The sequence below is a fragment of the Camellia sinensis genome, chromosome 6 (genome assembly GCF_055761805.1).
Source record: "Camellia sinensis isolate YWXY chromosome 6, ASM5576180v1, whole genome shotgun sequence".
Lineage (NCBI taxonomy): Eukaryota > Viridiplantae > Streptophyta > Magnoliopsida > Ericales > Theaceae > Camellia > Camellia sinensis.
Genome location: NC_138966.1, coordinates 90,482,559 through 90,554,647, shown reverse-complemented (window position 1 = coordinate 90,554,647; position 72,089 = coordinate 90,482,559). Strand labels below are relative to the sequence as shown.

At 34.4% G+C, this 72,089-nt stretch overlaps 2 protein-coding genes across 2 annotated transcripts; one reads left to right on the top strand and one right to left on the bottom strand.

The window, feature by feature from the left end:
* The first annotated feature begins 23,605 nt into the window (after positions 1 to 23,605).
* On the top strand, positions 23,606 to 24,151 carry LOC145793410 (uncharacterized). The gene has a single exon (XM_082876233.1). It carries the CDS (start codon positions 23,606 to 23,608, stop codon positions 24,149 to 24,151), a length of 546 nt encoding a protein of 181 aa, XP_082732359.1.
* A 6,831-nt stretch (positions 24,152 to 30,982) lies between these two features.
* Positions 30,983 to 42,343, bottom strand: LOC114274269 (universal stress protein PHOS34-like). The gene is made up of 5 exons (XM_082876232.1): positions 42,241 to 42,343; positions 40,594 to 40,764; positions 40,295 to 40,404; positions 33,222 to 33,343; positions 30,983 to 31,043 (listed from the first exon to the last, which is right to left on the bottom strand). Exons 1-5 carry the CDS (start codon positions 42,341 to 42,343, stop codon positions 30,983 to 30,985), a joined length of 567 nt encoding a protein of 188 aa, XP_082732358.1.
* Between the last annotated feature and the right edge of the window lie 29,746 nt (positions 42,344 to 72,089).

Sequence of the window (72,089 nt, the reverse complement as noted above, 5' to 3'; positions counted from 1 at the left end):
ATAGAATTGGAGCTCGACCTAGCAGAAAAAAGAAGAGAAAGAGCACTGGTTCACATTGCCTCATACCAGCAGGAGTTATCTAGAAAATATAACAAGACAGTACATCCAAGGCAATTCAAGATTAGAGATTGGGTGCTGCGCAAAGTAATGGGAAACACCCTGATACCCGGAGATGGCAAGTTAGGGCCCAATTGGGAAGGACCTTACAAAGTGGTTGGATTAGCAGGAAAAGGGGCATACCACTTGGAAGATGAAGATAGTAAGGCCATTCCCAGACCGTGGAACACTGCCAATCTCAAACTATTTTATTTTTAGCTTTTCTTTAAACGTGCTTGTAGTTTTTCTTTTTTCAATAAAACAGACTGTTTCTTTTTCAGCATAAATTTTTTTTTTCTGTAAAAATAGTTTTAGTGTACTAGGGGCAATGAAATCAAAGTTGGCCGGAATAACCAACTTTGAGCTCTCTTCAGCTAGGATTAGGATCTGGGCTGAAGAGGTTGGCTGGAAAAACCAACACTTCTCCTAAGCCAAGATAAGGATCGAGGCTGTAGGACGTTTGGCAGGAATAACCAAACATTTCGCTCTAAGTTGGCAGGAATAACCAGCTTTGAGCTCTCTTTAGCTAGGATTAGGATCTGGGCTGAAGAGGTTGGCTGGAAAAACCAACACTTCTCCTAAGCCAAGATAAGGATTGAGGCTGCAGGATGTTTGGCAGGAATAACCAAACATTTCGCTCTAGGTTGGCAGGAATAACCAGCTTTGAGCTCTCTTCAGCTAGGATTAGGATATGGGCTAAAGAGATTGGCTGGAAAAATCAACACTTCTCTTAAGCCAAGATAAGGATCGAGGCTGCAGGACGTTTGGCAGGAATAACCAAACATTTCGCTCTAGGTTGGCAGGAATAACCAACTTTGAGCTCTCTTTAGCTAAGATTCGGATCTGGGCTGAAGAAGTTGGCTGGAAAAACCAACACTCAGTACTCTTCAGCCGAGATAAGGATCCAGGTTGAAGAGTGGTTGGCTGGAAAAGACAACACTTAGTACTCTTTAACCGAGATAAGGATCCAGGCTGAAGAGTGGTTGGCTGGAATAAAACTTTTTGTAATCTTTAGTCGAGGTAAAAACCTAGGCTGAAGAGGTTGGCAGGTATGACCAGGTAGATTTCAAGGTTAAGACCGAGATAGGTATCTCAGCCGGAAAATGTTATACTACATTCAAATTACAATTGGAAAGTAAATGCAAGCATGACAGTTAACCAAACTAACAGTTGAAACGAAAGAAGCTTTCATTCAAAGTCCAAATCAAAGGCACAAAAGGTGGGCCTCAGCCCAGTTACAGTTTCTTTCTAAAAGCAAAAAGAAGAAAATACACGATCAAGCAAAGAGGTCGTCAAGATCCACATCCAGATTAACTCGGAGCCCGGTTTCAGCAGATAGCTCAGTCACATTATCAACCAAGTCTTCCACCGGTGGCTCCACCCGAGCTGACTGAATAGCGGGATCATTGACGATCGGGGCATTGTTGGGCTCAGATTCTTCTTCATCATTCTCATCTTGAAAAAATTTTTGTTGAATGGCGTGGGCGTACTCCGCCATATAGCTCGGTATGAAGTACGAAGGAGGGTTCAGGAAAATCTCGGTCTCTGGACCGTGACCGAGCTGTGCCACGGCCGCTTTCCACCCACACTTGAAAAATATATCCTTAGCAGCTTCGCACTGCAGGATGTAGGTTGCTTCACCCTCTTTATAAACGCGGTCTTTCGCGTCCTCCATTCTCTTCTCGAGCGTGGTTATCTTGGCGTTTTTCTTCTGCTCAACTTTGGCAAGCTCACACAGATAACGATCTTTCAGCTCGGTCAAGGCCTTTTGTTTGTCGGCCTCCGCCAAATCCACTAGCCCGGTGAGACGGGCGACTTCCGATTGTAGCTCGGCCATTTTTTGCTTAGCTTCCTTTAGTTCAGCCGTCTTGCTGTTGGCCTCAGCCATGGCCTGCCTTGCGGTTTTGCGTAGTTCCAACACTCGCTTATGCGCAATGTGGTTTTTCTGCATGGCTTGCGAAAGGAGGGGTAGCAGATATGAGTCAAAACCGGGCAAACAGATGGTATAAAATAAAAAATGATCAGGAGTACTTACCAGCACCATTGACTTCGTTGCCGGCCGGATCACCTTTAGCTTGGTCAAATAGTCATGATGTTCCATATCAGGGGCCAGGCACACGCTCTTAGCTAGATTGAAGGCGAGCATGTGGTCTTTGTTTGCCACCACTGAATCAGTGTCTCGGATGGTGCGGTTCTGGAATGTCAGTTTTAGGGCCCATCCAGAAGGGCTAGCTTGGTCAAAACCCGCGGCCTCTAGGCTCAGTTGTGTGGTTTGGGGGAGAATGGTGTCTTCTTCATTGACGAGGCGCGACTCGGTTGTGGAAGTCCGGGCGCGCTTGCTTGGCCAAGATGAAGAGGGTTGAGCGGTTGGAAAGGCTATCACGGCCGGCTGTGTTTGACCAGCTTATGGTATCTCGGGTTGGTTTGTCTCGGTGATGAGGGCCCTTATCGCTCTCTTCTTTTCCATTTCTTGTTCAACAGTTAGTGGGATCAGGTTGATTTCAGGCAAGGTTGGATCAGGTTCAGGAGATGTCTCCAAGAGGAAGTCTGTCACCCTGGTCTTCCTCCTGCTGTTGTATCTGTAGGTCGGCTTGAAGTTGAGTAGCTCGGCCCAGCTACGATTGGGATATCGTAGTGCGGCGCGAAGTGTGTCTAGATTGGGGTAGCTGTACTGGGACTTGAGATGTTTCAAATCTGCATAAAGGAAAAAGACAACGGTTAGGCTGGTTGAAAATGAAATCAACGATAAAGAAAGCACAAAACTAAGCCGAGGTAATTATACCGGTGACTCCTTTGTTCCAGTTAATTCGATCACCTGGGAGCTGGGCCTCATGGTCTTCAAAATTCCCAGAAACCCAGAAAAAATCGTCGTCATTAATGTCCTTATCTGGGCTGTTCTTTATTATCTTTTCACGACGGCGCCTTATTCTTAAATAATAAACCCAACCATCTTCGTTTTGGCCTAGAGAGTATTGGTGAAATATCTCGGCTAAATCGAGATTGAGGCCAAGTCGGCGGTTTAGCTCGGCAATGCCATTTATTATTCGGTATGAGTTTGTGGAAAGTTGGGTAGGGCAGAGATTTGTTTGTCTAAGGAATTCACAAAGAAGAGGCTGTACAGGGAACCGGAGTCCGGTTTCTACAATAGAAAGAAGGGTGAAGGAAACGAAGCCCGGTTTTCCCCAGGGTATGGTGTCTAGCTCGGCTAAACTAAGATGGACGTCATCAGGGATATGGTAGTCCCATCGAAACTCGGCCATAGCCCCTGGTGAGTTTACTAGAAACCTATATTTACCTATGTGGTCTTAAATTATGTATAATTAGCTGAAGTACTGGCTCGGTGGTGGGATGACTCTGAGTAGCTCGGTTGAGCGTTTAAGGGAGTGCCTGGCCAACCTAAGTCTGCAAAGTGAAAAAGAAAGGTGTTAAGCATAGACCGTTGGACCGTGCTACAAGAAACAAAGGCAGAATAAATGGAGTCCTAGCTTGGCTACGTGGGGTATATCATTTTTAGCTCGGCTTGAGCGAGGGACTTTAGCTCGGTTAAGTAAATGAGAAGTTCGAAGCCCAGTTGTGGCTTATGGTGCAACATTCTTAGTTCGATTTTTGACTAAGTAAGGGAGCTGGTTTGGCCCCAAGTTTTAGCCCGGTCGGTGGTTGAAGCTTTCTAGCGTGGTATTGCGCAAACCTAATACAGCTCGCTAGCTTGGCTAAGTGAAACAAAAGGTACTTGGTCCTATTGGAACTTAATCTTGTACGGTTGGGTGTATACCTTAAGTACAAACAGGTTCCTAGCTCGGTTAGGAATTCTATTTTGGATCAAACGCATAGTTTTTCAGATTATTCATAGATACAGTGGTTATATTACATGGCCTTTTCCCCGAAAAATGGAAGCAAAAATGGTATATATATTTCGAAAAGCATACAAGTATTATGCTACATGCTTCAGAAACTATATAAACAAAGAGGAAATAGATTTGAGTTACATACCAGTTCAAGATGAAGGAACTGAAGATGGAAACAATATCAACAAGAACAAGAGCTTTGCAAATGCAGTACTGAGGAGAAATGGAGATTCAGAGGGAAAGAGAGAGAGAAGATGAACAGAGATATTGTGATTTGAAAAAAATAAGGTTTTTGTATAAAACCTTGGTTTGGATGGGACTGTTCAAAATTCGCGAGGTACAAGGGTGGCTATGGCAGCTGTAATTAACCAATAAGGGCCTGCCACGTGTCCATGGAATAGAAAGCGATTCAGTCAGAGCGACTGAAGAGACGTTTTGACCGAATAGATTGGTAGCCCGGCGTGAGTTTAGCTCGGTTAAAAGGCTAAAGTTTTTAGCTCAGCTGGTAACGGGTAATTCTAATCATGCTGCGCAGATGGAATTAAGGGGCAATTGTAAGGGTAATTTATAAGTAAATTGGGCCAACCTGGGTAATGGGCCATCCTGTGGCCACAATAAGAAGGGCTGAGTAAAAGGGCCTTGTAGTTGGCTCGGTTCAAAAGAGCCTTGTAGTTAGCTCAGTCACCACGGTCAGAGAGGCAACAATTAGTCGGTCATACCATTCTGAGCCGAGGTATTTTGAGCCTTCCTCAGGATCTTGCTCTTGATTAGCTCGGTCCATGCTTGCTATGGTTAGTGCGGTCCCAACAGGCGAAACTGAGGTACAAGTAATGAAGGAAAGAACCGAGCTAGTTAGAGTTCGGTCATTTCTGCCGCTTTAGCATAGCTATGTTAGCTCGGTCGTTTTGTCATACTACCGAGGTAAAACCATCTCATTTGGTTTAAGCAGTGAGGGGGGTGTTGAAGGATAAACATTATCTTTCAGGAGTGTAATTCCTAGGAGGACTCTACATAGAGGAATAAGAGTCCTACTAGGATTGTGTCATGCGGAACCTATAAAAGCTCACAACATCACATGTGGAGAGGTAACACAACTTTGTTTCTCGAAAGCATAGAGCTTTTGTCTATTTGTCTATTTTACTGACTTAGGCATCGGAGAGGTATCCGACACACACCTGCCGGCTAGCTCACGTTTGTATTTTTAGAGAGTAAAGCGACGACATTTGGAGGAGCGCAAACTTGATCAACAGGATTATACGAGAACATTATTTCGTACTCGTACAGTTGAAATGTTAATATAATTTATAAAACATGATTTGCATAAAATAATTCATAAAATAATAAAACAATTTATGATTACTTAAGGTATAATATAATTCAGCTTAAAGTTGATTCCTACTATTTATTTTCTATTTCCTCCGATTCTCCGAGCCCCACTCCTTGCTTCTACTTTCTTTTCTTCACTGTTTTGTGTTGCCTTCGTTTATTACCTCACCCCTTTATATACTTGGCCAAAGTGCTGATGCCTCAAAGCCTAATTTTCACTTTCTCATTGCCTTCACAGGTGGCATATTTTGGATGCCTCCAGCAATGTCCTCTTAAAGCATTTATCCAACTGGTTACTAGACTTATCCAACAGGTTATACTTATCTTATTAGTGCCACCTGTCAATTTCTTGTTAAGTAATTATACTTGGGCCCAAATAATGTAATAATTATATTATCATCTTTTGAGAACATACAATGATCCCTAATTTTAAATTAAATTGCATTTTATCACATATAACAATAAATTTAAATATTCTTTTCCAAGTGTCAATTTAACTATTTTTTTTTATAATGTAACTAATTTGACTTAAGGTATTCAAAAATAGATTATCGTATAATTTTCGTAAAAAGGTATTATTTGGGGTGTTACAGTTTTTCACGTAGCTTCTTCAACACAATGCCAAAAGACTTTTACAAGAGGTATAATCGTATTTCGGAAATCTGATCACGACAGTCAAGGATCTGTACCTGTTGCTTTTCATAAGAGAGATGTCTTTGAATTTCCAGGTTTTCATAATCAATAACATGTTTTGAATCTCGAAGGTATCGTCGAAGCATTGAAACATGAAACACATTGTAAACATTGGACAATTCTGGTGGAAATGCGAGACGATACGTTATAAGGCCAATCCTTTCTAGTATCTCAAATGGTCCGACGTAATGTGGTTTCAATTTTTCTCGTTTCCCAAATTAAATAACTCCTCTTGTTGGTGAGACCTTTAAGAAAATATGATCTCCTACTTGAAATTCCAAATCTCGTCGCCATGTAACTGCATAGCTTTTTTGGTGACTCTGGGCAATGCAAATTTGCTGTTGGATAAGTTGGATCTTGTCACTTGTCATTTACATAATTTCGAGACCCAATAACTTTCTGTCTCCAATCTCCGTCCAACATGTAGGTGATCGACATTTCTTCTCATATAGTGCTTCATACAGTGCCTTCCCAATGCTCGCTTAGTAATTGTTATTATAAGCAAATTCTACTAAAGGCTGATACTTATCCCAGTTACCGTTAAGGTCTAGTACGCACACTTGCAACATGTCTTCTAAAGTCTGAATTGTTCTTTTAGATCGTCCATCAGTTTGTGGATGATAAGCGGTGCTAAACTTCGGTGTTGTTCCTAAAGCTGCTTGTAACTTGTTCCAGAATTGAGCTACAAAGCGAGGGTCTCGATCAGATATAATTGATGCTAGGGTGCCATGCAATCAAATGATTTCCTTCATGTATAAAGTGACAAATTTGTTAAGAGAGTACGTGACTCTGACAGGTAGAAAATGAGTTAACTCCATTAATCGATTTACTATAACCTATACTGCATTGTTCTTTGAGGCTAATCGTGGTGATCCTATAATGAAATCCATGGTAATGTGCTCCCATTTCTATTACAGAATAGGAAGTGATTGTAGTAACCATGCAGATCTCTGATGTTATGCTTTAACTCGATGGCACTGCAAGCATTTCGATACATAGCTTGCTATGTCTTTTTTCATACCCATCCACCAGTAATACTTATTCAGATTGTGATACATTTTCGTACTTTCAGGCGAACTACGAATCTCAAGTTATGGGCTCCCATTAATATCTTATTTTGATCTCCAGAATATCAGGTATGCAAATTCGATTTTGAAACTTCAGTATCCCATTGCATATAGCAAAATCAAAATCGAGCGTACTTCGTTGTTCATCGTATCTTTTCCTCAAGAGTTTGTCCTCACATTGACGTACCTTAATTTCATCGCCTAAAGTGGGTTCTACAACTATATTGGCGAGAAATCCATCAATCTTGTATGAAATCATCTCTAAATCTAGCTTTTCCAGCTCCCGAATAAGTGATTTTTTGTTAGTGAGGATATAAGCCAAACTTCTAGTAGCCTTCTGACTCAACACGTCTGCTACCACATTAGCCTTGCCTAGATAGTGTTGAATCTTCGCATCGTAATCTTTCATAAATTCTAACTACTGTCGTTGCCTCATATTCAGTTCCTTTTGTGTGAACAGATAGTAAAAATTCTTGTGGTTGGTGTAAATTTCGCATGTTACACCATAGAGATAATGACGTAGGATTTTGACGGTGAAAAACCACCGCAGCTAACTCCAAATCATGAGTTTAATAGTTGTTTTTGTGAGTCTTCAGTTGACATGAGGTGTATGCAATAACCTTCCCATCTTACATAAGAACGCAACATAATCCATTATATGAGGCATTGCTATAAATTACAAACCCATTCGTTCCAATAAGGAGTGTTAATATAGGAGCTATCACAATTCTACTTTTTAACTTCTGTAAACAACGCTCTCATTTGTCGGTCCATTCGAATGGGGTTTTTTTCTAAGTTAACTGAGTCAATAGTGATGCAATCTTTGAGAAATCCTGAATGAAACATCGGTAATATCTTGCTAATGCCAAAAAACTTCAAACTTTAGATACATTAGTAGGCGCGGCCAATCCACGATTACTACAATCTTTTGTGGGTCGACAGAGATGCCATCCTTGTCAATGACATGGCCGAGAAAGTGTACACTAGTGATCCATAATTTGCATTTCTTCAACTTAGCATAAAGTTTACGATCAAGTAGTGTCTGCAGAACTTATCGTAAGTGTTGTTCATGGTCTCTTTGTGTTTTAGAGTATATAAAAATGTCATCGATGAAAACAATGACGAATTACTGATATAGGGTTTGAACACTCAATTCATAAGGTCCATAAAAGCTGCTGGAGTGTTCATGATGCCAAATGGCATGACAAGGAACTCATAGTGTCCATATGCATTCTGAAGCCAGTCTTCTCTATGCTTCCTGCTTTGACATTCACTTGATGATAGCCAGACCGAAAGTCAATCTTTCAAAATACTTGAATGCCTTGAAGTTGATCAAATAAGTCATCGATTCGCAACAGAGGGTACTGATTCTTGATGGTAACCTTGTTGTTCTCGATAATCGATACATAATCTCATCATACCATCATTTTTCTTCACAAACAGTACCGGAGCTCCCCATGGTGAGGTACTTGTTCATATGAAGCCCTTGTCAAGCAATCCCTGAAGTTGTATTTTTAACCCTTTCAATTCAATAATTGACATGCGATAAGGAGTTTTTAATATCAGTTGTGTACCAGGTTGAGTTTCAATAGTGAATTAGACTCAGTCAACTAGGGTACCGAATAAATCTTCAGAAAAAATATCAGGAAACTCCCGAACTATGGGTATTGAATTGAGTATTGGGTCTACTCACTAAGTATCAACCACATAACAAATATAATCACAACAACCTTTCCTCAAACGTCGTTGGGCTAACATAAAGGATACTAAACATGGGTGGGTAGAAACTCCAGTTCCCTCAAAGACAAATTCGCGTTGGTTTGACGACCGGAGGAAGACTTTTTCAGTTATACAATCAATAGAGACATGGTTTCCAACAAACCAATCCATTCATAAGATTACATCAAAACTACTGATGTGGAGTGAAATCAAATCCACAAATAAGATTTCACCTTTTAAGGATATTTATATACATCAGTACTAAGTGCAGAACCACCAAATGAAAAAGACACAAATAATGCATATCCTAAGGGTTCAAGTGTCGATATCAATTTGGAAATGAAACATAGATCAACAAAAGAATGAGTTGATCTAGAATCAATAAGAATATAGTTGAATGACCACATATAGAAAGTGTACCTGACACAAAGTTCTCGGTAACATCGGGGTTTTCAAGCACCAAAGCAAAAGTTCTCTCTTGACATTTCTGTTCTTTCTTCACTCCTACAGGCAATCTAGGTTTCTAAACTGATTTAGAGGCACTCATCGCAGGGTTAGCAAATTTTGGACAATCTTTCACCAAATGACCAATCTGACCACATCTATAGCATGTTCCCATCGTCCGATAGCCCTGTCCCTGATGAGCCTTTCCACAAGTTAGACAATTAGGAATGGTGTTACTCCTAGTGCTAGTGGAGTTTTGGTTGGCCAAACTGTTTAAGCCAATAGGTCCCGTATTCATTCTCTTTGGTGGTGCAGAATTGGATCCTTCGCCCGGTTCTCTCCAAAATCGCTTCTTTTGACCTATCTCCCTAGAACATGAGGTTTTAGCCCCTTTTTCAGTGATGTACACTCGATCCACCACCTCCGCATAGGTTGCTAATTTCAGAACCTCAATCTTGCCTTTGATTTCATCCTTTAAACCAGCTTCAAATTTTCTAGCCTTTCGGGCTTTTGTTGGAATAACATATGTTGCAAATTGTGCTAGTCATGTGAACTTACTCTCGTATTTTGCTACCGACATTGTTCACGGCTTCAAGTGTATGAACTCTGATAACCTTCTGTTCTCATAGTGAGTCTGGAAAATACTTTTCGTAGAATACTTCTAGAAACCTTGCCCAGGTCACGATCTCCTCTTTTTCCAAGGTAAGAAGCCACCATTCTTGGGCATCTTCTTTAAGAGTGAAGATGGTGAAAGACACTTTCTGTGCTTCGATGTAGGGTAGTGTGCGGAAATTTTTTACCATTTCTCTAAGCCAAGCTTCTGTTAGCAATGGGTTTAATCCCTTATGAATGTGGAAAGTTTCAAATCCTAGAACTGCTTTATCGTAATTGGCCCTTCTCGGTGTTCTGGTATTCCATTGGTTACGTTATTTTGCAAAGCCTGCAAGAGACTAGAAACAGCTCTTGTTACGATTCTTTCTATTGGATCAACTCCCCTGGATGACAATCTAGTACCATTTCCATCATTAGTCATCACTACAGAGTAAGAGTTTTAATGAAAACAGTCTGCAATTTCTATTTGTACATAATAATTTCTAATCATTACATTAATCATCACACACTTATTCACAAAACATTAAACACATTATTCTTAAAAACACCGATTTTATTTATGCACATAGGTGTTGGTACATCGCTTGCCTCTACAAGTTAAAAGTTACATCTAGTTAGTGTCTAATCCTTCTATTTAAAAAATAAAAACAAAAATAAAAATAAAAATAAATAAAAAAGGATTAGAACTAAGACATGGTTAGCTCCCTGTACATCAAAAAGGGTTCCTTGCACTTGGGGTCTATTTTGGAAACTTGAACAATCAAGGAAATTATGGCTGCATATGATGTTCAAATTCCCAACAACTTTGCTCAATCCTATAGCACACCCAAACCACCTCAATCTTATAGATTGGAATGCCTGCTTCATGCCCCCATAACTAACATCCTGTAATCTGCACCGGCACCTCTACATGTGTCATAACATCACCAAAATCGACAGTTTGGACATTAATGATGTCTTAAGGGTGGGGTTTTCTAGTTTGTATGTTATCATTGAGGAAAGCATTCTCTCTTCTTACCATAAATTTTTTGGGTAACAGTGCGACCAAGTAGCGAGGATAACCATTACCTGACTCGAAACCCACAACATTGGCCAGTCTAATGTATCTATCTAGTGTATCTTCAACCCTCCACCATAGATATTCTACTTCTACTAGGTCTGCCCGTAGGTAGATTGGTCTACCCGTAAACTGCGTAAGGGTGCGGTCTAAACGTCTAACTATTTCTTCCGAGTCTCCCCACCCTTCCAACAAGTCTAGGACATTGTTGTTGTGATTTCCTAAGATTTCCTTAAGACTTGGCTCGGGTTCGTACTAGAAGAAGTCACCAACGTTAAGCCCTGACATCTCCTACACAATAGGATGACTAGACTTAGCTATGGAATCAATGAGATACTCCGTGTATGCAAAATATAATAGCTAACATGACATACCTAAACATAACTTACAACTAAGGTTTTCCCTAATCCTATTTCTTAATTGTGCGCGTGTCCTATATTCCAATGATTTTTATATTTATTTATTTTTTCTTAAATAAATCATGGTTCTAATACTGCTTTTGTCATGACCCAATCCCGGTACCTAGAGGATAGGCGTCATAACTAGTCAATAATTGAGGTTACCAAAGGTTAATTTCTAAATTTAACAGATTAATGACATAGCGGGGTAAAATAAAAGGGTACCTAAATATTTATTTTATTTAAACATAACCTGGAGTTTTTATTTATTTATATTGACAGTGCTAGACTGTGTTTACAAATATACAAGGTGCATTATATTGACTCCAAGCCTGACCTTGCTATTCTCAAAACTTACGAACCTTGGGTTAACAACCCCTCCCTAAACCTCATCACCCGAAAGTGTATAATAACTATAAGCATATGACAGAGTGAGAAATATTATACTGAGAGTGTAAGGATATAAAAATCACCATGAATAATTATTTAGGCTAAACAGTGAATTATTCAATTCGAATAAATAAATTATTTTAAGTAACAGATATAATTTAGACATTGTATAAGAAAAATAATCATAACCATGGTATGGAACAAAACAGAGGGTCAATAGATCCATAACAAACAAAAGACCATTAAAGTGACTAATCATAGGATCAACAGGTATTTAGGTCCCCCAAAGCATGGGACCTTCGTAGTGATACTTACAAAATAATTGCTCACATGTCTCCAAACACATATTTAATAACAGTTATATCCATGGATTTCTTTTTTTTAAGCAAATAGGATTCATTAAACAAATAATATATTTGAAATGCTAATATAATTTACAAAGCATGATTTACATAAAACAGTTTATAATAACTCAAGATATAATAAAACTCATTCTCAATTTTCATTTTCCCGTTCTGAAGCTTTCGTTACTCTACTAACTCTCTCTTTTCTCTTTTGCTTATGCTCAATTTGTTAACACTATTCTACTATTTATACTAAGGCCTCGTTTAGGAACATACTTTGTTAGTAACTTTTTGACTTTTTGACTAAAATGTGATGTATAAAAAATTAGTATGTTTTGGATGGTTTTTTGACTTTTTACGAAAAGATGTACAAAAAGTAGAGAGAAAATGAAATCTTTGACTTTTTTGTATGAATTGTTGACTTTTTGATTTTTTTCATAACTTTTTAATTTTTTAACTAAACCGATCACTTCCCAAACGAGACCTAAAGCTAAATGGATGATTGCCACTTGCAGCCATAACTTTCTGCCACCTTTCTTATTCCTAGATTTTTTTTCCTAGGGGCTTATCTCCAAGCAAGTAGATTAACTTTAGTTTTAATGCCTATTTACATCTTGGCCCATATACCAAAATAATTATAATATTATTACTTTTTTAGTAATGCGCAATAATTCTTAATTTTAAAATTTTACATTTTCTCACATACAATTATAAAATTAAATATATATAGGTATATATATTTTTTTAATTATAATTAATTAATATTAATACAATATTAAATTTAAGGAAGACTTATTTATAAGTCTTTTTTCGGACGCTTATACTATGTTAAGTCCTGTGTAATTTCTTATAGAATCTCAAGTCCTATTTAGATAGTAATGTATTTCACAAAATCCTATGAATTGTAAATAAATGGTATTTTTGCAATACGTAACGTGACACGTTACGTTACGTTTATATAGGTGTCACGTTACGTTTATGTAGGTATTACGTCACGTTACGTTTATGTAGGTGTCACGTCACGCCACGCCACGTTTATGTAAGTGTCATGTTACGTTTCACAAACTTAATTTATGGTAACATTTAATTTCCTATATAAGAAATTAAATGTTACCATAGAAAGTAACATTTTCACATTCAATTAAAAAAATAAAAAACTTAGTAATTTTGCAAAACGTGGTAACATTCAATTTGCTATATAGGAAATTGAATGTTACCGTAGAAAGTAACGTTTTCACATTCAATTAAAAAAATAAAAAACTTAGTAAGTTTGCAAAACGTAACGTGACACGTTACGTTACGTTTATGTATGTGTCACGTCATATTACATTTATGTAGGTGTTAAATGTGTCAACAAATTTCACACAGGACTTATAGAAACATAAATTTTTTTATAAGACAATATGTAACCTAAGCCTTCCTAATAGGGCTTATAAATAATTTTTTCTAAATTGAATTCAACATTTAGAATGCACAAGATATAGTCCCACAACCCACCATCAATCCCATTCTATTTCAGCAGCATCCGGCTCTACCAGCACCGACACTAGCATCGTCTTCCTCAACCCCCATCGTCATTCTCTTCTTTCATCCCTGTTAGAATATATTAGTAGTATATTAGCTAGTTGTATATGAGCTGTCTACCAACCAGCTTTCATAATGTTGTTCCTTAGTGCGTTGCCTCTTTCGGCCACTTTTGGCCCCTCTGTACACACTCTCCCCTATAAAGGAGAGTCTTCTCTGAACATTGTAATAACACATTCAATACATAAATCAATCATAATACATACAATTTATTTTCTCTGTAATTCTCTCTCTATCAATTTATCTTACATGGTATCAGAGCTATAGGTTAAAGATCTTGGTGTTCTTCGCCTTCCGGCGGGCGGCAACCTTACCTTGACCGCCTGCCGGACCTCAACCAATTGAAACCTCCAACACATACCTTCCCATCATTGCCCAAATCCACCTGTCCAACCCAGTTGCCGACCGCCTCCCATTCTGTGCTCACCGCTGCTACGCCGGCGACAAACACTCACACCACCACATGTACTCATCTTCCCCTCCCAGCACAAGGCCATGTAAACTCCATGCTCAAGCTCGCCGAGCTCCTCTGCTCTCTTTCTGCAGCTCTTCCTCTCTCTCGCTGGTCTTATGTTCAACAGACCCAACACACCATGCACTGATGCACAACACACATATCACACACATGCACGGAGGAGGCAAAGCACAGGGATCACACACACGCTCAATATTCCCTCTCGGCATCAACCTTTCCTACCATACCCCCACACTCATACAGCATACACACACACACACAAAAGAGACTGATTACTCCTCTCTCTCTCTCTAGCCTAAAGCCAACCCATCTCTTTCTCTCTCGTCGATTTTGACCTCTCACTCTCGGCACCTCCTCTTTCTCTCTTGGCATGCATCTCTCTCTATCTCTCACAGAGCTTCATACACAGACACCACAACACCATTCACAACATACACACACCATCCATACAGATTCACACACACACGATATTATTAGAGAGACAGCCTTACACCAAACCCAGCTTTCTCACTCTCTTTCCAATTAAAAACCCACTGAAGTTACACATATATTAGATATATAATATATATACAAAATCGTGGGCCACTCTTTTTTTGGTTTTGCAAAACCAATCTCAAAAAAAAAAAAAAAAAAAAAAGTTACACACGTGATCCCACTAACCAATGCACTTTAATCTCTCTCGGGTCTATGTATGAAGGTTGCACAATTTCTCTCTCTGGTCCCTTTTTTTTTCTCTACTTTAATCATATCCATCATTTCCTTTAATTTTATTCCACCCACTCTCTCTATGGTCCATTCTTCCCCATTAATACATTTTTCTTATTATTATTATCACCAAAAAAAAAAAAAAAAAGGTTTTTTTTTTTTTTTTTTAACCTCTCCACTTTGTGTTGAGCCGTTTTGCTCCACTTTCTCAATCCCTTTGTTTCAACCTCAAATAGGTTTCTATCTTCACACCTATTTGAGTTTGAGGGGGGGTTATACATATATCATGGTGAGCATGGTTATACACCATGTGAACCACCCAAGCCACCCCATGGCGCACTCCCTAAGTCGCCCCCTTGGTGCACTACCAATCTTCTACATCGGTCCGGCATGACCCCATAAACTGTCCCGACATTGATTCCGGTCAGCTTCTACAACGGTCCGGCATGACCCCATAAACTGTCCCGATATTGATTCCGGTCAGCTTCTACAACGGTCCGGCATAACCCCGTAAACTGTCCCGACATTGATTCCGGTCAGTTTCTACATCGGTCCGACATGACCCCATAAACTGTCCCGACATTGATTCCGGTTAGCTTCTCCATTGGTCCGGTGTGACCTCGTCAACTGTCCAGACTTTATCTGCTACAACGGTCCGACACGACCATACAGTGTCTTTTCCTACAACAGTCTGACACAACCATACCGTGTCTTCAACAACGATTTGACACAACCATACAGTGTCTCCTATCCTATTTTACCTTATTTGTCAATTTATTTTGTCTTTTTTGTTACTCTTTCCAAACTCAAGTTGGTTTGTAACCATCCTCCTTGAGTTTGAGGGGGGCTGTTAGAATATATTAGTAGTATATTAGCTAGTTGTATATGAGCTGTCTACCAACCAGCTTTCATAATGTTGTTCCTTAGTGTGTTGCCTCTTTCGGCCACTTTTGGCCCCTCTGTACACACTCTCCCCTATAAAGGAGAGTCTTCTCTGAACATTGTAATAACACATTCAATACATAAATCAATCATAATACATACAATTTATTTTCTCTGTAATTCTCTCTCTATCAATTTATCTTACAATCCCCAAACACCCAGCGTAACCTTCTCCTATTCGCAATCGCCCTCGCCACAGCTACGGTTTGGAGGTTTACGGGTTCGAATCTGGAGGTTTATGGATTTGGGTCCGTAGAAAATTGCTCAGATCATGTGAGAGTTATACATATATATATATATATATATATAAGGAAATCGGTATATTGGCGTATGTGTGTTCACAGACAATCTAGCACAAACCCACATCATTCAAAACCTTACAGAAGCTTCTTACTAAAAATTTACAAGACGTAGATTTCGATAAAGAGAAAGAATCCAAGGAAGGGACAGCGTACTGTAAAGAAGAGTACAGACCAAAGATTTTTTTTTTAAAAAAAATTAACACTCTTTCACATAGTTTTGATTACAAAAATCGTATAGTTTGGTGCGATTAGTTTCTCGATCTAGATTTGCCATCATCATCAATCCAGCCAACCTGTGCCTCATTCCCTTCTTGATCTGATTTGTTTTGGGTGTTCAATTTTGTTGTTAGATATGTGTTTGCTCAAAATGTGTAGGTAATGTGTTTGACAAAATGCTTCTTTGGTTTATGGTTATTCAGGGTAAGTATTTGTTCTCAAAAAAAAAAAAGTTCAAGAAAAAAACAAAAAAACCATTCTCATGGAGATTTGGGGTGCCTGCTGAACAGTGCGATTTTGTGGACTTATTTCGATGTCTGTTTTGATAATTTGAATCGTTAACATTTTAAAGTATATAGAGTAGAATATATTTGTAAAAAATTAAGTTAATCGGATATCGTTAATCCTTTCATCCACTCACATTTGTATCTTCAAAAATAAATGACATTGTGATTTAAAGTATTAAAATGAATACAAATATGAGCGGATGAAAGGGTTACGATATCTGATTAACGTAATTTTTTATAAGTATATTCTACTCAATGTACTCTAAAATATGAATGGTTCGGATTATCAAAACTAACCTCGAAATAAGCCCATAGGACCGCACAAAAGGCACCCCAACTCTAATTTATGGTTATTTAGGGTAAGGCCTCGTTTGGGAAGCGACCCATTTAGTTAAAAAGTCAAAAAATCACTAAAAAAATCAAAAAGCAAACAATCCATACCAAAAAGTCAAAGATTTTTTTTTCTCTCTATTTTTTGCACATCTTTTCGTAAAAAGTCAAAAAGTCATTCCAAACATACTAGTTTTTTTTAGCTCATATTTTAGCTAAAAAATCAAAAAGTTATTAAATTAGCCTGTTCCCAAACGAGACCTAAGTATTTGCCATAATCTTCACGATTAAGGCTTATATTGCAGGGTTGTGGTGAACAACAACGTTTTGGGCTGCCTTTTGGCCCCCAAAATGATTTTTCGTTACCTTATACATACAAAAATGAAGATCACATTGAAACACGGATAGAACTGTAAGATATTTGTCAAAATTGAAATATTAGGGTTTAAAATGTAAAACGTATAAAATCTTGAGATTTTTTTTATATAATTAACCTTTATAAATATGGCCGACTTGAGTTCTTTTGAGCCCTAGGCAAACTCTAAAAATGGGGCCTTTATATTTGTTAAAATAAATTATTAGTAAAATGGTATTTATGAATATTTTTTTTATTTGTTAATATTCACACAAAGTTTGCTTGCATAACATTATGTATTAAAATTTATTTATGTGGATTAAGATAAAGACATATCATTACAAGTGAAAATGATTAAAAAATGATTTTGTTACTTTATAGCAAAAAAAGATAACATATATATATATATGGTCTTGTTTTCAATTTTTCATGAAAAGAAAATTTCAAAACGAATTTTAAATTATAATATGAAAAAAAAAATAAATCAAAATATCACTTAAATATTACTCTTCTTACATTTTTAAATGTAAAGTTACGAATTGAATTTGCGTAATCTACCTTATGTGCTACATATTTTTCAATAAATGACATAATTAATTTATTCAATTTTTATCGTGATAGCTAATTTATTCAATATTTCTTATGATATTGTTGAGTGAATATAAGATTCAATTAACTTCAATTTTAAAAATTTTGGTAGTATTTGGTAAAGTTTTAGAATTATGATTTGATAACAGAGTTGTATGAGTTTGTGAGTTTTGGAATTATGATTTGAGTGTGAAAAATTTGTTTGATTATGAGTTTTGAAAAGAGTTTTAAATTGAGTTTGAATTAAGTGATGTGACATATGATATTTAATATAAAAATTTACAACTCATAATCAAACACACAACCCAAAATTCTATTCAAAGTTCATAAATTTTTTTTAAAAAATTTCGCAAATATATATATTTTTTGTAATATAAACATAACAGGTGCAACAATAACAACAACAAAAATTAAAAATTAAAAAAAAAAAACAAATTGTGTTCTAGTCAACCGGTGGGATGATCGGTCAGTCTAAATTTTTTCGTCTTGAAAGAGTTTTCAAAAGTGAGTGTGAAATTAATTTTTGAAAATACAAAATAAACACCACACTCAAAAATAAATGTGAAACTATATTTTGAAAATTTCGCCAAACGGAACCTGTAGTTTTCCATAGGCAATTGTAATTGACAAAATCAACAATATTTATATAAACAATCAATGCATTTGACAAATAATCACTCATTACTTTACCACTTCAGTTGTTTTTTAATTGTTTCAATAAAATTTTATTTTTTTAAACTATTGACACAATAAATGTTATATTTGATTATCTAGAATGAAAGGGAAAGGTTCATTTCTTAATCTTTCCATGAAATGACCACTCACTTATAATAATAAATAATGATTGTATATGTAATATATTTTTTATTATTTTTTTAGTAAATCAAACACGATAATGGACATTGTAAATAGAATGATCATTCTATTCTATTTTCATTACAATAAACCAAACACTATCAATATTAAAATATTTGGGGCCTTAATTTTTAAACAAAATTTGGGGAGCCAAGGTCGCCTTCCCCAAGGCCGGCCCTGATAAATATATAAATTATTTATGAAAGTATTAGAGTGGAAATTATTTGGCTAAAAATTAAGCGGTGTTTGAAAACATACTTATTCAATTCAATCCAATATTTTTAGAATTTAAAAAAATTATTTTGCTTATAGAGTCGGGTTGGGTTGAAATTTGATGCCCACATAATATTCGAGTTGGATTTGATACAATAGTTTCAACCCAGCTCAACCTAACCCGTCTATTTATAAAATATTAATTATAAATTTATATTATTTTAATTATAAAATAAAGTAAAAAAATATGAAAGACAAAAAAAAAAAAAAAGAGAAAAATTTTACCTATAAATCCCATATTGAGGAATGACGATCTTTTCAGTCTCAAGGATTTTCTTATAGACCAATTAGTCTCATTGATTTTGGAAAGGAAGATTTAATATATTATTTGGAAATTAGATTTATACCATTATTTCTATTATGTTTTTGTGAGGACATATTTTTTGAATGACAACACGTGGCCAAGGTGGCGCCGAAGTGCCAGCCGAGGTGCCACGTGTCTTGGTCATGACGCCGAGATGATTTCAGCTAGGCCAAGGTTATCTGCAGGGATGCGGGAGTCCGGGATAAACGGATAAGTTATAAGAGTCCTAGAATAGGGGAGGACCTCAGTCTTGATAAAGATAAAGCTCTTAGGGAGTTTATTTCTATCTATTTGAGAGTTCAGGATAAGCATTAAGCCAGAGCCCATTGAAGCTAGGCTTCTACAGGGATTAGGTCAATGCTGGCTATAAAAGTGAGACACCCTCGTGGGTCTAAGGTACGTTTTATATTTTGGCATTGTGAGTTAAGCACAATTTGTTATCTTTGAGAGATATTGATTACTAACTTGATCGTCGGAGTGCCCCGGGCTGGAAGAACCACCGCCGAAGTCTTTTCTTTCTGTGACAGGTCGTTCGGGCGCAATCTATTCTGCCGATGTTCTCTAGCTGAGTACCTGTTTGGCAGTATGGTGAGAAAACAGCACACACAATTTGGCACCGTCCGTGGGAAATAAAGGAGAATATATGGCTAACGACGGACAGAAAGAAAAGATCAGGGACGACATTCCTACTGAAAGTGGTAAACACTTTGATCCTAACATAGAGGAGGATAATTGCAACGAAGAAACTTGGGATTAGAATCCCGGAGAGAAAGACGTCGGCCAGGAGGGCGACGTACCAAAGAAGGCAGACCGGAGCAGATATTACAACGAGAACGACCTCCAGGTATGGAAATATAGATACTTGCGGAGGGACGGAGAGATGAAGGGAATGGCGGACAAATTGGCAGACCTGCAATCAGTCGTCAATTTCATAATGCAGAATAACATCATGAAGCCACCGTTCCCGTTGCAAGACACACCGATTCCAGCGGCCAAGAACAATGCCTAGAAGAAAGTAGGGCAGAAAACAGTCCCTATAGTCCCCCAGTACACCAGGACCAAGGAACACTCTCATCGGCCTTCAAGAGAGGTCGGGCGAGGAGAGTCAATGAAGGGAGATTCTCGGAGGACGCATCATACCAAAGAAGCAGAACCCAAAGAACATCGGCGCGTTCAAGGGAAGGAACTTTGTTTCGATACAACAAACAGAGAGAGGTCCAAGAGAACTCATAATGACACCGAGAGTAGCGCACCAAAAAAGGCTGAAATTCATTGATAACTGAGCTCCTGGACAGACCAAGGAGGATCTGAGGGATTACCTCCGGAGGAAGCGATAGGATGCCAAGGTAACTTCTCCGGTCAAGCCGAGAACACCGTTTTCGGTAGAACCGGACAAATTTGAGGTCCTGAAAAGGTTCCACATGCCGAGGTTCCAGATATACGACGGTAAGTTTGACCCTAACTTTCACGTCTGCTTGTACCTGGACTCAATGGCACTGTACACCGGGAATGAGTCGTTGCTCTACAAAGTGTTCCCCTCATCCTTTGGGGAAATCGCATCAGACTGGTTTCACAAGTTGCCAAAAGGAACTATGAAAAGCTGGGAAGGCCTAGCCGAGATGTTCGTGGCTAGATTTGTGATAAACAAACTATAGCCATTGAAGGTGGACTCCCTGATGGCTCTGAGAATTGGTGAGGATGAAAGCCTTAGGGCCTATGCCAAAAGGTATTATAAGGTGTTTAACCGAATACCAGGATGCAACCAAGAGGTGGTGGTCGTGTCTTTTAAAAATGGCCTAAAAGATGATTGCTTGTTTCGAAAATCACTGGCAAAGACATTGCCAAAAAGTATGGAGGAACTTATGGCCAGGATAGAAAAGTATGTCAGGGCTGAGGAGGACATGCCGGGACAAAGGCATCAAAAAAAGAGAAGAGAAACAGCTCGCCAAAGTGAGGCCGAGGTAATAGTGGATACAATAAGCAAGAGACAGGACTGAGGGCTACGCAGGCAGTCATAACCGTATTCTGAATTCCGGTCTACAAAGTCCTGGAAAGAATCCGGAATCAGCCCTATTATAGAGCACCAGAGAAGCTTCCTAGTGAATTTATGGGAAGAAGTCTGGGGAAACACTTTGCCTACCACAATAAGGATGGGCACCTAACTCAAGGGTGCAGAGCTCTAAAGGCACATCTGGAAGACCTGGTAAGACAATGTCATCTATGGGACCTGGTAGATGAGACCAGGACAAGGGAAGAGGAAGCGAGATTGCCTCAGGCACCAGCAGCACCGCCTCCACCAGCACCACAACCGCAAGCAGGCGGACCTCGAAATGATCATTGTAATTCACTCAAAGGTTAATGAGAACGAGATACGCAAGGAAACCCAGAAGGTAAAACACTTGCAACATGTGTATCAGGTCCGACAGAAGAGACCTAGGGCAGATGAGTGTTAGGGACCAGTGGTATCCTTTACTGAGGATAACCTAAAGGTGGTGCAGCATCCACACAATGATGCCTTGGTAATATCCCTCCAGGTTGGAGAGTGCCAGGTAAAGTGAATTCTGATCGACAAGGGCAGCTCTGGTGACATCATGTATGTCAGATGTCACAAGGAGCTTGGCCTTCACCAAGATGATCTGGAACAATCCAATGGCCCAATGGTCGGGGTTCAATGGAACACCGACGTGGCCCCTGGGAGCAGTAAGCTTGGAGGTGCAGGCTGGCACTAAGAAAGTAAAAATTGAGTTCACAATAATTGACACTCTCTCCCCTTACAATGCTATCCTGGGAAGGCCATGGCTGCATGCAATGGGGGCTGTTCCCTCAACTTTGCATCAGCTGTTGCGGTTTCTAACAGAACATAGGATTGAGAAGGTCAGAGGAGATCAGGTGCAGGCAAAGAATTGCTCCATGGCAGCAATGAAATCCACCTGCAATATACGAGAAGCAGAAGCAGTGGAGATTGAGGATGAGGACATGGAAGTCCTTGAGGACGTCGGCAAAGAACCAGCCAAGAAAAGTGAGGAACCCCTGAAGAAGATCTTAGTCCAGCAAGGGGATAAAGAGCGCTTCTTCCTTCTTGGCTAAGGATTGGCCGAGGAAGAAGAAATGGAATTAGAAGCATTCTTGAGAGCAAACCTTGAGGTATTTGTTTGGACACCGTACGAAATGTCTGGCATTGACCTCGAGGTCATTTGCCATAAACTGAATGTGGATAGGTCGGCAAAACCTGTCATTCGGCGAGCAAGGAGGCCAACGTTAATGCATGTTGAGGCAGTAGAAGAGGAAGTGGATAAACTTCTGGAGGCCAGAACCATTCGAGAGGTAAATTACCTAACATGGTTATCAAACACGGTTGTTGTGAAGAAAAAGAATGGGAAGTGGAGAGTCTGTGTGGACTTCACCAACCTGAACAAGGCTTGTCCCAAAGACAGTTTCCCACTGCCCAAGATTGATCAATTGGTGAATGCCATTTCAGGGCATGGACGGATGAGCTTCCTGGACGCTTATAGAGGGTACCATCAGATAGCCATGTACTCCCCATATGAGGAGAATACTGCATTTATCACCCCAAAAGGGTTGTACTGCTACAGAGTGATGCCGTTTGGGTTGAAAAATGCAAGAGCAACCTATCAAAGATTAGTGAAAAAGATGTTCATACATCTAATAGGCAAAACAGTGGAGGTATACATTGATGACATGGTCGTGAAGACCAAGGAACATGAAGATCATCTGGCCGACCTGAAGACAGTCTTTGACATTTTAAAGACATTTCGGCTCTGACTCAATGCATCAAAGTGCGCATTTGGAGTTGGGTCAGGGAAGTTCCTAGGATACTTGGTCACCAGAAAGGGCATTGAGGCAAGCTCGGATCAAATCAAGGCCATTCTGGAGTTAGAGAGCCCAATGTCAGCAACACAAGTGCAGATACTGACTGGAAGGGTTGCAGCCCTAAACAGATTCATAAGCAGAAGTTCTAATAAATGCAAACATTTCTTCAGTTTAGTAAAGAAAGCCACAGACTTCTTATGGACAGAGGAGTGCGAAGTCGCCTTGGCCGACTTGAAGAAATACTTGACTACAACTTTAGTTCTCTAAAATCCAGTACCTGGAGAGGAGCTGTTCTTATACTTGGCGGTCTCAGAGCATGCAATAAGTGCAGTAATAATTAGGGAAGATAAGGGAGAACAGAGGGCAATTTACTATGTGAGTAAAACCTTAGTAGATGCAGAGACCAGATATCTACCTTTGGAAAGGCTAACACTAGCTTTGGTAATGGCCTCTAAGAAGTTGAGTCATTACTTTCAAGCCCACAAGATTGTGGTGTTAACTAAGCATCCTCTGATGTCCCTGTTGCAGTAAGGAGATCTGACAGGCAGGATAGCCAGATGGGCAGTGATGTTAGGCCAATATGACCTAGAATTCAGACCCAGAACAGCAATCAAAGGCCAAGTTTTGGTCGACTCCGTGGTTGAGTTCACACCAGGCGCCATCATACATCGGGCTCCGTTGAGCCGAGGTATACGATGTCTAGGTGAACAAGGAGAAACCCAGTTGGGGATAGCCAAACAGAGGAAAAAAGAGAAACTCAGGTCCTGTAGTATTTACATCGGCGACTCCTTCCGCCTGTTCGTTGACGGAAGTTCAGACCGACAGGAAACGGGGGCAGGAGTAGTGCTAGTATCGCCAGATGGACAGATGCTTGAACAATTCATTCATTTGGGGTTTAAGGCCTCAAACAACAAGGTAGAGTATGAAGCCGTGATTGCAAGGTTGAAATTGGCAGCAGCAATGGAAGTCAACGAGATGATGGTCTTTTATGACTTTCAACTTATCGTCAACCAGACAACAGGCGAATATGCAGCCCAAGATGAAAGGATGGTGGTCTATGTAAAGGAGGTGGGCAAACTGATGGCATTGTTCCAAAATTGCCGACTACAGTAACTCGGCCGAGATGACAACAGTCATGCTGATGCCTTGGCCAACCTAGCTAGTGTAGTGAAACCAGGAGAGGCAAGGACAATAATGGTTGACTACTTGTCAGGTCCAAGTGTAGAACCACTGAACACAGAGCATGAAACAATTTGTGTAGATATGGGACCAAGTTGGATGGACGCAATAATAGTATTCCTTAAAGAGGGAAAACTGCCAGATGATCATAAAGAAGCACATAAGATCAGATTGAAGTCGGCAAGATTCAGTCTAACAGCAGAAGGGCATCTCTACAGAAGATCTTTTATTGGACCCCTTTTGAGATGTGTGCATCATTCACAAGTTGAAGACTTCTTGTATGAGATACATGAAGGAGTATGTAGAAGCCACGTAGGAGGCAAGTCACTTGCTCATAGGGCCATTACTCAGGGATACTAGTTGCCCTATATGCAAAAAGATGCTGAAGCTTATATCAGAAAGTGTGAGAAGTGTCAGAGGTTTGCACTTTTGATACACCAACTAGCAGCAGATTTAAACCCAATATCCAGCCCTTGGCCATTTGCCCAATGGGGTATGGATCTTGTTGGACAGTTGCCTCAGGCAACTGAACAAAGGAAGTTCCTGCTAGTGGCAACAGATTACTTTACCAAGTGGGTTGAAGCTGAACCCCTCGCAAAGATTCAGGACATTGATGTAAAAAACTTCATATGGAAGAACATCATCACTAGGTTTAGGATCCTAAGGGCAATAATATCAGACAATGGTACGCAGTTTGACAGTAAGCTAATCAAAAGCTTATGTGCAAAGTACAAGATCAAGAACTACTATTCTACTCCAAGCTTCCCTCAAAGCAATGGACAGGCAGAAGCATCCAACAAAACTATATTGGATAGATTAAGAAGAAGCTGGAAGCAGCAAAGGGAAAATGGGTGGATGAGTTGCCCAGTGTACTCTGGGCATATCGGACTACGCCGAGAAGATCAACTGGAGAATCCTCATTTGCCATGGCTTATGGCACAGAGACAGTAATCCCATTGGAGGTCGGCATCCCAGGGGTCAGAACCCAGGGAGTGGAAAATGGGACTAATGATGCATTTTTAGCCCGAGATCTAGATCTATTAGAAGAAATAAGGGAGAAAACAACAATTCAGCTGGGAGCATACTAGCAGCAGCTTGCCAAGGCTTACAACAAAAAGGTCAACCCACGAGAATTTCAAGTTGAGGACCTTGTCCTGAGAAAGGTCGTCGGCAACAAGAAGGATCCCAGAAAGAGCAAGCTTGGCCCAAACTGGGAGGGACCTTATAGAATCATCTCGGTCCTGGGCAATGGTGCATATCGACTTGAAGACAGTGAAGGCAAAGAATTGCCAAGACCCTAGAATACTTTTTACCTGAAGTTCTTCTATCATTAAGATTTCATTTTGTTTTTTTTTTTAAATCTTTTGTTATTAGCCAAAGTAATTAATAAAATTTTAGCTCGATTTTTGATTTCTAAACTTGTGTAAAACGATTGACCAGTCACTTAGCGATGTTTCTGATTGAAACATGATGAATGACTTAGACTTATTATATGACAGAGTTGAATTATACTTACATATAATAGAGTTGAACTAAGTTGGCAATGTTTCTGATTGAAACATGACGAATAACTTAGACTCGTGATATGGCAGAGTTGAAATTATACTTGCATATAATCGAGTTGAATTAAGTTGAATTAACCTAGATTTGATGTGTCATCAGAATGAAAACTTTGAATGATGCTAAGTACATGTCAGTTAGATTAACAGAGAGACCAAGGTTGATAACCTCAGCCAGTCTTTGTTTGAATCTGATCTCGGCGACAAGATCATAGGTACATGCTTAATGTGAACATAAGTGAAACTTAAGTTCACATTAGGGGGCAGAGAGCTGGAGAATAATGCTTGGAAGTTGGAATTTACAAGCTAAAGTTGGTTTAACACTTGTTGAAATTTTGAGAAAAATTTACAAGTTGTAGTTAAGCCGAGGTTATGTTGAAAGAAGATTGGTTTAACACTTGTTGAAATTTTAATAAAACTTTACAAGTTAAAATTAAGCCAAGGTGATGTTGAAAGAAGTATCTACGTACTTGCCGAGATTACCATGTTGCCAAGACTTGGAAGGTAATAGAAGACAGAAGTCTTGATAAGTGAGAGTAAAGTGGCAAGTTTTAAATAAACACTTGTGAAAATATTTCTACAAAAAGTTTTCAAGTGTTAAACCAAGGCCAAGATAAACAGTTAGCGGGTATATGTGAGGTATTTTACCCCGAAAAGATTACATAATTAAGGTGTACTTTGAAAACATGCAAAATATTCTAAGTATGGAATCCTACAAGACAGTAAAGGAAAGACAAGCATTCAAACACTTAGTCAAAAAAGAAGTTGTACTCGCATTAAAAGAAGAAAAAGGGCACTTTGGCCTACAAAAACACTACTTGTTCTAATTACAAAAAGGGGCACGTCGGCCAAATATGAAAACTGAAAACATTGTTCAAGAAACTACTAAGTACAAAGAAAGAGTCAATAGCAAGACTAGGCAGCGTTAGTGACGGGTTGCGTCTCAGCCCCAGAAGACAATTGGGGAATCTTTTCGGCAGCCTTCTCAGTCGAGGCTCTCGTAAAGTCTGATCAATGCTTCTCTCGGCGATTGGCACCTCGGATGATGTCTTCTGGGGGGAAGCACTTTTTGAGACCTCGTCATCATCATCCTAAGTCAAGTCTACTTGCTCATTCAGAGTTGGGGACTTGGCCCTAGCAGGATCTTCAGTAACGGCCACCTCAGCATCTTCATCTTCGACTTCCTCTCCCTCTTCCTCTTCCTCTTCTTCTTCTTCCCCAGCCTTTGCCTCAGACTGGCTTGAAGTGGGTGGGAATGGCACCACAAGTCCGCCTATGTCCCTTAAAGGAGAGTCCTCGGGAACAGCCAACTCCTTCAGAGCGGACATCCAACCAAGGGTGAAGCCCTTGTTGCATGCCTCTCTGACCTGTTTTTTGTAGTCCTCACGGACGTTGACTTCCCCCTCGGCGTGTACCTTATTGTCTGCTACTTTGATCTCGGCGTCCTTTATGGCCAAGGCAACGATGAGCTTGGTTTGGGCTTTGGCAGTTTTTTCTTCGACCTCTTTCTTCTCGGCCTTGAGGACCTCAGCAATAGCCACAGCAGCCCCCGCCATTTCCTCAACTTCGTCTTGGGCTCGTTTTGCTTCCTTGGCCTGATCTATCAAAGTCTTCATCTTGGCCTCGGCCTTATTGATGGTTCTAAGCAAGCCAGCAGCCTCCTTTGTCTTGCGGGTCAACTCCTTCTTAATGTCGAAGGCCTTCATTGCGAAGGAGTGGGCGTGCTGGATCGCCTAGAAGAAAGGGAAAAAACAAAGTTAGTAAAACTCTCTAAGTATGGAAGAAACAGAAAGTACCAAGTATTAAGGGCTTACTTGTACAGAGTGCTGCACCTGTAGAGTGAAGTTTTCGTATTCGCTGACCTCGGTGTTGCGTTCGAGGTCTTTAGGGAAAAGCAAGGTAGTAGAGAGGGCAATACCGACTTCAATGTCAGTCGCGTTGTCGCCGACTCTGACTGGCTTATCCTCAATGGTGATTAGAGGGGCCCAGGGGGCATCAGATTTCAAGGACCCCGAGGTTGTGGCAGACTCTGACCTCGACTTCTTTGACCGGGTGGATTCGGAGGGAGCAGCCTCTGCGGGCCTCTTTTTGGTGGCAGAGGCACTTTTTTCCTCCTTGGCGATTTTTGAGATCGGCAAGGTATCCTCAAAATCAATCTCAGTTACCGTTGCCTTTGCTTGGGCTTTCTTCAGCCTCTTTGGTTTTGGTTTTGGTTTTGGTTTTGGCTGAGATTGCGATAGTGAAGATTTTACAGTGACGGTGTTGGGGATGTCGGCTAGAAGGTTGTTTGCTACAGCCTTTTTATGACCCATCTCGTCAGCGAAAACGGCAACGGTGACCTTAGTACCGAAATGGATCGCTGGAAGAGCAGTTGGGGGGTTGGCTGGATCATATGAGGACAACTCGGCACTTCAACGTCTTCGGCTTTGAGTTTTGCCTGCTGGTGCGTGCAGTGGAGTTCGACGTCGGCGTTGGTGTTGAGAAGGTGGGATTAGTTGTGGAGCAGAGGTTGATGGTTGCTCCATAGGACCAGATATTGATCCTTGGTCAGGCCTTAATAATTCAGTTGAGGAGTTATTACTGAATGAGGAGACTTGCTTTTTCTTGGGACGTCGGGAAGTACAGATTTGTAAGTCGGGATGTAGTTAAGCGGCAAAGGGCCTTTTCGCTGGTCAACTGGTAGACCCAATAGCTTTTTGAAATCCTTGCTGGGATAGAAGTTTTTGCGAAAATCCTTTGGAGGTTGAGGAAGAGCTGCAAGGAAAAAACAGACATTAGAACATTTAGAAGGAACAAAGTATTAAAGACTTGAGAAGCAAGTAAAAGTAACACTTGGCTCTTACCATCTCCCTTTCTGAACAATGTACGACTTAAAGGGTAGAGGTGAAGGTCATCATCTGGAAGGAACTCCCAGTTGCCCGAGACGATGAAATAATCGTCCCCGGCGCCCTTGTTGGAATCAGGGAAGTCGGCGATGAATTTGTATTCCGTCGACCTCGGCTTAAGGTAGTAAATGTAGCCTTTTTCTGACTTAAGGCCACACATGGTGTAGCAATACTGGATGTCGGCTAGAATTACCCTAGCATTTTCTCAGCTAGCTAAGGCAATGATACCGTTGATGACTCTGTAAGAGTTAATGGCTAATTGTATTGGGTTGAGTTTATAACAGTGAAGAACTTCTCGGAAGAGGATATCAAAAGGGAGCCTAAGTCCACACTCTATGAAGGCTACAACTGGGAATGACATGGAGTCGTCTTTTGGCATAATGGAGTCCTCCTCCCCAGCCAACCTAAGGTGAACGTCGGTAGGGATGGCAAACTCCTGCCTAAAGTATGCTAGCTTAGATGGGGTGTCTACCCTCCACCTGAACATACCCATAACGTCGGTTAAATGGGAAGGTGTTGGATTTCAGAAGGAAGTGGATTGTTAAGGTTTGAGGGACCTCGGCTTAAACTCAAAACAGAAGCAAGGGCAAGGGCTTTTTAGGATCTAGGGAAATTTGTTCCAATTTTCCTAGGGATAATGGCTTCTATCAAAACCCAAGCCTAAAAACTATGTGAAAATAGGAAATTTGAGGCAAGAATCTGGCAAAATGCAACAAGAAAATAGAAACAAGAACATGATTCAGACTCAAGAAGACAGAACAAGAAATTCAAGAACATTTTAATAATAGAAGTACAGATATACAAAGCCAAGTTCTATGGCAGAATAACGAGTATGTGTTTGGTTCAGAACGTAGAAAGCAAAATCAAGAACAATGACAAGCTATTAAGAACGTCAACATGTGTGTATATGTGTGTGTATACCAGCAATAGATTGTACAAAGATAGAATCGTGAAACAGATGACGAATGGTGGAATTCAACACTATTTAAGAGCATGAATAGATTTGCAATGGCAGTATACAAGCATAGCAAAGTTTGAAGTAAAACAAGGAATTGAAACAAGGGGGAATACTGACTTACCAAAGAAATGGAGGCCGGTGTAGATAACGTCGGGCTAAGACGGTGGCAGTGAACAGAAAAAAGTAGCAAAAGCTTCGCCGGAGGAGGTGAACGGAAGTGGTTGCAGAAAGCTTTGGGAAGATGACAATGGTGGTTTAGAGAGAGAAAAGCTTGAAGCACATAGAGAAATCAGAAAATGTGAAGTGAAAAGACGAAAAGAGAGAGAGTGTTTTTGTCAAAACATGAAAAGGCGACAAATCGCAATTAGTGTGCTTAGGACGACGTGCTTGTCAGACGGCGCACGCAAGAGCGATACGACTTAATGGCGCGTGTCAGGTATGGTTTAATGAGGAAGAGACGCGTGGCAAAAACGGTTGAATTATTATGCGTAACAGCTCATACGCGTGTAGAAACTCTAGAAGTTCTTGATTTAATGAAGCAAAGACCTCGGCTAGGGAGACGATCTTGGCTAAAGAACTTGAAAAAACTTAGTTCTTGGTTCTAAAGCATTGATGCAAACACATAGAAGTTTTTGTCATATGGAAACCAATGTGTGATAACCTCGGTAATAAAGGGTAGAGCAAGCTTAGCCGAAGTTCTATATGGTCAAATAATATAGGTTCCATTACCTCAGGATGCCGAGGTGATAGAACCTAGGGGGCAGTTGTGGGGATATATTTTTTGAATGACAACACGTGGCCAAGATGGCACTGAAGTGCCAGCCGAGGTGCCACGTGTCTTGGTCATGACGCCGAGATGTTCTCGGCTAGGCCGAGGTTATCTGTGGGGATGCCGAAGTCTGGGATAAACGGATAAGTTATAAGAGTCCTAGAATGGAGAAGGATCTCAGTCTGGATAAAGATAAAGCTCTTAGGGAGTTTATCCCTATCTATTTGAGAGTCCAAGATAAGCATTAAGCCAGAGTCCATTGAAGCTAGGCTTTTATAAGGAACGAGTTAATGCTGGCTATAAAAGTAAGGCACCCTCGTGGGTCTAAGGTACGTTTTATATCCTGGCATTGTGAGTTAAGCACAATTTGTTATCTTTGAGAGATATTGATTACTAACTTGATCGTTGGAGTGCTCCCGGGTGGAAGAACCACCGTCGGAGTCTTTTCTTTCTGTGACAGGTCGTTTGGACGTAATCTATTCTACCGGTGTTCTCCAGTTAAGTGCCTGTTTGGCAATATGGTCAGAAAACAGCACACACAGTTTTCTCTTCTTTTTTTTATACTAGAAAGGTAAGGTATACAATTTATAAGAATCAAATTTGAGATGAATTTTTATAGTTTAAGCAATAGTTGCTTACACTTCTCAGAAACATCCTGTTCAGAGACAAGAAATAACAAATTTACAAACACATCAATCACATGTTTGCCTAGATTATTCGGACACCTCTAAAATCTGCATTTCAAACTAGTGGACTTACATTAGGCCACTCAACTTTTGAAAAAACTACAATATTATAGATATTATTTTGTCTACAACCAACTGGGGCTAGCCTAATTGGCTAAAATCCCTACACCTCACTAGGAGATCAAAGGTTTAAGTGCCCCCAAACCCATGCTGGTATGCTACGACCTTCGATGTATCAAAAAAAATTATATTGTCAAATAAAAAATGAGGTAATTGAAAGAAAATTTGCCCCCGCTAAATACGTTCATGCTCCCAATAGGACTTCCACCCCATTGGTTATCGGGTTATGTCTGGCCTTAACACTTCTTGTGCTCTCCATGATTGGTCTCTATGTTTTTAACGTTGAGAAAAGAGTGAGACCCCACTGGGGTGACTCTCACCACCCCTAGTGAAATCTGATTAGTCCAATTTGGTTTTTTTTTGCCCTCCTCTCCTTGCCCCCACGTGTATGTGGAGGTGGGGGGGTCTGAATCATCTCTATTTAACGTTTTCCCATCTATTCGATCTCTCTCGTTTCCCTCGCATGCTCATCAATTAGGAGATGATCTCCTTTCTTACTCTTATCTCTCTCTAACACGTGCTTCACAGCTTCACATGTACCATTTAAAAATCATAGAAAAGCTTAAGAAGTAATTATAACGCACAAGAACACTCTCTTCCCTAAAGCTTTTTGGTAGAAAGAACGATAAATCTCAACAAATGGGATAAACATTTAATAGCATTTCAAATGAAGCTATAATAGGACCTACGTCTACACAAGGCATTTGTTGTGTAAATCCACATAGAAGGTTACAAAAAATGATGAAATTCATCCAATGACAATTTATTTTTCCTTTTAAAAATATGAAAAATTTGTCAAGGTAATTTCTTAATGAAATTTATATTTTATCAATGTTATTAAACTTTATTTTTAACTCCGATTATCAATCAAGAAAAAATAAATTGCTTATGAGTCTATATAAATTTTTCCCCCACTATACACAAATCTTGAATCTGCCTCTTATTTTAGCTCACCTCTGCTGGTGTGATCAGCTAAAATAATGAAGCACATATATAATTTGAAACTCTTCATATCCAAAAAAAAATCGCATGACATTAGAAAACAATGAGAAAGGAAGGAAACAAGAAAGAAAAAAAAAGGGGGGGGGGGAGGGGGGGGGAGAAAATAGCATAGATCATGTCATGCAATCAGAAATAGAGAGGCAATTCGAGAAATTGAACAAGAAATGGTTATAGATGACAAAAATCTAAGCATCCTATGTGGCATTTGTGAAGCGAAGTACCACATTACCTAAGTACAAAAGTAATGTACAATATATAAGCGAGAAAGCGCCCTTCACCTTAACAACTAGCTTTTGGGGCTGAGTTCTACGCAAAATGTGCAACATGGTGTTCGAGTCGAACTACCCACAGATAGGTAGGGTTGTGTCCCTAGCTGGCACACAATAGGTGCTACCGAGTGAGCGCGATGTGCGTGAGGGTGGGTGTTGAAGGAAGTCTCACATTGCCTAGGTACAAAAGTAATGTGCAATATATAAGCGTGGAGGCAGCCTCACCTCAGTAGCAAGTTTTGGGATTGAGTTCTACCCAAGACCATGTAACAGCATAATTATCTTACCATGTGACGCGCAGTTGCTAGCCTACATTGCCAATGGAGATACCATCTGAAACTATTTTCCCTCATTTTATCTTCAATTGGAACCATCATAGGCCAATCATTCCATTAAATAAATTGTTGTCAATCACTTTAGTGAAAATGCTCTACATCGTATTAGCCAACTTTGTCAACTCCACGTAATCATAACAACCTACGGGTTCAATTTTTTCATCACTATAAAACATAAATTTCTTACTATTTCTTAATCTAATTTATACTAACATGAAATATATAAAAGTTTGGAAGAACTTTATTTCATGAAAACTAAATCCTAATACCATCAATTGTAGTCTTTTGTCCAATTTTCTTCAGTGGGTTCATTCATGTCAAAAAATGTTGTCTAAAATAAAATGGAATAGTCATATCATAGCAAGATGACCACACATGCACCTAAACTAAAATAATTACCCTTTCGAAGTAAGATTTATACCTTTTAAAGGGACCAAAAGCTCGAGAACCCATGACAAGCAGATCAGCATGCAATTCCTCAATAGCTTCACATGCCTTCTCCTTTGGATCTCCAACCACTATTTGGATTTTGACATTTTTTACCTATAAAACAAGTAGAGAAACCAAAATCTCAAATGAGCCCATGACATTGTTTTGTATGATGATGATGTTAAGCAACTGTTTAGCTCCTTTGCAGTGAGGTAGGTGTACTAAGTCCATTGAATTCCATACTCTAATTTTGCCATGTCAGCAATGGCGAAGACAGCCGAATTCACTGGATTCATCTCAATGCAATGGAGCAAGATTGACAATATAACTTAGCAATGGACCACATCAAAGTCATTCATCAAATGTATACAAAGAAACCATACATATATATATATATATATATACCGGTGGTTGTGTACACACAATGTGTGTTTTGAAATCGACAGCCCAAGTAGCTCAGAGATCTTTTAGGCTGTGTTGTTTAGTTTATGGATTTAGGTAGGGATTTGAAAAGGGAAAAGGTGTGTGAAAGTAAAATGTAGTTATACTTCACTCACATTTCATCTATTTTTTCCCTTTCACTTTCCAAAATCCTACCGAAATCCATGAAACAAAGCAACGTTAGACGGGAAGAAAAAAAAAATTGAAGAACTTTTGTATGGCGTAACTGTTCTCTGGGCATTTTCAAAAATAAAGAAATGTGTTACGAAGCTTCACCGAATTGATTGTAGGCTTTTCAAACAGTTTTTTAATTCAATCCTCATAAGTTAAATTGCCCAAAAGTTTAAATTTATACATTTGCATCCACTGCTAATCTATATTATCTACACCTAATTGGTATAGATATATGAATCTCAAGGGGTTGACCTAGTCGGCACAACTTGAGGCCTAAAGGTATGCTCCCTTCATATCTCAGGTTCAATATTCACTTAATCTCAATAAACTCCTTGGTTGTTTGCTCTGACCTTAAATGGGGCCCCCGCAAGTAAATGGTAGGATTGGTTTTCTGGGATTAGTCAAAGTTGAGTGTAAGATGATCCAGACGCCCGATTATCAAAAAAAAAAGATACGTATATTTTACCTTCCGAATATGCCGACAAGAGCAGTAACATAAAAGTAAGAGCAGTTATGAAATAGATTCACTTTTCTTTCATTTAAAATTAAATAAATAAATAATCTCTCAACTGCCTTGATTGTAAATTTCATATCACACACATGATCTTTTCAATTGCACAAATTAGTTTGTTTACCGTTTTAGTATATCTAGTATATGCCGTTGGTGTTTATATAATTTTGACTTAAAACTAAGATCATTGATTTGGCAAAGAAGATCCTTACACTGCAAGAAATTTTAATTTTGACGATTAAAATTTTAATGGCCAACTACATGTGTGCATTTGTGTTTGTCATTATTCTTCTACCACTACATTTTTTTGAATTGCACACAGGACTGCTAGTATGTATATATCTATTCTAATATATATGTTGACACATATTTATATAAAAATGAAGAGGACAAGGCCTATTTGAGCAACACATAATATATATGTGCATACTTCTTTATCATTATTCTTATAATATTATCTAGGGATGGCAATGGATAACCTACCATGTAGGTATCTATGGAGACCCAACCCAAATACATGGGTTTTTCCCTTTTTTTTTTTTTCTTATCCATTGGGTAAGGTAAGTGATATTCTTTAAATATCCACAGGAGATAGGTTGGAGATGGGTACCCACTAATTTCCTCATATGTTTTTTTTTTTTTTTTTAAGATTCACAACCAAAACTAAATATACATTCAATTTTTTTCTTTTATTTATTTATTTTTTTTTCAAGTTCACAACCAACTTTTTTTTTTTTTTTTAAAGATCCACAACCAAAGCTAAATATACATCCAATCTTTTTTACTATTATTTTTTTTATTTTTAAGGTTCACAACCATTTTTTTTTAATTTTTAAGATTCACAACCAAAGCTAAATATATATTCAATTTTTTTTCTTTTGTTTTTTGTTTTATTTTTTTTTTTTAAGGTTCACAACCTTTTTTTTTTAAGATTCACAACCAAAGCTAAATATACATTCAATCTTATTTTATTTTATTTGGTTCAACAATAAAATCAAATACACATTAATTAACATTGTCACATTATTCTTGTCAAATTTTATGCATATCTAGAATTTTTTAAATTTATTTAAAAAAAATTAAGGACACTATCTAGTGTAGGTTTCGGTTTACTTTTCCATGTTATTTTATTTGTTATGTATTGTAATTTTCAGAATGGTTTGCTTGTTCTGAAATTTCAATTACCGAGTATGAATCTATTTGTTTTATGTTATCACACAATTTATACAACACATATATATATATATATATATATATATATATAAGAATGTATTTGAAAATAAGGAAATTGTAAAGAATCGAAACAAGCATGAGTCGCGATTGGTTAGAAAGCATGGGTACAAAGATTTATTTGCTGAAAAAACAAAAAGGGAATACAAAGTCTTACTAAATAATTTTTTTTTAAAATAAAAGAATTTTTCTTAGTTATGAACAGATTTAACTGAAATCAGTTTGTTTACCAATGTTATGCTTCATTTATTTAGATAGAAAATATTTTTTATAAAAAAAAATTAAAAATACATTTTTTTATATTTGGTGGTGGTGGTGATGGAACGAAAGTGAAAGTAGAGATTGTGACATAGTGGTGGGGTGATGGCGGCAGTGATGATGGTAGTGGCTATGGTGATGGTAGTGTGATAGTGAAGGTGAGAATAGTGGTGATGGTGTTGTGAAATTAGTAAAAATTTAATTGAAAAAATATTTTTTGTTTTTTAAAAGTAACAAACAACAAAATTCGTGGGGACTAAAGGAAGAAGATGGAGGATGGATTGGGTGTGGTAAGGCATAGATATCTTAAAATGAGTGGTTCAGATCTGTTAAAAGGTATAATTAGATTTTGGATAAATTAAAATGAATGGTTCAAATTTGCTAAGACAAAGATGGTTTAATATCTAAAATGTCCGTGACTAAGAGATCAACAAACAATTCTTTGTTTATGCCCTGATGTAATTTAATATGGGTCTTATAACACTTTCTTCAAACAGGTTCTTTCACATTTTATTTTTTCAAATAGGCTCTTATAACATTGTAAACAGGTTTTTATAACATGTAGGGGAGAGAGTGAGAGTGAGAGACAGAGAGAGAGATGGTTGTAATTTTTTTTTTAATCTTCCACATTCTTCCACATTTTTTTTTCAATTACTAAAACTTATTTGATTGTCTCAAAATTATATATTTGATTATTATAAAACAAAATTTTTAATTAATTAATTAATGTGTATTTGATTTTGTTGTTGAACCAAATAAAATAAAATAAGATTGAATGTATATTTAGTTTTTGTTGTGAACCTTAAAAAAATAAAAAAATATGTTGTTAACATTAAATATATTAAAAAATAAAGAAAAAAGATTGAAGGTATATTTAGCTAAAACCTTAAAAAAAGAAAAAAAGAAAAGTTGTTAACATTAAATATATTAAAAAAGAAAGAAAAAAATTGAAGGTATATTTAGCTTTTGTTGTTAACCTTAATAAAAAATAAAAAATAAAAAAATAATAATAAAAGGGTTGTTAACATTAAATATATTAAAAAAGAAATAAAAAAGATTGAAGGAATATTTAGCTTTTGTTGTGAACCTTTAAAAAAAAAAAAAAAAAAAGTTGTTAACATTAAATATATTAAAAAAGATTGAAGGTATATTTAGCTTTTGTTGTGAACCTTTAAAAAAAAAAAATTGTTGTTAACATTAAATATAAAAAATAAAAATAAAATAAAAATGGGGATTAAAGTGGGTTGGGAAAAATCCAAACCCATTAAGAAAGGGTATGGCTTCTGTCCAGTTCGGGATCAGACTGGACCGTGCTATTGGGTCCATGGGGGCCCACCATGGTTCCGTTTTGATAATCTGAACCGTTCAATGTGTAGAAATCGTTGAGTACTATATGCCTGTAAAAAATCACATTGATCGGATATCGATAGCTATGTGATCAAAACAGTTTTTTGCAACCGTTAATTTGTTCATCGTCCAATTTTTTTAATACGAAACTGATTTGATCATATAGCTATCGATATCCGATCAACGTGATTTTTTACAGACATATAGTAATCGACGAGTTCTACATATTCACGGTTCAGATTATCAAAACGGGACCCGTGGTGGGCCTCCACGAGCTCAACAGCACAGTCCAGTCTGACCCCGGACTGGACAGAAGCCATACCCTTAAGAAATGGGGAGGCTAGTACCCATGGGGAATGGGGAATGGGAAAAATCTATTATAGGGGAATGGGGATGGGGAATTAATATCCACCCCATTAACCCCATTGACATCCCTACAATTACCTTCTTTTGAATTGCACGTGCATATATCTATACTATATATTAAACAAAATGGGGTTTCTAACCCCCCAGGCCTGTGGGAGCTCCAATATGTCAATCCTAATTTTCTAATTTCTTGTTTTTTTTAAAAAAAAAATTAATCTCAGCATTTATTCACTTCTCTCAACTCACAAAACTTTTTGACTTCTTTCATAATTACTGCAGCACCTTTTCCAAAACAAATAATTTATATATTAAAAAAAAATTAAAACAAATATAAATATCTATATCTATATCTATCTATTTATTTATATTTATCTCTAACCCACAAGTTATGTGGGAGTTCTAATATCTGAACCTTAATTTCCTAATTTTTTTGATTTTTTTTGAAAAAAAAACTTAGCACTTATTAAATTCTTCCAAGTCTTTTTAACTTCTCCAATACACAAACTCTTTTTAACTTTTCACATACCTATTGCAAACAGTGAGTCTCCTTTTTGTTTTCTCCTACTTGACTTCTTACTTCTACACTTTCAACTTCAATGACGATGTATGCAAACAGTAAGTCTTCTTTTTGTTTTCTCCTTCTTGACTTTTCCTTTTATTTACTGTTTTAATATTGTAGTTAGATAGCGCATAAAAATATTTCTTGACTTTTCCTTTTATTTATTGTTTTAATATTGTAATTAGATAGCGCATAAAAATATTTGTAATTTGTGTAGCGAATAAAAAATTATAATTTGATTTTTTAATATGATTGAAGTTAGATAAATATAAACCCTCACAAAAAGAAAAATGTGATTATAATTAGTTGAATGATTCTTTTTTTTTAATGTAATTGTAGTTAGTTTAATTATTTTTTTTCATTTATTTATTTTATTATGGAAAAATGTGATGTGATTGTAGTTTGTTCAATGGCTCTTTTTTTTAATATGATTGTTATAGTTAGTTCAATGGTTTTTTTTTTAATGTTATTTAATTTTTTTATTTACTATTTTAATTTTATTTTTAATATGATTGAAGTTAAATAAATAAAAACACTCAAAAAGAAAAAAAATGTGATTGTAATGTGATGTGATTATAGTTTGTTTAATGGCTCTTGTTTTTAATATGATTGTTATAGTTAGTTCAATGAGTTTTTTTTTAATGTTATTTAATCTTTTTATTTACTATTTTAATTTTATTTTTAATATGATTGAAGTTAGATAAACATAAACACTCACAAAGAAAAAAATGTGATTGTAGTTAGTTGAATTGTTCTTTTTTTTCTTTTATTTTTTTTTATTATGGAAAAAATGTGATGTGATTGTAGTTTGTTCAATGGTTCTTTTTTTAATGTGATTTAATCTTTTATTTAGTGTTTTAATGGTTTTTCTTTACAATTATTTATGAAAAAAATATTATTGTAGTTAGATAGCATAAAAATGTTTGTGATTTGATTTGATTTGATTTTTAAAGTACCGATTATTGATAATAATTAGATTGTATTTTTTAAAAAAAAAATTGTAATTGATTTTTTTAACTCACAGTGCTTTTTGAAGAAAAATTATTGTGTTTTTTTAACTATCAATTCACTTAATTTGTGATTTGATTTTTAACTCACTGTGTTTTTTGAAAAACAAAATGGATTGTACTCATTAAGGTCACATAATATACCAATTATTGATAATGTTTAGATTGTATTTTGACCCCAAAAAAAAATTGTAATTGATCTTTTTAACTCACTATGTTTTTTAAAAAATAAATTATTGTGTTTTTTTAATTATTGATGATGATTAGATAACATTAATTTGTATGATTGAAGTTATCTCATTTTGTTTATAATTTTATTTTTTATTATGATTAAAGTTAGATAAACATAAACATTCACAAAAAGAAAAATGTGATTGTAGTTTGTTCAATGGTTCTAAATAATCTTTTTTATTTACTATTTTAATGGTTGTTTTTTTCAATTATTTTTTTTTATTATGATAAAAATGTCATTGTAGTTAGATAGCATTAAAAAAATAATGATTTGTATGATTGAAGTTATCTCCTTTTGTTTATAATTTGATTTTTTAATATGATCGAAACCAACTCACAAAAAGAAAAATGTGATTATAGTTTGTTCAATGGCTCTAAATAATCTCAATCTGAATTTCCTAATTTTTTATTAAAAAAAAAAATCAACATTTATTGATTTGGTCAAAATTCCCTAATCAGCATTTATTAACTTTTTTTCAATCCACATGTCTTTCCACATGTTTGCATTTATTGATTTGGTCAAAATCTCTTAATCAGCATTTAAAATCCCCTCATACAGATACAATCTGTGTATAGTTACTGCAGTACCATTTTCAACTTCTCTTATACACTATGATTAGTGATAAGATTGTTAAATTATTTTTATAAAAAATCTTAAAAAAACATAATTTATGTATTAAAAAAAATCTAAAACAAATATAAATATCTATAATTATCTCGTGCATAGCACGGGTGATAGGCTAGTATATATATGTAGAAAAATAATTAGGAGCTCTAATGAGAGTGGACCTACTATGACATGATGTTTTGATCTTGATTTTATTTTTTTTATTTGTTTTATTTCCTACCACATCAGTAGAGTATCATTGCTCATATATATATATATATATATATAAGCTGATGAGTTTATAGGTAGAGAGAGAAAGAGAGAAAGAGAAAGCCCTATCGTTCTTATGGGAGCAAATCTGCAAAGCATGTTTCATAATCGCATTTGAAATTTTTCTCTGATGAGCCTCAATTGCAGCAGTGAAAGCAGGCACCTCCAAATCACCTATGTTTTTTATTGGTTTCAATTCAATCAAGAAATGAAATTTGTCAGTAAAATCATCAATAAAAAAAAAACTAGGGAGAAGAGAGGATCTTGATTTGATGATAATAGAAAGATTTGAAAGAGAAACTGAATAGAATAGAATAGAATAGAATAGAATAGAATAGAGTGCATAAAGAGAGTTAAGTTAACTGGGACCGCCAAAGGGGATGGCACCGGGATTGAGGCCGGCGGCAATGGAGGGCGGAGATTGAACTTGGAATGTGACGAGGTGGCCGCCGGAGCTGCAGGAGTCAGGAGAAGAAGAACGGAGCTTCAGATTGTCGAGAGCCCATCGGAGGGCCTTCATGCTCTCTATTGAGCCTTATTAAGATTTTTTTGGACGTTCAAAGTTGATTAAATTTTTAATAGTGGCAATTACATTTTAAATAATGATAGTTCATTATTTATGATTATTCATAAAATAATATTATAATTTGATATTTATTTTGATTTTAAAATATTAACTTTTAAATTGAAAAAAATAAAAAAAAAAATTTATGTGCAATAAAAACAAACTAATCACCATGTTTGTTTTCAATTTTTTAAAAATTCTACTTTCTTATTTTTCGTATTTTTTTTATTTTTAGTGAATATTTTTAATATTTTAAATAATTTTTTAAATTTTTAGACACACCTAACATAAATATATTTAAAAAGTATAATTTTCGTGAAAAAAAATCTTTAAAAATTCACTAACTACCAAAAATACAAAAAAAAAAATGAAAATGAAAATTCAATATATTTTTCATATTTTGTGTATTTATTAATTTTTTAAAATATTTTTTCACAAATATTTTACTCTTTAAATACATCTAAGTTTTTAGATACATCTAAGAGTATCTCCAATGGTTATTGCTATATTGCCATTGTTATTGCTATAATTTGGCAACGAATAGTGCTATTTTGCCAAATTATAGCAATGTTACTCCAATGGTCATTTGCTATTTTGGCAAATGCCAATCAACTTGTCCTTCAAGTTTGTAGGTAATGTTTGGATATAGGTTTTTTGTGATTTTATTTTTGTTTATTTTTTGTCTTTTGTGATTGTTTTTTAATTGTTTGTAAAAAAAATTATATATTTATATTATTCCTAACTAAACAAATATAAAAAATGAAAAAAATTGAAAATTTGAAAAAAATAAAATAAATATAATTCACCCCCACCAAAAAACATATCACTACATATTTAATAAAAAAATTTAACTACATATAAAAAATAAACAATCATCAATTATCCACCAACAATCATCCATCATTCACCCAACATTCATTCACCAACAACTACCCACCAACCATCCATTATTCACCAACAACCACCTATTGTAGAAAATACTCAAAAAAAAAAAAAAAAAAACAAAAAAAATGAAATTTCATTACAAAATAAAAAAAAAATGACATTGCAAATAAAGACTACCGATTACATTAAAAAATAAATGACATTGCAAAAAAATACATTATCCCAAAATTATTCATCAAGAGGCATGGGGAAATAGTAATTTGGGCTGCTGACATTTGAGAACCACTTTGTGAAAATCTCATTTTTTCGTATTGTGTAATACGCTTTCGCTTGAGGGTTCAAATGAGAAATGTCCGTAGTCATTATCTCATGTTTTTGTTTTCTGATCTCAAGTTCTTTCATCTCCTGCAATGCTTGAATCCTTTTTTCTCCTCTTTCATCTTTTTTCTTTTCCTTTTCAACAAGGTGTTGGTTAAATGTCTCCAATTGTATACTCATTTTTTGGACTTCAACTTCAACGACTTGATTTTTCCGAAATAATTCTTTTGCAACTTTCCTACCCATAGGCCTTTTACCCTTTGCAGTGACGCTGCCCTCACCACTAGTTGGATTATTACCAATACTTGGACTGGTGTCATCTTCAAGAGAAATATGGTTATCCATAGGGGAATCGGGGGCTAAATTAGGGGAAAACGGTGTATGTATCCTTGACTTCACCGTGTTCGTAGGAGTTACATCTTACCACCTGATATTATTTTGCAAGATTGGCCAACAATGTTCACAAGCAAAATATTTGTTTTCATCTTGATGGTATAATAGTTTCGCTTGAAGCATCTATATGGCAATAAAATATTAAATTAATTAATTAGTTAATTTTTATATAAGACAAAATAAAAAAAAAACTAACATAATAAATGAAAATGAAATCTTACTATATCAACTTGTGATGTCCCACTTGGATGTAGATTTTCGGCTTGCGCTAGACACCCACAAAATTTGTTACAACATTTCATGATTACACCCCATCGAGATAAAATAGACACTTGTGTTCTTGACTGATCATTCTACAGCGAGCAATAATTTTCAAAAATTCTTCCCCAAAAATGAGCATGCGATTGCAAATTTCCAACAATTGCGTCTTCAGTAATGTGACACTAAGCTCTACAAATTGACACATCTTCTTGAGTAGTAAACGATTTTCCTCTCTTTGTTTTTAATGAACTTTCCATACTGATTGTGTGAAAAATAAAAGAGAAAAATATAATTAAAATAAAAATTGTTGCTGTGAACTCAAATTGGTAAAAGAAGGTATGTGTATTTATACTACTCAAATTGAAAGAAAAATAGCTGTTTAATTATAGCCATTTAAAAATTGTATGCTCATTTTTTTACTTTCATATTCAAATAGAGTCGTTGGACTCATATTACACATTCCAAGACAATCTATCTCTCATTTCAAACGGCTGAGATTTTATCTTCCATTTAGAACGGCTGAGATCTTTATTATCTAGAATCATCTTCATCTCTCCATCTCTCTATAATCATTTTCCTCTCTCTTCTCTATATGCTCTCTGAGTCTCTTATCTCTCTGTATCTCTTCTCTCTTCATATTAATCTGTTCTTCCCTTGCAAGATAGACACTTCTCTCTCTGTTCTCTATCTCTATCTTCGATTGGCTGTCCAACCCTTTTCCTCTCCCTCACTGTCACTCACTCTCTCTCTCTCTCTCTCTCTCTCTCTCTCTCGACACTCCTACAATGGAAGAGACGATCACCTTCACTGTCCCTTTTGGTCTTTGTTCTACCTCTCCCTCACTGTCACTATATCTCTTTTCGATCGGCGATGGTACAAGATCGAAGAGACGATCGGCAACCGTTTATCCCCACCCCTCTCTCCTTCTTGCTCCTCTCTCTCTCTCTTTCTCTCTCTCTCTCTCTCTCTCTCTCTCTCTCTCTCTCTTAGTCTTAGAATGGAAGAGGCGATCACTAGATCTACCTATCTCTCGCTATCACTCTATCTCTCATCTCTCTGTCTTCGATCGGCGACGGTATATGCTCAAAAAGACGGTTGGCGACCGTCTACCAGATCTCTATCTTCAATCTCTCATCTCTCAGTCTTCCATCTACCAGATCTACTTTGAACTACCAAAACCAAGTATTTCTCATTTTCAGTTTTGTTCATTATTTTCAATTTTGTTCTGTGAATCTGTTTAAATTTGAATTTGTTTGAATTTGTTCTGTGAATCTATTTCAATTTTCTAGAAATTGTTGATTTTTTTTTCTATGAATTTGTTTGAATTTGATAAATCATTTGCATTTGTTTGAATGTGCTGATTTCGGGTAAAATAATGAATTTTGAAACGTGGTAAAATAGTGAATTCTGATTTCGGGTAAAATGGTAAAATGTTGCATTATTCAAAAAAAAAATTTGGTGAATTCTGAAACATGAAAATGGTGAAACAGTTGCTGGGGCAGGGAGAGAGGGAATGAAGGAATGAGGGAAACAGTTGGGCTGTGTTTGGTAGAGGTTTCAAAAATTAATTCCACCCTTACATTCTAATGTTATGTTTGATTTGAGTTTTCAAATCATGATTCCAAATCAATTTCAAAGTACATTTTCAAACACATGTTTGGTAAAGCAGACAATTTTTTGAATTTTTGGTCTACCCGGTCGTTTGCCCGGACATCCTCCTGGATGTCCAGCTAGTCGTCCGGTCGGTTGACCGGAATAGTACTTTTTCTTTTTCTTTTTTCCAATTGCCAATCGCCCTTGTTATTTAGGGAAAAAAATTTATATTTGTTTTTTATATTTTTTAAATATAGAAATTATTTTTTTAGACCAAAATGACATTATTTTTTTGAATTGAATTTTAAAAAGAGTTTGGTTAGGAGTTTTGAATAGAATTTTCAATAGAGTTTTAAGTGTTGTGTTTGGTTATGACTTATAAGTTTTTCAATTAAGTTTCGAAAACTCTTTTCAAAACTCATAACCAAACAATTTTTCTCATTTCATATGTCACATTAAAAATTCAAAACTCAATTCAAAACTCTTTTCAAAACTCATAACCACACAAATTTTCTCTTTTCAAATCATAATTCCAAACCTCACAAACTCAAAATACAACTCTATTCTCAAGTCATAATTCTAAAACTCTACCAAACACAACCTTGGTTTTGGCTAAGTTGGAGCATCAAGCTTTGGCAATTCTCAAATTTGGCAGCTGCTATATTTTTCCATTGGAGCATCAAAATTCAACACAGCTACTATATTATAGCAATGACAGCTCCAATGGCAAACCATTGGAGATTCTCTAAGTACTGTGCATCTAAAAAAATTTAAAAAAATGCTTAAAATTTTAAAAATATTCACTCAAAACAAAAAAAACTTAGTTTTCAAAAATATGAAACCAAATTTGAAATCAAATTATTTTTTGTGCAAAACTAAAAAAAAAATTGTGTCTATAAAGGAGCATGATGATGAAACATTAATGTGCAAAACTAAAAAAAAAATAAAATAAATAATAAATAAATAAGTAACTTTAAAACTAGAAAAAACTAATAATGTTCTCAATTTTATTGGATAGTTGAATCAAACCAATAAGTAGAAAAGCAAAAACATTTAATCTCATACTTTGGTTTTTTATCAGTTAGTAAAATAATTGTCTAGAACATTACTATGCAAAATTAAATTTTAAAAATTGAAAAAAACTGATAATATTCTTAGTTATGCTAAGTGCTTGTCGGGTATGCACTAAAAAAGTGTACTTTTTTTCATACATACACTTATTTGGATCACATCAATCAACATCTATCAACATCTTCTCTCTATTTTTCTATCCACTTTCTATACTTTTCTACACATTTTTTTATAAAATGTCAAAAAGTGCACTTATTTAAAACATCTTAAACATCTCCTAAATAGGACTTATTGGTTCAAAAAATCTTAAATAGGACCTGAGCTACCATAACATTTGTAAATAGGACTTTTAGGTAATTAACTCTAAATAAAGAGACGGAAGCAGCACATAAAATAAAACAAGTTAAATAAACTAAATTAAATAAACTTAAATAAAATAAAATAAATATAATATTTTAAATAAGAACAGATAAGCAAAAATAAAATAAACTTACAATCATTTAAATTAACTTACAATCAATAACTGGAAGTAATTGAAAAATATAGAATTGTTTATTGGAAGTAAAATCGATTACTGGAAGTAACTGGAAAATACAGCTTCTACTTGCATCCGTAAAAACTAAATTTTAAAACAAACTTAAAATTTTACAGAAACTGAGAGAAACTGCGAAAGAAAATTGTGAACTCTTTCTCCCTCTGAATTGGCCTTGATTGAGGAGTCTCTTTTATAGGCAAAGTGAATAACTGTTAAGCTTGTGAACTTGGAACTGTGAGGCCCGTGACTGGAGCTGTGAGGCTTGTGACTTCAAAAGTTGGAAAATACTGTGAAACTTGTGACTTCTGAAAAGCCTGAAAATAGGAGGTACATGGGTGCTGAAAGTATCTTTCTGTGACCGAGAACTTTTTTACTCTTTTTTTTTACTTGCAGTGAGGGAACGTGACTGCACAGCTGATTGACAGGGAATCAATATATATATCAGCAGCTTTTCTCAAAGTAAGAGTAATGACTAAAGCTGATGTACATATATGGAATCCAATGACTTTTTAGGCATATAGGTCCTGAGCATCTTAGAATTGTGGACCATATGGATCATGACTGGTTGAGGCTTCAGAGGAGGATGAATCATCCGAGGCTTCATCTTCAATTTGTGACTCGCTTGGGCCATCAATAATTTGGCCATTTAGATCAATTCATCACTAGAGGTTGACTTGGGCTTTGTTTTGGGCTTAGCCTTGGATGACTTGGATTTGGAAGATTCAATGCTGGTTGATGGGCTTCCAAGCCTGACTGTAGTGAGGGGAAGTGGGCTTCCTTATGTGACTGAAGCATTTGGGTTTTGCTAAGATTTGACCATTGCAGGAGTTGGGACATGAATGTTAACTGGAAATTCCTGCTGGACTTGTTCAATAATACGATGGGCTTTGAATGCATCCCACTATTTAACAAAATGTTGACGACTGACTATGTTATTGGATAGACTGTATTGACATTTAAAAATCCAAGGGACTTTATATTTGGCCATGAAATGGAGTAACCAAGGAAATTGACTTTTATGCTAGCTGAGCTTGTAAATGGAAGAGAAGTAATTGGCTTGTTCTATTAACTCAAAATGGATGATTTCGGGGATGGCACCATGCTGTGACCACCATCTCAGGAACCAAGAAAGGAATTCTGATTTGAATATGTGGTCAAATGAGAAAAACCAAGAATGACTATATGACTCATTTTGATGTAGGAAGATTTTGAACCAAGCATCAATGTAATCATAGTAACTATATTTTATATCATGGTTGGGAAGGTCTCGTAGCAGAAAGAGAGACCCCATTCTTCTATGGGAACAATATTATGAATATACAAGGAATGATAAATGATCTTACTAGTCTGGACTCGATCTTAGATAGGTTTAATAACGATTGACTTATGGTGGAAAAGAATATCCTTATAAAAGCTTATTGACTTATTGGGATGGAAAGGAATGAAATGCCATCCATTAGAGAAATAGGATTTGACCAATTCAAGGACATTATGGATATTTTTGTGGACTGGTTCTTTGTAAAAGAGATTGACTGACTGCTTAAGAACATAATCTGTTCTTGAGGCAGACTTGTTAGGAGGCATTAGTGTAATTGACCGGCAGGCAAAAGGGTCTGAAGCCAGAGCCGAAGTGTAACTAGGTTTAGGAATATTACCAAGAATTTGGTATTGGTTAACTAGATCAATTGAAGGTGCAACAATGGGTTAACTAGATGGCACAATGGCAAGAGGTTTTGTATTAGGTTTGTGGCTTGACATCTGTAAGAAAAATGACATAAGTAGATTAGCATCCACTGAGGACATCTAATCTATCCATATGAAAGTTAACTAGATTAGTGTAATGAGCAATGAAATTGCGATAACTTCTAATATGATTGAACTGAAGGTAGGGGTCTTGATGAAAGTAAAGGTCATTTTGTAGTGACTTTAAATAGGATATTTTAATCTTATAATATCGAATAGTTTTGCGGTATCTTGTGACTTGTAATCTGTGTGTAGAACAATAAGGAGTAGGCATGATGCACTATTCTCCCTGTAAAAATTCTCACGTAAGGAAATTAGGGATAGAATTTTGACTACCAGGAATATATTGAATATCAAAATCAAAAACACTTAAAATGGATTGCTAGCGAGCAAAAATATGTTTACTAGCAATATTTTGAACATCTTTTTCCAAAACATATTTAGCACTTTTGCAATCAACACGTCATAGGAATTTTTTATTTAAAATGTCATCTTGAAATTTACTAATACATAAAATAATAGATAAAATTTCTTTTTTAATAGTATTATAATTTTTCTGTTCTTTGTTCCAAACACCAGAATGAAAACGAACAATTTGTTCAGATGACTGGGGAGTGATTTTCTAAAAGAGAATGCCACCATAACCAACATCAAAAGCATCAGTCTGAATAATTTTGAATGAATTTTTAGTATGAATGCCAAGACAAGACAAGGTCTTGACATATTTTTTGATTTGTTAAACAATAGCAATATGAGTAGAAAATCAAGGAGAATGATTATCTTTCAACCTATGAAAAAGGGGTTAACAAGTTTTCCAAAGGTCTTTGTAAAATTTAGCAATGTAGTTTAAGGAACCTAAAAACCGTTGTAGCTGGGTTTTGTCTAAGATTTCATTAGAGAACTTAGATGCAAACTCAATAGATCGACTGATAGGAAGAATAGTACTTTGGTGGATATCATAACCTAAGAATCTAACTTTAGTTTGGAATAGTTTAATCTTAGGAGCAGAAATGATTAGACCAGTATATTTGATAATATAGAGAAAGGAATTAAGATGTTTCCAATGTTCATCGAGTAACTTAGAGAAAATGAGGATATCATCTATGTAGACAATAGAAAAATGACTAAAGGGATTAAAATTTTCATTCATAATGTTTTGGAATTCACTAGGAGCATTTTTTAATCCAAAGGGCATGACATTCCATGCGTAATGCCCAAAAAATGTAGTAAAGGCAGTTTTATAGTGATCATCAGGATGAATTTGTATTTGCCAAAATCCACTTTTAAGATCAAATTTACTAAAAATAACAGATTGACTAAGTCTTTTAATAAGGTCTTTTTTATTAGGGATTGGATAGCGTATCCATTCTAAAACTTTATTTAATGGTTTATAGTTAATGACTAATCGTGGAACACCACGTTCAAATTCAGCATTTTTATTAACATAAAAAGTAGGGCAAGACCAAGGGGATTTGCTTTTACTAATGATATTATTGGCGAGTAAATCATTAATTTCTTTTTTACACATTTCAACTAATTCATTATTCATTTGAATTGGGCGAGATTCAGTAGGGATTTGTTGTTCATTAAATTTTTTAATATAAGGTAAAGTGACCACATCTTTTTTTCTATACCAAAAGGCACTTGGTAAAGTAGAGCAAACTGTGGTTTCTAACTGTGTTTTAAATTTGTTAATTTTTTATATATGAATTGGATTAGTTAATTGAGTTTCAATTCGTTTATACTTGACTTATTCTTCGAGGAATTTAAGTTGCTTGCTTAATCGGTTAATAGATTGAGAAATTAAACATTCTTTTAATTGATTTAATTCTTTGATCTAGGGAGGAGACAGAAATTTAAAAGTTACAGTGTTACCAAAAGCTTGCGTTGTTATTCCATTATTAGTAGTAGTGAATGGATATAATAAAAAGATAAATGAATTGCCTAAAATGACTTTATTTGTTAAGTTTCGAACTAAAACAAATGATGTTTTAAAACAAACATTATTTTGAAAAATATGTACCTTTGGTAATTTATATTTAATATGCATTTGACTTCCATTAGCAGAACTTAATTGTTCAATAAATTTATGATAGTATTTGGTAGGGATTAAACCTTCTTGGATACAGTTTAAATCAGCACCAGTATCAATTAATGCTATGACTTCTATTTCAAAATCATTAATAACCAATTTGACTTTCAAATGCCATTTTTGAATGTTAATTCAATTGATCATATTAAGGCGATTACTATCTTGATTATCATTGTCACTACTAGAGTGATTATCGAAGATGACACGATTTGGATCCTGACTAGAACTAGATTCATCATTAGAACTCGATTCATTAGATTTGTGGAAATCATTAAGACTTTTATTGATCTTTAATATGGCAATTTCTTCCTCTAAAGATTTGTCTTTAGTTTTTAATTCTTGAATAGTTAATTTAATTTGGTTAATCTCATTTTGTAAATCTTGTAAGGTTACTTCTTTATGTTTTTCCGTTTTAAATCGTTCTAAAGTTTTATTTAAACTAATAATTGGTTTTTCAAGACGGGGTTTTTTATCTTTATTTATGAGTAAAGACTTTAACTTATTAGTATATTGTCTTTTTAATTCAAGATTTTTTAATTTATTTATTAATTCGATTAATGAATCTTCTTCTTATTGCGATTTACTAAGAACATTGATTTGTTTACAGCAAGTATCATTACATCCTAATTCAATTTCATTGTTAGTATAGGAGAATAATAGGTAGAAGTATCACTAGAGGGAATACCATCACTAGATGAATGACTAGATTGAACAGGATATTGATTTGGAGTAGCGGTTAATTTAAATATGTCGAGTCTGTGACTTTGATGTTCGTCAGTAATTTGTAGTTGATTAAGCTTAGCTTTAAGTTTTTCTTTTACTTTACATTTATTAAAATAATGACTCTTTTTACCACAATTGTAACAAGTAACATATTGAGTAGATTTTGACTTATTAGATCTTTTATGATATTTCTTGTTGGGTTTAATATAAAACTTATCAGGTGATTTGGTAGGTGAATATTTCTTTTTAGTATAATATTTACGTGAAGATTTCTTCTTATTATTTTTGCATCATGAAGGGAGCAACAGGAGGTAAACCACATTGTTCACAAAAATTTCCCAATTCATATTTAGCTTTATGCTTGTCTTTAGCAGCTCTTTGACTAAGTTTTAAATCGATACACATTCTTAATCCTTCTTTTTGAATTATGCTAATTATATCACCATAAGTTAAATTATCATATTCAATTATACCAGTAGGTTGACTAAGGACATCTCAAATTTTATGGGCAAAAAAACTAGGCAATCCATTAATAAATTTTTCTTTTCAAAATGACTTAGTGCAATCATCTCTAAGCATGACTCTAGAAGTAAAAACATCTTTATACCATCTAAAATCACTAAGAGTAGGACAGGTTAAATTACTAAGTTGATCATGGATATGAGAATGAATATTAATCGGTGTACCAATAAAATGTTTTACGATAGTATAGATTAAAGTATTAATGTCATCAGGTTTACTAGATCCCATATCTTCATCAAAAATGGGGAAATCATTTTCATCTAATTGAACAGCATGTTGAATAGATTCACGTTGGTCAGAAGTGAGATATTTATCCCACCAAGATTTGAGCATACCAATAAATCCAAAAGTAATTAAAGTAACAATTTCAGGTTGAGTGTAATAAGGATAATTAGTAAGATAACTATTTGTAACCATGGATAAATGATTTAGTTTTTGGAGAATTTGATGTTCACTAAGACCATCGATATTCCATTCATATAATTTTTTAGCAGAAACAAAAATTGATTATTAATATTGGTTTCTTCAATTTGAAGATCTGGGGGTGTAGGTTTAGGATACCAATTCTTTGTAAGACTAGTGGGATTAACTTTAGGTTGTGTGATTCTATTAAGATTGGTGGTCTAGAATTGTTAGGTTAAGTGACTAATTTCACCATTTGATGTGTCTGAATCACTACTAGGTTGAACAGGTGGTTGTTGTGTTAATACAGTAATTCCTTTGTCTATAGAAGAGGTAGACATTTTATTAAATAATTTTTCAATGGCTGCAACAGTAGTATTATCTTAAGTAACTAGGCTTAACCTTTTCTGAGTACTAGGAAGATTAATAAGAGATTTGTCTACAGGTTTACTTGTAGAAGTATGACTCGTTGAATATTCTTCAAAAGGAGTTTCAATTTTATCTAATTGTTTCCCAATAGTTTTTAAACATTGATTAGTATAATTATTTTGTTCAATAACTTTTTTAACTTCATAATCGTCACTAGGAAGCTTAAAAGGAAAAGCATGAACTATGGTACCTTTATGTTCAATAAGTATGGTTTCTAAAGGAGGGTGACTAGCTGAAACAAAAATACTAGGGGAAGTTTTCCATTTAGTTTTCATAATAGTATTTACTTTTTGATAACAATTTTCTAAATAATCAAAGAAATTGATTTCAGTGTTGATTTCAGTCATAAATTTATACCATTTCCTGGTAATTTTTTATTGTTGTTTTCCATCATAATTATGTCTATAGGTATGTCTTTATGACTTATTTGCTTTAGATTTAAACTCAGCATGAAATTTATTAAGATCAGGAGTAAATGATTTACTAAGAGTTAATATATAGTTGTGGGTTGATAGGAGGATCAACTTCAAAATCAGTTTGCGTAGGTGAATCTTGTGATGTAGTATCTTCGTCATGAAGATGTGTTTGGGTTGAATAAACTGGTTTATTAATTTGAGAGGTAGAGGAATTATTTATTCCTTTTAATTTACTATATGTAGTGTGCAGGTTTTGTGAGGAAGGTGAAGTTTCCTGTCTTTTCGAGTAAATAGAGGGATGGTAAAGATTTCATCATCTTCAGTATCAGTAGGGATACTAGAAATACTATGGCGAGAAGATTGACTATAAGGTCAATTAAATTTAATATGCACGGAACCATCGGTGAATTGTTGAATGTGTTGAATATCCTAACTAGTGGAAGATTGTTGATTTTGGGAATAATTTTCATTACTGTAACCAAATCATCAGGAAGAGTAATATGTTTCCAACAAATCATTTTTGGGACTAAAATATTAGTTTCAGTAGTACTACCTTGGATGAGTAATGTTTTATCCTTTGGACTTTTGGTTAAAGCTTGAACATTCAAATTAGTTTTAATACATTTGTAATAAATTCGATAAATTAAAGCAATGCTATGAACATTTTCTAACATATTAGTAAATGCACCAGATAATTGAATATTTAACATTAAAGCTTTTAATATATAAGGATCTCTAAGATTTAAAGTAAAATCAGGGAAACAATTGAAATGAACAGGTCATTTATGAAGGCCTGATTCCATCATAACCATTAATTATTTTATTTTATTTTTACAAAAAAATTAAAATGTTTTTCTCTTAATTTAATTAGGTTAAATTAATTTTAAAAAAATCAAAAAAATTAGATAAAAAAAGTTCCCAAACGAATTCAATGGCAGAAATTATCAAGCGTTTCGAAAATACTACGTGATTATTAGGAATGGCAACGGGCCGAGGTGGGGCTGGAGATTACACTCTCCGTCCCCGATCCCCGAAGGTATAAAATTCCCCGTCCCCAGCCTCGATCCCTAGCGGGGAACCCATCATCTCCCCCCCTCCCCTGCGCTCCCGCCCTCTAAGGGGGATCAGGTTTCCTTGACCTTGAAAAATTCCCGTACAAAAACAACAACAATTGTTATCAACAACAACAATCATCAACAACTACAAAAAATATATATATATATATATATATACAAAAAGAATCCAGATCACCCCCCAAAAAAAATATAGTATATGTGAGGCAGATCGGAGAAGAAAGCTCTAAAAAGAAAGCTCCAAATAGGGCATCAATGGTGGTTAATCTGCAACAGAAATGTCTTAAATCAAAGAGAATAATAATTAACACAACACATCAAAGATCACTAAATCAAAATCAAAACCAAAACTTATATATAATTATAATAGAGATAATAGACTTGTAAATTTGTGAGTGTTGGTAACTCATGGAACAGAGCTACCCACATGAGGCAGATTGGAGACTTGGTGGCCCCACTGAGTTTGGTGTTGACAGTCGAGATCTGAGTTTGCAGATCTGAGTTCAACGGTGATGGGAGGAGAGAGAGAGAGAGAGAGAGAGAGAGAGAGAGAGAATGACAGCGGAGAGAAGAGAGTGAGAGAGGCAATGGCCGTGTGTGAGAGAGCAGCAGCCGACGACCGTGTGTGTGTGAGGCGAGCGGTGAGGGGCCAGCAGCGCCGTGTGTAAGTAGAGCAAAGAAAGAGAGGCGATGTGTTTGTGAGTAGGGGTGTGCATAATACCGCCAAAACCGCCGAAACCGCCAAAACCGCACCGAACCGCACCGCCAAGGCAAATTCATTATTATTTGTCAATCGAACCGCCGGTTTTTGGTAAGAAAAATGGCAAATTCTAGTGACACTTTTATCAATCCGCCGGTTTCTATTTTTCTTCCAAACCGCACCGACCCGTACCGCTATTAAATCATGTTTTATAAGATTCTAAAAATTCTTTTTTACTTAAGTTTGCTTGTTGTTCTATACCTTAGAATATAGTATTACATTAATGCTCGAGGGGAATTTTATGTATTGTATTTGATCATTGCAACTTCCACAGATACTTGTAATGAACTGATGGCATAGTCGTTGATATTATCATGTTGTTGCTACACTTGCTGCATCAGAAGAAAGCTTCGCAAGATGCTTAACATCACGATGTCTCTCGTCTTTTTTTTACTCTTTGATTTAAGTTTTGTAATTTGAATTATATTTTTTATAAACCGCCAATCCGCCCGAACCGCCAAGGCAAATCCGCCATTATTTGCCAACCGAACCGCCGGTTTTTGATAAGGAAAATGGCAAATTCTAGTGACACTTTTATCAATCCGCCACCCGCCATACGGTTTCTATTTTTCTCTCAAACCGCACCGACCCGCACCGCGCACACCCCTATTTGTGAGAGTGCAACCAAACTCTAAAATGAGTCAACAAAACTGAGAGACACACATATATACAAACGGGGGTATAATGGTAATTTTAAAACGTATCACGATGCTCGCCCTGAAACTCATCTGGAATTTATTTTTGAATACCATCCCCAGACCGTCGAGAGTATTTTCGGGAAAAAACCACTCTAATCAGAGTCGGGGGATGGATCCTCGTCGGGCCAAGTTCAAATTGCCATCCCTAGTGACCATGTGCCTAGCCAATTATGTTTTATTATTTTCTTATATTGTTCTTAATTTTTGGAACCATTAAGTATACCTTCTTTGCTATTCAATGAGCATACTGTGACTTGAAATTCCTGAAAGACTAGGCTTGCGCTTAGTTCTCTTTTAAAATTGTGATTTCAATCAAAAAAAAAATTTAAAATTCATAACTAAACACATAACTTAAAAACAGATCAAATTCAATTCAAAAATTATTTTCAAAACTTATAACCAAACACACAATTCAAAAAAAATTTCAAAACTCAAAACCAAACTCTTTTTAAAACTTTATTTTTTTTTTTATAAGAAAAAAAAATCAAAAAAATATTTTTTTATTTTGCTTTTTAAAATTATTTTTATAATCATGATTTGAGTGTGAAGTCGTATTTTAACTTATGAGTTAAGTTTTGAAAAGATAAAATTTATTTTGTTTTGAGTTTTTAAAAGAATTTTGAGTTATATTTTGAATTTTTTTGGATTTATTTTTTTAAATATTCAATAAATTTCTTTTTTTTTTTAGGGTAAATATTTTATATTTTAATGTGCACTGTATTTCATACATTTATGTGTTGTATTTTTTAAAATATTTTAAATATTTCAAAAATATTTTTTATGTTAAATATATAATTTTTATTTTAAATATTTTTTAATTTTTTAATTTTTTAATTTTTTATTTTTTATTTTATTTTATATATACATATTTTCATTTTTTTATATTTTTTAAAATTGTTTTACTTTTTTTTAAATTAAAAAAAATGGATCGCTATATATCTAAATCATAACAAATTATTTGGTCAAAACTTAAAAAAAATAACAAAAAATATTTTTTGAAAAAATAAAAATATATATTTTTCTTCAAAAATAAAAATAAACAAAATATATTTTCAAAAAAAATATAAAGTAAAAAATAATTTTAAAGGAAAAAATAAAAAATATTTTTTTGTAATTTTTTTTTATAGACTTTGGAAAAGAGTTTGGTTATAAGTTTTAAAAAGAGTTTTTGAATTGAGTTTTGAATTATGTATTTCATTACGATTTCAACGTGGAGTTGTGTTTTGAATTTAAAATATTAAAATAATTAAAATATTTACAAAATAAAATAAAATATTTAAAATTAAAAATTAAAAATATTTAAATAAAATTATATAATAAAAATAAAAATAAAATTTTCTTAAACATTTTTAAATATTTCAAAAAAATAAATTCAAAAAATTTCGAAATACAACTCGAAATTCTAAAACTCTAAACTCAAAATAAAACTCAAAAGTTTTTCCAAAAATTCAAAATTCAAAAAATCTTTTAAAAATTCTTTTCAAAACTTATAACTAAATAAATTTTTTTTTTTCAAAACTCAACTCATAATTTTACACTTAAATTATAACTCGATACTCAAATCATAATTTTAAAACTAAACCAAATGGAGCAGAGTTAATTCCTCCAATAATGGGCTTTTTTTTAGGCAAAGTCAATGGTCAGTTTTTTACATGAAACTCTAACCAATTTAGGCAAGGGTAGTGATGTTCGAGCACAGGATGCTTGTGCTTGTTGCGGGTGCAGCCTCCTTCGTTGGGCCCACTCCGATCTCCCGAAATTTTTTATTTTTTTTTATTTTTTATATCAAAGATAGGATGTTTGTATATCTCAATAAAGTTAAGTAACAACTTAAAAAGACCGCTGCTAATCCACAGCTCGAACTACACACATTTTACTTACCGCGCCTTAAGGTGCGAATACATGCCCCTCGACCTCCCAAGTTGATTTAATCCATTTATTTTTTTGAATTTGTTAAATAGATTACTATTTTTGAAAAAAAAATAATTATTATATTTTTCTTTGAAAAATAAAATTTTATATTTAGACAAAATTATAATTAAAAAAAGGAAAATTGTGGGAGAATCCTAAGAAAAAAAAAGTAAGAATAAATAACACCATTTAAAAAAATATATTATGATCATGTAATTTTGGATATGTGATTAGAGGTATTCAATCAATTTAATTTTTTATATGAGTTAAGCTTATCTCTAGTCTTAATCGAACTGAATTGTGTTGTTGGGCTGGGCTCACCATGAGGCCCAAATCGATAATTCGAACCCGTAGAACTCATTAAGTATTTCATTCTTGCAAAAAAATCACATTGATTAGATATCGATAGTCACTTGATCAGTTCACATTTCTGTCAACGGTAAATATGATTTTTAAAATATTTGTTGACAGAAATGTAAACTAATTAAGTGGCTATCAATATTTGATCAATATGATTTTTTACAAGAATGAAATATTCGACGAATTCTACACATTGAACTATTCAGGCCAAAGAAACGGGTCCAAAATAGACCCTATATGAACCGGACTGGACGATCCAATTAGACTATCCAACTTAAGACAATCCAATCCCTTGTTTGACAACTTTCAGTTTTAGTCAAAAAATTAAAAAGTTATTATAAATTGCTACATCACTCTTTTTATTTTTCTGCATATTTTATCATAAAAAATTAAAAAATTATTAAAATAACATCAACAAGGTGCCCCCCACATGAATAATTCAAATTATTATGAGCGGATTAGGATAGGCCATTGATTTGTGTAGACATCCTATTTTAACCAGTCCTAAGACTTGGGCGCTTTCTTCTGAACACCCAATGACGAAAATTATAATATACTATTTTATGAATTTCTCAACAGAAAAATCAAATTTAAGCTTCAATCCCAATTTTACGCCCGTTTTGGCCAAATTAGTTGAGACCTATTCAAAAATCTTTTTCTGCATTTTTTTCTCTTGTTCAGAAAATTTAGCAGTTTGTAACAATAGGCCTTTCAAAAAACTAAATGGATTTTGACTATTGACTATTCACAATTGGCCTTTCAAAAAACTAAATAGATTTTGACTATTCACAATTGGCATTTCAAACGAATAAATGGGTTTTGACTATTCACAATTGGCCTTTCAAAAAACTTAATGGCTTTTGACTATTCACAATTAGCCTTACAAACAAATGAATGGATTTTAACTATTCACAATTGGCCTTTCAAACAAATGGATGGGTTTTGACTATTCACAATTGGCCTTTCAAAACAAGAATAAGTTTTGGCTCTTCAAGATTGGCCATTCAAAACATGAAAGGGTCTTGGTTTTTGGCCTATATATAGAAGACCATTAGAACTATGAGAGGTGGTGAAAAATTTTGATAACAAAGAGGTCTAAACTTTGATCAAAGAAAGAGTTTATTTTATTCCAATTGAGTGGAAATATTTTTAGAGAGAGGTTTAAACTTTGATCAAATAAAGAGTTTATTTTGTTACTACCCAAAACTTCACCAAAGTTAAAACTTGAACTTTCTTGGTGAGATTTCAACAACATACTCCACAACTTGAGGGTAATCAAGAGGAAGCTTGGAAATCAAGAAGTTCAATCTTTCTTTGGAAGGCGAATTTCTAGTCTTTCATTTTCTTATATTTTCTATCTCATATTTATTTTCTTGCTTCTTATTTCATAGTATTTTGTTATAATCCAAGTGGTTTGTTTATCTCATATTTATTTTCTTACTTTATATTTCATAGTGTGTTATTGTAATTTAAGTGGTTTGTTTAGCTCATAATTATTTCTTTGTATTTATTCACTTGCTTTAATTTCATATTAGTTTTGTTGTAATCTTGCATGTTCTACATCGTATTTGCTTTCTTGTTTTAAGTTCATATTGTAATCTTGCATGTTCTACCTCATATTTGCTTTCTTGTTTTAAGTTCATGTTGTAATCTTGCATGCTCTATCTTATATTTGTTTTCTTGTTTTAGTTTCATAGTAATTGTGTTGTAATCTTGCATTTCCTATCTTATATTTTTCTTGTATTAAGTCTCTTATTAGTTTTGTTGTAATCTTGTATGTTTTACCTCATATTTGTTTTTTTTTTTATTTTAGGTTCATGTTAGTTTTGTTGTAATCTTGCATGTTCTATCTTATATTTGTTTTCTTGTTTTAGTTTCATAGTAATTATGTTGTAATCTTGCATTTCCTAGCTTATATTTTTCTTGTATTAAGTCTCTTATTAGTTTTGTTGTAATCTTGCATGTTCTACCTCATATTTGCTTCTTTTTTTTTATTTTAGGCTCATGTTAGTTTTGTTGTAATCTTGCATGTTCTACCTCATATTTGCTTCTTCTTTTTTTATTTATTTTAGGCTCATGTTAGTTTTGTTGTAATCTTGCATGTTCTATCTTATATTTGTTTTCTTGTTTTAGTTTCATAGTAATTATGTTGTAATCTTACATTTCCTAGCTTATATTTTTCTTGCATTGGCCTCATATTAATTATGTTGTAATCTTGCATGTTCTATCTTATATTTGTTTTCTTGTTTTAAGTTCATGTTAGTTTTGTTGTAAGTTTGCATTTTATTTATTTTATATTTGTTTTCTTGTTTTTAATCTAACCGGTAGTGGTTAGTTGAGGCACCTACATATTTCCTATTTGTTCTTTTTCTTGGTTTCGCAATAAGATAGGTTTTGCTAGACCTAGTTGGCCGGCCATTTAGCTTGACAAGACAACGTTGTCTTCCGCTGTTAACCAACTTCCAGTGGTTTCCAAGGCACATGATACTTTTTTTTCTTTTGTTTATTTTATTTCGAGTGTATTGTGAGGTTTTTATTTTGTTGTAATATTATCCTCCCCCCTTTAATTTGGTTTGTAATAATTTATTCAAAGTGTTGTAATAATTTCTGCCCCACTTCTTTCTATCATGTTCTTTTACTTGCTTTCCTTATTTGTAAATATGCATCATATTTATTTTATTTTATTTTTTGTCGTTATATCCATGCTTTGCATTTATGTTTCATGCATCTTGATTCGGCTAAGTTTGTATTTGTGGATTTAATCAATTCCTATGTAATTATGTGTGCTACCTCATGTTCTTGAGATGATTCACATGTCATATCTTAGAAGCAAAATCTTCAGTTGCATCTCATGAGTGAATTGCATTAGGATTTTGTATATAAGATCATGCATGTTTTACTAACTTTATTTTGTAGCTGTTCGAGGGACGTCAGTAAATATGTAAGTTTTTATGCTTTAGCATCCCGTTTGTGTGCGTTTTTCTTATTATGTTTAAGCATCCTACCATGTGGCTACTTGCTTACTTGATATAACTGTATGAATGCCAGTTGATGGAGGTTGTGTCGCTTAATTTGAAATAATGTTGATTTTCATATTTGTAAACTCAATTTATTTGGGTTGTACACCTCCAAAACTCTTTCAAAACTATATGAAATCAAATTATTTCAAAATAAATGACATAGTCTATACTTGTATGCTTCACATAGTAATTTTTAGGATTTATTAAGTAATTGAAATATAAACATATAAAATAAATAAAATTCATATCATAGTTTAGTAAAGGCCGATCTTTTAATCGGGTGAGTGGGGGTGCTCAATTAATGACATTCCTCTCTCATACCTAAGGTTTCGAACCGAGACAATTTTGGTTATGACGAACAGTGGCCTTGGTACGAGTCATGGGTTTCCTAATTTCCCAAAAATATTAGGTGGTGACTTTGAGATTTGATGACGCAGTCCATTTCTGGCAAAAAGTTTTGCAATAAAATAAATTTTCTAAAAGTTGTCAAATCTGGACTCTCATCTATGTTTCACGTTGCACTAGTGAGACTAGATCAAAGAGACCAAGGGTCCGAACTATTTAACATGCAAAGGTACCCTCTGAGCATGTTACAATTTGATGGACAACACCACCTGCACCTGCTTAGGCTCCCTGGTGCCAGTGGGGTGCACTATATAAGAATGTTGTCAATGGTGTGCACTATGGAAGACTGGTGTGCTATCTTTGGCTTGGAGGGCAACACTGATTCAATCAGTGACTAACACAATCCCAGCATACACCATGCAAACTTTGGAAATTACGTGTAAAGTGTGTGATGAGATTGATAAAATGAATCGGAACTTTCTTTGGGGTGATTCAATAGAGAGGAAGAAAGTGCATCTAGTTAATTGGCAACAAGTGTGTCAAAAGAAGAAGGATGGTGGCCTGGGGATTAGGAGGGATAGGGATCAGATGTAACAACCCGAAAATTTAAGTTGTCCCTTAAATTTTATACTAGTATTATGGTTGCATGTGATAATATATTATTAAATAAATAATAATAAATACAGAATCTAATTTGGCATTGGATTATAAAATATGGGATTAATTACGGATTATTATTTGGGGTCAAATTAATAGAAATATGGAATTATAATACTAGTTGGACTAAATTAAAGTTAAAGATAGTAAATAAATAAATATAAGTGTAAGAGTAAATAAATAATAATATTGATAACAACAACAACAACAACAACAACAACAACAACAATAATAATAATAATAATAATAATAATGGATGTGGTAGTAAAATAAATAATTAATTTTCTGTTGGTATACGATAGAGTGTAATTTAATTATGGATTAATTTATTTATATAGTTATATTAGAAAATTGGGTCAAAGTGTAATTATCTTAAATATTTATTAAAGATAAGTATGAATCCATGTAATTTATTATCAAATCTTGAGAGGGATACGCGGTCCACGTTCTTACCTCCCTATAAAAGGGAGGAGGTGATCACTGTGTGAAAGAAAAAGGAAAACAAAAAGAAAAGGAGAGAAAAGAAGGAAAATGAATCGAGAAAGGGAAAGAAAATATTGGAAGTTAAGAAGATCTTTGATAATGGAAAGAAAGAGTGAGGTATTAAAATTAAGGTGAGTTATATTATACCTTGAGTTACCATAATATATTTTACGTATTTTTTGACTTACATATTTATTTAATTCAAGTTATGTTTTATAAATTATTATAAATTATATTAATATTTCAATTACGTGAATTAATTTCTGAACTCTATTTGTTAAAATGAAACACATGGATATGTTTGTTTAACTTTGAATGATTATTTGACAATAACCTTATAAACAATTATGTTTTGACTTATAGCTGTTTACCAATTTTCAGGAAACAATGCAATTCAGACATAGCTTTTGGAAAGTCTTAGACACGGGGTTGCGAAATAGACACACACAGCACTTTTATAATATTTTTCTATGTAAATATTGGCATTTTTTGTCAATAAATTTTGTAATAAAAATAGAAGCTCCGATGATTATTTTGGTACGCTCACTTAAATATTATTTTCGCTCACGTTTATTAATTTGTTCAAGAACTGGTCGGAAGTAACTTCAGTTACTGGCCATCATGATACTTAACCCTTAAGTATGGGGAGTGGGTTGTGACATCAGAACCTAGCCTTATTATCCAAACTTGGCTAGAAAATGTTGAATAATGAAGAGGGACTCTGGTTAAAGTTCCTAAGAAATAAATACTTGGGTAACCATTCGTTTCTCAATTAGAAAAAGATGCACATCTAGAAAGGAATCTTGAATACAAGAAACCTCCTTGCCAAGGGGGTTCTGTGGACCATTGGAAGGATCCTAAGGTGAGAGTTTCAAAGGACTGGTGGTGTGGTGACAAGGCTTTTTCTGAGGCTAACATCACTCACTCTAGTCAAGCCATTGAGTCTGAGGATATTACAGTGGACTCTCTCTTGGATGATTATGGGGAGTGGGACCTAAACCACATTTATAGCACATTTCCCTTGCCCATTGCTTTTAAGATTCTGAAAATTCAGCCTCCCAGAAACAATGGTGGCAAGGACAAGCCAAGATGGAGGAATTCCCCTCATAGAGATTTTTCTACATCCAGTGCTTATGACCTTATTATGAACCCTCAAGTCTTCGAGGGTGATTGGAGTTGGATTTGGAAACTTAAGCTTAATCAAAAGCTTAAGAGTTTTATGTGGCTAATTATGCATGGGAAAGTACTAACTGATGAACTGAGGCACAAGAGGGGTTTTGCAGAAAATCCTAATTGCCCCAGTTGTGATACAGCAGAGGACCTAAACCACTTGCTTCGGGTTTGTCCAAAGCCATGAGAGTTTGGAAGCAAGTGTTTGATCCAGTTTGGTACTTGAGAATGAGCTCAATTCCATTTAAAGTTTGGATCAGATTAAATGGGAAAGGGAAAAGCTCTCAACCTTAGCTTTTTGTTGTAACCTTGTGGATTATTTGGAAAAATAAAAACAAATTGATTTTCGATAATAAACAGTTGAGCTGCCAAGCAAGTGTGAAAACCATTTTTGACTATTTTAAAGAAATTAACCAAGCTTTTAACTATGTTGTTACAGCTCCTCTACAACTCAAAAGTTCATTTATGTGGTTGTGTCCACCTGCAGGGAGAACCAAACTCAATACGGATGGAAGCCTCAGAGGCAAGCACAACAATGGAGGCTCTGGATGCCTGTTCCGGGATGAGAAATGAACATGGATCAGCTGCTATTACGGCAGACTAGAGAGGGGCACTAGCTTGGAGGCAGAGCTCTGGGCAGTATGCAAATGACTCACAACCATTCTACAAAGAGGCATGAATCACGTAATCATCAAGATGGATGCAGAGCAAATAGTGCAATTGCTGAATGAAGAACCAGGTGAAAAATGCCCTTTCCGAGAAATTGTGGAAGATTCAAGGATTATTCTAAGGGGATGCGAATGCTCAGTCCAGTGTGTCAGCAGATGAGGCAACATTTGTGTGGATGCTCTAGCAAAACTTGGAGCTAATCAACCCCTTAAACTGCTCATTGTAAATGACCCACCAGAAGAAATCCACCATGCTTTAGTTGCGGATGTGATGTACCTGGCTGGGAGTGAAAAGGCTTAGTTACTTTTGTTTGTTCTTTCTGTTGTACCCCCTCCCCCCCAAAAAAAAAGGTTAAATAAATTTAAAAAATATATTTATTATGAAAAGATAAGTAAAAAAAAAAAGTAATGTAATTTAAATAAATTAAAAAAAAGAATAAAGGTTGAGACCCCCTTTGGGGGTCACCCCCTTGACCCCCTTTAGTTTTGATTGGTCAACTTTTCCTCTTTTTTTTTTTTTTTTTTTCTTCTCACCCAATCCCCTACCTCCATGTGTGTGAGGGGGTTGTGGGGTGGGTGTTTTAAGGGGGTCTAAATCAATGCCCATTAAAAAATTAATAAGCTAGTTTATAAATCAATTTTCAAATGAGACCTAAATGAGAATGTTACTATGTACAGCTCTTATTGATATTTTTTTATGGCTATAGAGTTGTTTGGGGTGATTTACATAGATATAGTTTTTGACTTTTTAAGAAAAGATGTGCAAAAAAGTAGAGAGGTAATGACTCAAAAAAAGATAAAAAGTGTACTATTTTAATACACTCCAAACAAGCTCATATTATCAATATTGTGATTTTTGTTATATTTTTTTTGTACAAAAAAAAAAAAAAAAAAAAAAAAGAAGGAAAGAAATTGTAATGCCCCGAAACAAATACAATAAACCATCCACGACGATAAGTAGATAACAATTTAAATCAAAGTATAATATACATATGTCAACAACAAAGATATGAAACTATAGCATGTGTCAATCTATAGCATGCGAATATACATTCATAAGTCCTAACCCTAAATCTATAGCATGTGTCAACAACAAAGATATGAAAAAGATGTTAAGCAAATAATTAGAATACCCTGAAGGCTACAACTTTCCAAAACTATACTTGGTTACATCAAAATGGATTTAAATCCAATACATAAAAAGCTCTAGGCTTGTACAAAAATAATAATAAGTAAACAAAATGAAGCTTTTGCTCCAATCATCCCAAGCTACTGCCTTGGCGGAGGTATCTCACCAATTCCTGAAAATGGTTTTCCCATATAGGGTGAGCCAAAGCCCAGTAGAAATAATCCTACACAATATATGAATCATAACAAAGATATGAGAGCGAAATGCATATGCAGTGCTCATGACCAAAATGTTTTACATTTTCTTTCCAAAACAATGTCATGCTCAGTCTATATCAAAATTCTCAAAGTCATGCTCTTTACAATAGAAAACAATGGGGAGTTCTCAAATCGGTACAACCTTTCACAGATATTTCGTCTGCGGAAAACCGTCAAACAACACCCCCGTAAACGTAGCCTATACAAGCGCTACTATTGCCATTTTACGAATATTTCATCCACGAGAATCAGCACCCATGTATACGCGCGTTTTTTGGGAATTTCATCCTGGATACACAAGCCAACTTAGTTTGGTGATACACACCTCTTTCCAACTTTCACCCAGTTTTCTCATATATCACATACATTTGCAATGTATTAAGTGAGCAACAATGTTCAATGCACATTAATGAGAAATTAGTTTCAATTCACTTAATCCTCATGCAATTTCCACAATAATCATAACTATCCTCCACCGATAGCCCAAAACAGATATTTCTAAACAGATATAAAATCTCCAGTACAGATAAACTTTCCATCAATCTCCATCATCTATATCAATATCCATTCAATTTCATATTTCCTACATCAATTCTATTTATTTATACAAAATAAATATTTGAGCCATTTAGGATAAAAATCCTTTTTTCTTTCAAAATCCATTCTAAGTATCAAAATCAATAATTTCTTCACAACTCAACCTTATATCTAACCCCACAATCATTTTCAATACATCCATTTGAAAACCACTCTTTTGATTTTAACCAAAACCCTAGGTTTGTTCAAAATTACAAGTTTGTTTCATAAAAACAAATAGCTAAGTTAAAAATCATAAAAAAAAGTGTAAGAATCCTTACCTCAAAGCTAGAAGACGAGAAAAGCACAGATGAAACTCGAATGAAGCCGGAACCCAACTCTATTCGGAAGAAAATGAAGCTCTAGGTGAGCTCTACCTTTTTAACAAAAGGGAGTAAGGTGGAGAAATGGATAGATCTTGGTGTATTTGTAGAGAGAGTGAGTTTTAGATAGAGAGTGTCTCAACTTAGGGTTTTGAAATGTTTTAGAGATAGAGAGATATATGAAAAAGTAATATAAAATGGCTTGTTTAAGAACTGATATACGCACAGTTCGCTCAAGCGCAAGATGTGTCATTCGAGCGATCAGACACAATAAGTTGTTCCACTAGAGTACAAGAAGATTCGCTCAAGCGCATGAAGATTCACTTTAGCGCAAAACACACACTCCCAGTAATTGTGCAGATAGAGGTCGCTCGAGCGGAGAATACAAACTCCCAATATTTTTGTAGATCTGCAAAAGTACTGGAGTTTCACAAAGATCGCTCGAGCGAAGGAACAAAAATCTGGGCAGCACAAGTTTGAAAAACAAGCCACAAACCTGTTCCAAACATAATCAACACAACCTAATAGCCAAATTCAAGGAGAGAAAAGTGGAATAAGACACGAACAATAATACAAAACAGCAAAACCCGAATCCAAAACATCAAATGGGTCGGGTCTAAACCAGAATTGCTATAGAAATTGTAATATATACATCTTTAAAAGAGGTATATCATATGCATCTCTAGTTATATCATTTCTTCTTTGGTTATGATTAATTTTCTTATTTAGTTATCACATTATTTTAGTCATCACACATGAAATATTTAGTTATACCTCATTTTGTGTTTGATTATGATATATTTTTCTAATTATAACTCAGAAAGTATGAAATTATATCATTTTATTCTTTAGTTGTAAGGTGCATATGGTATTTCCACAAACAATTGTCATTTTGTGATTTATCTTAATGATTTTTTCTGTTGTAATTACAAAATGACACTCTTTTGAATTTTGAGTTGTATTTTGCAATTTTTTGGATTTTTTTTTTTTTTTGAATATTTAGAAATATTTAAGAAAATTTTATTTTTTTAAAATATATAATTTTTATTATAAATATTTTTTAATTTCTAAATTTTGAATATTTTATTTTATTTCTTAAATATTTTTTAAATATTTTAAACTTAAAATATGTTTCTACACTCAAATCATAACCAAACATATAACTTAAAACTTAATTCAAAAACGATTTCCAAAACTCATAACCAAACACATAATTCAAAATTTAATTCAAAAACTCTTTTCAAAATTTTATTAAAAAATTCAAAAAATATTTTTTATTTTATTATTTAGAATTATTTTATATTTTATAATTTTTTGAAAAAAAAAATCAAAGTATTTTTTTTATTTTTTTATTTTTTGAAAAATATTTTTTGTTATTTTTTAAAATATTTTTCAAATAAATTTTTATGATTTAGATATATATGGAAAACAAAAAAAAATTAAATATAAAAAAAAGCATATATTTAAAATAAAAAATCAAATTTTTTTAAATATTTAAAAAAAATACAACTCAAATATTTTTAAAAATATAGCGCACAATTGTATGAAATACAGTGCGCGTTAAAAAAATATAATTCAAAACTCATAACTAAACAAATTTTCTCTTTTCAAAACTCAACTCAAAACACAACTTCATACTCAAATTATAATTCTAAATATAATTTTAAAAAATAAAATAAAATAATATTTTTTTGATTTTTTTTTTTTTTTTTAAAGTTTGGGTATGAGTTTTGAAAATACTTTTTGAGTTGTGTATTTGGTTATGTGTTTTGAAAAAAATTATGATTTTTTTTTTATTAGAGTTACAATTCCAAAACTCAACCAAATGGGACCTTACATTTTGCTAAAAGTATATACACAGATGCAGATGTAGATGCAGATACAAAAAGAAAAAAAAAAATGTTCTATTTCATGATCAATAATTATGAGAAATCACATCAATATATCCATATTTTAAATTTAAATATAGCGGGTTGATTTAGAATTTGAATGATCTGGTACACCTCTGTCTAATTGAATAAAAATCTTCATTCTAATTTCTATCCATATAATGAGGAGGATTTAAATCTTAAAATGAACTACAACAAAAAAAAAAAAAAAAAAAAAATGTCCAAATTTTAAATAAATGATATAGATCTAATTTAGTATAATGTGGGAAATATATAAATAAATAAATAATTTGATTTACGAATTTAAATTTTTAAGGTATATATATATATATATATATGTATACTTGAAGTGGGTAAAAATTAATCAAGTCTTGGTGCTAGGCCTAATGCGATGCTCACTCAGAGGTTGAGCTAGGTTGGACCTCAGCCCTATGGCCAACACTTGCTCCGAAGCAAGACAATCGTAGGAGCTCGGCCCAATGTACGAATGTCACTCCAAAGTGGGCCGAGCAACATGGTGGACCTCCTAGACGGGCAGCCAACCACTCCGAAGTAGGTTGAGTAACATGTTGAACCTCCTGAATGGACAGACAACCACTCCGAAGTGGGCTGAGCAACATGTTGGATCTCCTGGTTGGACAACCATTCTAGAGTAGGCCAACTCAAAGAAGGCCAATTCACTGAAGATCTTTCTTGGGCCCACAAGAGACAAACAACTCTACTCCTCTCCCTCTGTATGAACAGAACGTGGAGACATGGAGGTGCAAAGGGACAAGGTGCATATATGACAGACCTGCATCTGAATGACAGGCGGAGTGGTCATCCTCCTCCTATGAGAGGTGTCCGCTAATGAGACAAACAAAACAGACCTGCACCCGAGTGTTAGGCGGAGTGGTCGTCCTCCTCCAATGGGAGACGACCACGAATAAGACACATTGGACAGATGGCGGAGAGAGAAGGACTTGAACAACAAACAACCTTCTCCTATAAAAGGTGAACACTATTCACTCTCAATGGATCCGAAAATCCACACACTTAACACATATACACTTTTAGTATTCTCTCTTCTTCCTCTCCCTGAGTCCCTGACTTTACCGTCGAAGGGGTTTCCGACCAAACCCCAGTCGGGCAGCCTCACCATTTGTTATTCTGTGCAGATCTTTAATTCCCAAAGCACGTTGTTTATCCATGAAGTCCAACCCTTCTTCATAGTGCGGAAATCACCCCCGCACAATACTAGTAGAAAATGTCCGTGCAAGACACGGGCTACTATTGTGTCGATTGAGTAAAAAATATTTTATAAATAAAATCATTATTCATCATTAAAAAATAATTATCTGCTAGAAAGACTAAACCCTACTTAAGATTATAATTTTGAATTGTGTCATAGGGCAAGAATTTATATGGATGAGATAAAGAATTAGATGAAATAAATAAGGGGATACTATTTACTCTGTTTGGTTTACATTTTCATAATTTATTTTTCAAAAAATTTTACTTTTTAGTTTTTGTATTTTTTTTATTTTCACTGAATTTTTTAAATATTTAAGCCTTTTTTTTAATTTTTAGATACACCTAACATAAATACACTTAAAAAGTATAATATTTGTGAAAAAAAATTTTAAAAAAATTCACTAAATACCAAAAATATATATATATATATATATATATATGAAAATTTTGTACTTTCTTGTATTTGTTTGTATTTATTAATTTTTTAAAATATTTTTTCACAAATATTTTACTATTTAGATACATCTAAGTAAGGCGAATTTAAAAAAGTAAAAAAAAATTGCTTAAAATTTTAAAAATATTTATTAAAAACAAAAAAAAAACAAAAAAAAAGAAAAACTTAATTTTCATAAAATTAAATTTAAAAAATTGAAATCAAATTCACTGATTGTATTTTGTTTGGTTAGGATGGGATAATCAGATAAATAATAATTAGATCAAATTAGTGGACATTATTATATTATATTTGGTTGGAATGCTATAAAATATCTAATTATTTTTTATTACTGAATAATGATATCAAGTGTTAATGATAATATTATATTACCGTTACCCCTGAAATTTTTCTTAACTTAGGCCTTGTTTGTCATAATTTAAAAAAATCAAAAAATAACTATCTTATTTAAGTCACATCATTTTATTTAAATCACATCACCTCTCTACCACATCACTTCAAATTCAACCCATACCCAATTCATATTTCATAAAAAGTCAAAAAGTACACTTATTTAGATCATCACAAACCATCCCTTAATGTAACTTCTACATAATATTTATTCAAAAAAAATTGAACCTTTCTTCCTCCATATGTCAAATTTAATATGGGTGGACAATACTACCAAAAAAAAATATGTAGTGTTCTTGGGACAAATTCACATGTTGCTCTAATGTGAAATTTATTTGTTGAAATTGTGAGATGCAATCACTTTGCTTGCGAGTTTTTCACAAACACTTTCAGAAAATTCTACTTTCTTGTTTTTCGTATTTTTTTATTTTTATTGAATTTTTTTAATATTTTAAGTAATTTTTTTAATTTGTAGACATACCTAATATAAATATAACTAAAAAGTAAAAAAAATTGTAAAAAAAACCTTTTAAAAATTCACTAAATACTAAAAATACAAAAAAAAATACGAGAATTCAGTACATTTTTTATATTATTATGTATTTATTAATTTGTTAAAATATTTTTTTATAAATTTTTTACTTTTTAGATACATCTAAGTGAGGTGCATCTAAAAAAGTAAAAAAAAATGTTTAAAATTTTAAAAACATTCACTAAAAACAAAAGGAAAAAAAAAAGAAAACCAAAAACTTCAGTTTTCAAAAAACTTAATCTAAAAAACTCAAACCAAACACACTGAATACTTTTTATTGAAATTTTGAAAGACAAGTTGACAAGCGTCATGTGATAAGTGATGTGAAGCAATATTCCAGCCTGATATTTATTGGTTGAAATTGTGAGATTCAATACTTTTTATTAGAATTTTGAGAACAAGTGATAAGTGATATGAGATAATACTCCAACACTACCAAATAATCAATCACTCCACTATTAAATGTTACTTTGGCAAATGAAAACTTGATTGAGGTGTTTAGAAAATATCATATATTGTTAAATGACGTTTTGCTTGGATACGCTCTTAGGCCTCTTCAAATTATTTTTTTCCTAAGCAAAACCACAGTGTAACAGTAATATCAGAACATTACATAAGATGGTGACTATGTAAATATAATTATATTATTTAATTCAATCCACTAACACATTTGCATAGTGAGGTAAGCTATGTCCATGTAGTAGCCACATGAATGTAACAGTGGAAGGAAGAACAAGTAAATTCCATTAAAGGACTTGCTACAACAAAGGAAGCCCTGAAACAGAGGGTAATTCTTACAGAAATAGGACAAAAAACAAGCCACCCATGCATAAACAATAAACTCAAAGCAACTCTTACTGTAGTATAGATATATTGATACATTGCATTGTTGGTACCATACCAGCTAAAGCGCAAATGGTAATTTGATTGAACAAAATAACAGTTAGTACTACCAAAAAAACAATTAGCAAAATACTAAATTTTACTATTTACACTACTGACCTGGCATTAGAGCATTATTTATAGCATTAGCTCACAAAACATGTCAATCTAAAAAAAACTCACAAAACACCGTCAATAGTGATATTAGTTTAGTAATAGACAGTAATTTAATCAATTCTCATAGGATACGACATAAAAATGACTCATAAGTAATACCATTTGTGGGAAGAGGGGAAGGGAAACGGTGAAAAATGAAAGGATTTGAAGTTTATTATGTTTGTGCTTGAGGGGAAAAACAAAAAAAATAGTAAAAATTTTTGAAGCATATTGTAGCTCCAAACCAATTTTTATGTTTAAAATTTCGATATTATTTTCTGATAGGCTGGGTCCGGTAGCTAGGCAATAGACCTTAATCCCAAGCCCTCACCAATGGGCTTGACCCAAATGACTAACAAGTCAGCCCGTAGGCTAAGCCCAATATATTGAGATTTGAACCTACTTTTGGAACTTTTTTTCTTATTTTTTGATATTTTCTATCCAATTAGCAGCCGAGATTCCTTTAACGGGCCAACTGACTGAGCTACTTGGGAGATTCTATTTGCCCCCAAAATAGCTATTCCTAAGTACACCATTTTCAATTATTTAAAATTTTATATTGCTTTGAATATACTCTACAATTTTTCTTAAGTTATGTTTAATAAACCCAAATAATAAAATAATAAACAAATTAAAAAAAAAACATTTGGAAAACCTTTCAAATTGATACGGGAATGATAGAAACAATAAATTTTTTTTCGGAACAAACATAAAGTTCAATAGAAAAAAAGAGTAAAAGGACAGAAAAAAAAACAAACAAACAAACAAAAAAGATTTTTTTATTAAAAGGTGTCATAGCATATAGAAACCAATTTTTGTCATGGTCATTGAGTTGAAAGATTATCTCGGAAGCTGTAATGCTATTTATGTGACTGTGAAAATTGAAAGATTTAACATTGTAATGAGATATGTGAACAAATACATAAATTAATAATTGTATTTCAA

Excerpts from the sequence above, each read along its gene's own strand:
- LOC145793410 (XM_082876233.1), top strand. The coding sequence starts at position 23,606 with ATGTTAGGCCAATATGACCTAGAATTCAGACCCAGAACAGCAATCAAA.
- LOC114274269 (XM_082876232.1), bottom strand. The coding sequence starts at position 42,343 with ATGGATAACCATATTTCTCTTGAAGATGACACCAGTCCAAGTATTGGT. Across the intron at positions 40,765-42,240 it reads AAAGGGTAAAAGGCCTATGG|GCTCAATAGAGAGCATGAAG; the intron begins GTAGGAAAGTTG and ends AATCTTAATAAG. Across the intron at positions 40,405-40,593 it reads CATCCCCTTTGGCGGTCCCA|GTGATTTGGAGGTGCCTGCT; the intron begins GTTAACTTAACT and ends TAAAAAACATAG.